The following is a 60,948-nucleotide window of genomic DNA, read 5'->3' as shown; positions in this document are numbered from 1 at the left end:
CCACAGCTCTGAGAGGGCCAGCCTGCAGCAGGGGCAGCTGAGGGGCTGAAGAAAAAGCCCCTCAGAACCACCTCTGCCCGCACCATCACACATGCTGTTTGGAGGGGCCATGTGAGAATTCCAGGATTCTCAGGTTGGAAAGAATCCTGACCATCAGGTAGCTTGGGGGCTTGAGTAAAATCACGGACTTAAAGAATCAGAGAGCATACAGAGCTCTTGCCTTCTCTTCCCTTATAGCACGGGTGGGCCATGCATATCCACATGGGTTCATTTGTGTGTGCGTAGTGTCCCCACCCCACAACACTCAGAGCTCCCTGAGACCTCGGGCCATGTCTCTGTCTTCGCACCTACACCTGGGGCCTAGCCTGTGCCTGGCCTTAGTAGGTGCTCAATAAATACTGGCTGGATAAATGAATCATCCTCCAAAGGTAGTTTAAAAAGCAAAAAGTCATGTTTTTGTGCTTTGTTTACCATCAGCTGGCTTATGATATCAGGACCGCCCCCCCTTTTTTTTTGAGATGGAGTCTGGCTCTGTCACCCAGGCTGCAGTGTAGTAGCACGATCTTGGCTCACTACAACCTCCACCTCCCAAGTTCAAGCAATTCTCCTGCCTCAGCCTCCCTAGTAGGTGGAATTACAGGCACCCGCCACCAAGCCCAGCTAATTTTTGTACTTTTTAGTAGCACAGGGTTTTGTATGTCTGCCAGGCTGGTCTCAAATGTCTGACCTCAAGTGATCTGCCTTCCTTAGCCTCCCAAAGTGCTGGGATGACAGATGTGAGCCACCATGCCCAGTGCCCTTATTACTTTTCAGAGAGGATTTGGAACTCTGGAGGCAAAAGTTGTTGAAGAGCTTTGAAAAATAAACATTCCTTGTAGCTATAATGTATTACTATGTTTATATTATTAGTTGTTTAATTACAGTCTCTGATGGGCCTCACACAGGTAGATATCTAATACTGACAAGGGCTACTCATTTAACTCAGGGGTGAACACCTCATCTTCTATCATAGGGTGCCTGAAGATTATTATAGTTTTGCTGGGTGTGGTGGCTTACACCCTGTAATCCCAGCACTTTGGGAGGCCGAGGTGGGCAGATCACCTGAGATCAGGAGTTCGAGACCAGCCTGGCCTACATGGTGAAACCCCATCTCTACCAAAAATACAAAAAATTAGCTGTGCAGGGTGGTGGGCGCTGGTAATCTCAGCTATTTGGGAGGCTGAGGCATGCGAGGTGGAGGTTGTAGTGGGCCGAGATCATGCCACTGCACTCCAGCCTGGGTGACAAGAGGGAAATTCCACCTCAAAAAAAAAAAAAAAAAAAAAAAAGACTGCATTGTCTGTGCAACTAAGTACAGTGGTTGCAGCTTGTTGCTTTGTCCACAGAAATAAAGCTCTGAGGCTTTCCAGCGTCTGCCCAGTGCCCTGTGGGTCCCGTAAACCCAGGTCTCCACTCCACAGGACCACCACCAACCCCAGCCTCCTCATTTTTCTCTCTTGACCCCTGAGCATTTTTCTCTCGACTTTTGAAACCAAAATTCCACCCCAGGCAGTGAGGTTTTACTTGGAACCTGAAACACACTAAATATATAGACTGAGGCCCCTCTTGCACCACAGACAGTCATCGAGCCTGGACTTGCCTAAGCAGATTTCTAACCTTGGATTCAGTCTTTGAAGATGTTTTCTTCTTCGTGTGTCCAGTAAGTTTAATGATCGATAGCTACTGTTTGCAGAGCACTTAGTGTGTGCTGGGCCCTATTGAAGCAAATATTATTTAATTTTCATGACACACCCATCAGGAACAAACAATTGTCTTCCTATTTTACAGATAAGAAAATTGAGGCCGGGCGCGGTGGCTCAAGCTTGTAATCCCAGCACTTTAGGAGGCCGAGGCGGGTGGATCATGAGGTCAAGAGATCAAGATCATCCTGGTAAACATGGCGAAACCCCGTCTCTACTAAAAATACAAAAAAATAGCTGGGCATGGTGGGGTGTGCCTGTTATCCCAGCTACTCAGGAGGCTGAGGCAGGAGAATTGCCTGAACCCAGGATGCAGAGGTTGTGGTGAGCCGAGATCGTGCCATTGCACTCCAGCCTGGGTAACAAGAGCGAAACTCCGTCTCAAAAAAAAGAAGAAAGCATCCTGGGCCGAGGATGACTGTGTATTACAGGCCCTCCAGTTTGAAACCAGGCTGTGTTCCCCTGGGACTCAGGTCTATCAGAGGGATTCCTTTACCTGCATGGAGCCCTTTACCTGCATGGAGCTACATGGAGAGTTCAAAAGCCTTCAAGCAGAGAATTTGTCATAAGGAATCAGAGAGTCACAAACCACTCAGGTTCTGGAACAATAGGCCAAGGACAGAGAGAAGATTCAACTCTGAGGCCAGAAAGTGTCTATTTCCCAGGCTGTCCTGTGGCCCAGCTCCCATAGCAAGAAGACTGAATCATAGAGGAAGTAAGAACAAGGAGCCAGGCACAGTGGTTCACGCTGGCAATCCCAGAAACTCGGGAGGCCAAGGCGGGCAGATTGCTTGAGCCCCGGAGTTGGAGACTAGCCTGGTCAACACAGGGAGACCCCGTCTCTACAAAAAAATTTTTAAAACTCAGCCACGCATGGTGGTGTAAATGTAGTCTCAGCTACAGGGGAGGCTGAGGTGGGAAAATCATTTCAGTTTGAGAGGGCAAGGCTGGATGACAGTGAGACAACTGTTTTTTGTTTGTTTGTTTGCTTTACCTACTGATTTAAAACTTGTTAATTTTTGGCCGGGCGCGGTGGCTCAAGCCTGTAATCCCAGCACTTTGGGAGGCCGAGGCGGGTGGATCACGAGGTCAAGAGATCGAGACCATCCTGGTCAACATGGCGAAACCCCGTCTCTACTAAAAATACAAAAAAAACTAGCTGGGCATGGTGGCGCATGCCTGTAATCCCAGCTACTCAGGAGGCTGAGGCAGGAGAATTGCCTGAACCCAGGAGGCAGAGGTTGCGGTGAGCCGAGATCGCGCCATTGCACTCCAGCCTGGGTAACAAGAGCGAAACTCCGTGTCAAAAAAAACCAAAAAAAGAAAAACACACACACAAAAAAAAAACTTGTTAATTTTTAAAATGGGGGAAAAAAAAACGTATTGGCAACCATCAAAGAGATATTCACAACAAGACTTTAGAAGCCCCTAAAGAGATGATTTTCCCTCTACGCGTCAGGCTGGAACAGATTTTAAACCAAGCTGGAGAAATCACTCCAGCTCTGGCCACAAACTAATCTCTCCATCCTGGCCTTCATCCTGGCTGGAAGCTGGTTCACTTCATCCAAGGGCCTGGTTCGAGGGCATTCATGGCTTCCTCAGGTTTGAGCATCCCTCATTCCTGGCGCTGGCAGTGCTGCTCAGCCATGGACTGGAGCATCCACTTGGCCTGGTGCTTATATATTTAGGAGCTGTAAACCATGACCTTGGTGAAGTCTGGAGACACCAGAGCCTTTAGCTTGAGCATGGCCTTGCTCACCTGCTCGATGTAAGGGTTTCAACATCCTTCCTGGCTGAAGATGGCTTCCAGCAGCCTCATCTGGACCTAGAACACCTCTGGATCTTTCAGGTCTTCGGGAACTTTCACTCACGGCGGGATATTTCTATGTTCCGGGAGCTTTATCATCTTAAGACCCTCACAAGCAAAACCACGCTCCAGCACAAGCCAGCAGACCCTGTTTTTTGTTTTTTGTTTTTTTAAAAAAGGCCAGGCCGGGCACGGTGGCTCACGCCTGTAATCCCAGCATTTTAAGAGGTTGAAGCAGGCAGATCACGAGGTCAGGAGTTCAAGACCAACCTGACCAATATAGTAAAACCCCATCTCTATTAAAAATACAAAAATTAACTGGGCCTGGTGGCATGCACCTGTAGTCACAGCTACTCGGGAAGCTGAAGCAGGAGAATCAATTGAACTTGGGAGGTGGAGGTTGTAATGAGCCTATATTGCACCACTGCACTCCAGCCTAGGTGACAGAGAGAGACTCCATCTCAAAAAAATAAAATAAAATAAAACGCCAGGTACAGTGGCTCATGCCTGCAAATCCCAGCACTTTGGGAGGCTGAGGTGATTGGATCACTTGAGGTCAGGAGTTCCAGACCAGGCTGATCAATATGGGAAAACCTCGTCTCTCCTAAAAATACAAAAATTAGCTGGTGTGATGGTAGGCACCTGTAATCCCAGCGACTCGGGAGGCTGAGGCAGGAGAAGCGCTTGAACTGGGAGGCAGAGGTTGGAGTGAGCTGAGATCGTGTAACTGCACTCTGTCTCAAAAAAAAAAAAAAAAAAAAAAAAAAAAAAAAAGATATGCTTGGGTAATATCTCTACTGAGCATGGCTCCATCATCAAGGTCAGGGTAGCCCTGACCAATGGCACCTAGTGGCCACCATCACTGCAGGAGCTGGGAAGGCTACCTTGAGCGATGAGGTCGATTGTGCCCTGATGTGGGCGTGAGCTGCCCAGAACATGCAGTACCTTTTCCTAACTAGCACAGAGAAGCCATCTGGGCCTGGAACCATGGCGGGAGGGCAGGAGGTTGTGACCATCCTGGAGAACTGTGTTCTTATGTGAGACACTCCCTAGGGTTGGGGTGGGCCCTACAAGCTGAGAGCAGGGAGCTAGAGAGTGGTGTCCAGTTCACAGTCCCTGTGGCTGGTTTGACACGCCTGGACTGGTTTTGTCAGGGAAAATAGAGTAGCGACTGTTCCTGAGAAGATTAAATTATCCTTCCTTAACTGCAAGTGTCAGAGGCACTTCCTGACCCTTCCTGGCCTTGCTGTCAGAGCACTTCACACTTCAGTGCAAGCCAGAAGGGAAGTTCACAGAACCAGAGCTGTGAGTGCATTCTCACTGACTGGAGAGCAGACAGCTTGCTGGTCCCTTCCTGGGGCCACCACAGGAGGAGAGCCGGGCTGGCTGGGTGAGTCCCTACCTTCCAGAAGCTCTAGGTCTATTTGGAGAGCAAAGCACAGGGCGTGCTCACGACCAAGGTGGATGGAATGCTTTGAAGCTCAGAGCTCCAGGAGCAGCAGAGCCTTGAAACGTCTTAGCCACCTGCATTGAACATGAGGAGGTATTTTAGTCAGTGACTAAGTCTTCTTTTTCAGAGAGAGAGGTGTGATCTTGAAGGACACTTTTAGAGAAAAAGCTAACAGTCATTGAGTGCCTCTTCTGTGACAGCCACTATGTCACATGTGACGTTTCATATAATTAAGTCACTTAATTCTTTTTTTTTTTTTTGAGTTGGAGTCTCGCTCTGTCACCCAGGCTGGAGTACAGTGGCACAATCTTGGCTCACTGCAACCTCTGCCTCCTGGATTCAAGCAATTCTTCCTGCCTCAGCCTCCCAAATAGCTGGGATGACAGGCGTCCACCACCAAATCCAGCTAATTTTTGTGATTTTCTTTTTTTTTTTTAGTAGAGATGGGGTTTCGCCATGTTGGCCAGGCTCTTCTTGAACTCCTGACCTCAGGTGATCTGCCTACCTGGACCTCTCAAAGTACTGGGATTACAGGTGTGAACCACTGAGCCTGGCCAAAGTCACTTAATTCTTACAGCAACAGTGACAACAGTTAATGACAGTGATGCCTAAAGAGGTGACCCACCCTGCTCCACAGCCTAGTGGTTCTAAAGCAGAGAATCGTGAAGGAATGAAGCAGTTGATCCCATGAGGACAAGCACTGAGGATACCTTTCTTTTTCTTTCTTCATTGAATCCTCAGGGTTTAACTCAGGACCCAGAGCATAGTAAGTGCTCAATTAATATCTGTGGGATGAGTGAAAACCAAGGACAACCTGACAGAATACTGTGGTTTATGTCGTAAGGGCATTTCCATGTGCATGCACTCTGTTGTTCTTCATATTGACCTTGGGAAGAGGAAGGAGCGCCAGTATTATTGCTGTGCGGTGGTGGTGTTGCTGCTGCCCTTGTGGTGGTGTTCTTGTTGTTGTTACATTGTTGCTGTTATCATTCTCCTTTTGCAGACAAGGGAATTAACAGCGAGCCCAGAGAGTTTAAGTTTTTCCAGGCTGAGACAGTTAAGGCTGCCAGAGCTCCAGTCCAGCTCGTGTCTTCTGATCCCAAATCCCAGCGTACTCTGATGGCAAACAGCATGCGCCAGAACCTACAGCTAATTACCTTGTTCTCATAAGGAAGTTCAGGTCTTACCTCAGACCCCGAGATTGCTGCCTTCTGCCTCCTCCTCGCTTTTTCTCCCCACTCAAAGATAACTGTCTTTACCCCGTGGAAAGAGGTAACCCCCTGACTCCCCAACACCGCCATCTCCCACCATCCTGGCTTCCCTCCAGCTAAGATGCGTGAAGACACCGAGAAAAGTCCTGGCTAGAAAATTTATCCTGGAAAATAGTTCAACCCTACCTGGCCTGTCATATGCGCACCATGCCATCTTAGGATGGAAGAGCTAATTAGGTGAAACTAGCATGTGGAATGCTCTATGAATTTCCAAGTCTGTGCAAAAGTTAGTTATTATTACCTTTTTTTTTTTTTTTTTTTTTTTTTTTTTTAAGGATCTCACTCTGTCACCCAGGCTGAAGTGCAGTGGCATACTCTCGGGTAACTACAACCTCTGCCTCCCGTTCAAGCAATTCTTTTGCCTCAGCCTCCCAAGTAGCTGGGACTACAGGCATGTGCCACCATGCCCAGCTAATTTTTGTACTTTTTGGTAGAGATGGGCTTTCACCATGTTGGCCAGGCTGGTCTCAAACTCTTGACCTCAAGGGATCCATCCACTTTGGCCTTCCAAAGTGCTGGGATTACAGATGTGAGCCACCACCCCTGGCCCAGTTATTATCGTCTTTTGAGCATCACCTTCCTAAAATGCCTCTGTGTGGCCTCTAGAGATGTCTGGGGCTTCCAAATTGCATTCTAAGAAGGAAGGATAATCTAATTAATACCCTATCCCTTTTCTTCATGGGAATGATGGGCTGAGGCTCCATGCAAGAAAGGGACAGAGGTTTTGAGGAAGGGAAGGGAATGTTAGGAGCAGGATTTTGTGAAACAAGCATGCAGGCCTGGTCTGCTTCAGACTTCACACTTTTGCTCAGAAATAAGCTTGGATGAGGCAGACTAATATCCTGGCTGATTTTTTTAGTAGAAAGGGAAAATATCCCATTCAACAATAATTTATTAAGTTCCTACTGTGTTCCATAAAGGTATAATAGAGATATATTAGCAAGGTATAGTAGTACATCATTGCGCTTTCAACTTTTTTTGTTTTTTTAAGATGGAGTCTTGCTCTGTTGCCCAGGCTGGAGTGCAGTGGAGCACGCAATCCTAGCTGGCTGCAACCTCCACCTCCCAGGTTCAAGCACTTCTCCTGCCTCAGCCTCCCAGGGAGTAGCTGGGATTACAGGTGTCAGCCATCATGCCCTGCTAATTTTTGTATTATTAGTAGAGATGGGGGTTTCACTGTATTAGCCAGGCTGGTCTCCAACTCCTGACCTCAGTTTGTCTGCCCGCCTTGGACTCCCAATGTGCTGGGATTATAGGCGTGAGCTACAATACTGGGTGCTTTCAGCTTTCTGACAACTTCTTTTCTCCATGATAGGATCAAGAATTAGGAAAGGGCCCGGGTGCGTTGGCTCACACCTGTAATCCCAGCACGTTGGGAGGCTGAGGCGGGCAGATCACCTGAGGTCAGGAGTTTGAGACCAGCCTGGCCAACATGGTGAAACCCCGTCGCTACTAAAAAGACAAAAATTAGCCACATGTGGTGGGAGGCATCTGTAATCCTAGCTACTTGGGAAGCTGAGGCAGGAGAATCCCTGGAACCTGAAAGGCAGAGGTTGCAGCGAGCAGAGATTGTACCACTGCACTCCAGCCTGGGAGACAGAGTGAGACTGTCTCAAAACAAAACAAAACGAAACAACAAACAAAAATAACAAACAAAAACAACCAAAAAACAAAAAATAAACAAAAGAAAAAAAATAAGAATTAGAAAGGAAACAAAAAGTCATTGATTAGTCAGAATTATGCCTCAGATACATACGTAAATCTGTGCATTTATGTATTTACTCTGAGCTGTTCACTTTAGATTTGCATATAGTTACAGCATATCAAGAAGTCAGAAACTTGAAAGAGAAAGAGCTTCTACTGTAGATGGATCCAGAAACAATGGTCTCGTGCTGGCTTCAGCAGCACATATACTAAAATTGGAATGATACAGAGAAGATTAGCATGGCCCCTGTGCAAGAATGACACGCAAATTCATGAAGCGTTCCATATTTTAAAATAATTATTTTAAATATTTTTTTAATTAAAAGAAAAATTTTAAAAATTAAAAAAACAAAAACAAAAAAGAACAATGGTCTAAAATTAGCCTAGGCCAGGTGCAGTGGCTCATGCTCGTAATCCCAGCACTTTGGGTGGCCAAGTTGGGAAGATCACTTGAGCCTAGGAGTTTGAGACCAGCCTGGGCAACATAACAAGACCCCACCTTTACAATATCAGTTTTTAAAAGTTAGTTTAGGGCCAGGCACTGTAGCTCAGGCCTGTAATCCCAGCACTTTAGGAGGCTGAGGAGGGCGGATCACAAGGTCAGGAGTTCGAGACCAGCCTGACCAACATGGTGAAACGCCGTCTCTATTTTTTTTTTTTGCCCCCCACCCCATCTCTACTAAAAATACAAAATTTAGCCTGGCATGGTGGTGGGGACCTGTAATCCCAGCTACTCAGGTGGCTGAGGCAGGAGAATCATTTGAACCCAAGAGGTAGAAGTTACAGTGAGCCAAGATCACACCATTGCACTCCAGCCTGGGCAAAAGAGTAAGACTCTGTCTCAAAAAAAAAAGCTTAAAACCAAGATAGGCCGGGCGCGGTGGCTCAAGCCTGTAATCCCAGCACTTTGGGAGGCCGAGGCGGGTGGATCACGAGGTCGAGAGATCGAGACCATCCTGGTCAACATGGTGAAACCCCGTCTCTACTAAAGGTGCAAAAAATTAGCTGGGCATGGTGGCGTGTGCCTGTAATCCCAGCTACTTAGGAGGCTGAGGCAGGAGAATTGCCTGAGCCCAGGAGGCGGAGGTTGCGGTGAGCCGAGATCGCGCCATTGCACTCCAGCCTGGGTAACAAGAGCGAAACTCCGTCTCAAAAAAAAAAAAAAAAAAAAAAAAAAAACCAAGATAGGAGAGAAGGAAATCTACCAAAAATGGTCATTGAGAACTCAAAAAGTCAGCTGTGACTTAGTGTGGAGACAAATGGCCTTATGTAACTCAAATCACTTTTACATTGACATCACTCCATGACCACATGGTACAAAACAAATCATAGAACTGCAGAACATGCGAATTAAATGAACGGTATTGTCAGGCCAACCTCTGCAAGCCAGGAGGTGAAGAAACTTGGCCAGGCACAGTGGCTCATGCCTGTAATCCCAGCACTTTGGGAGACCGAGGCAGGCAGATTACTTGAGGTCTGGAGTTTGAGACCAGTCTGGCCAACATGGGGAAACCCCCTCTCTATTCAAAATATAAAAATTAGCCAGATGTGGTGGTATGTGCCTGTAATCCCAGCTACTTGGGAGGCTGAGGAAGGAGAATTGCTTGAACCCGGGAGGTGAAGGTTGTAGTGAGCTGAGATTGTGCCACTGCACTCCAGCCTAGGTGATAGAATGCGACTCTGTCTCAAAATAAAACAAAACAGCCGGGCGCAGTGGCTCAAGCCTGTAATCCCAGCACTTTGGGAGGCCGAGGCGGGTGGATCACAAGGTCAAGAGATCGAGACTATCTTGGTCAACATGGTGAAACCCCGTCTCTACTAAAAATACAAAAAAAATAGCTGGGCATGGTGGTGCGTGCCTGTAATCCCAGCTACTCAGGAGGCTGAGGCAAGAGAATTGCCTGAACCCAGGAGGCGGAGGTTGCGGTGAGCCGAGATCGCGCCATTGCACTCCAGCCTGGGTAACAAGAGCAAAACTCCGTCTCAAAAAAATAAGTAAATAAATAAATAAATAAATAAATAAATAAAACAAAACAAAAAAGCGTAGCAGCCTGGATCTCAAACCTAACTGTCACGGCTCTCTGAACCTCTCCACCCAGGACTCAGAACTGAGACCCCAATTTTCCAAGAAAGCACAAAATCTAAGTATTTTATCTGAGACAGTAGAAGTATGTGTGGTCGCCTTTAAGAAGAATTCCACCAGAAATGATGCTAATGAAGGAAAGACTGGGAGCATGAAAGGGTCCTCCATGCACTGTTGCCCATAAACACGCCCCTCCCCCAGGTATCTGGCTGATCCTCAGGATGCCAGCCACAGAGGTTCTCCTATTGAAGAAAGAAATGGCCCCTTCCTCCAAGAAGCCCACATAGCCTTGGAGGGTTGGGGCAGGTGACCTGACTCTCACCTAGGCGGAGGCCAACCAGGCCATGAGAACTCAAGGGTGGGGTCACAGGGAGGCCTGATGCCAGGGCGGGCTGTGATGCCCTGAAATGTGCCAGGGGAGCATGTGGAACAACTCTTCAGATATATAAATATCAGGCAGGCTTATGATCGGGTGTCCATGGCCACATTCTTTTAATTCGGCAACCCTGTCCCCGCTGGCAGGCATCCTGCCAGTCTGCATTCCCACATCCTGCCTCCGGCTCCTGGCCCGCCCGTTTCTATATTGAGGAGCTCCTCTCCATAAATAAAGCACAGGAGTCAGGCACCAAAGAAAGGCCATTTGGAGTGCCGGGAAGGCTGTCCCACGGGCCAACAAAGGGCAGGAAGTGCCGGGCGGTGGCCCCCGTGTCTGTCCCTGGGCCCAGCTCACCTGGCTGGGCTATGGGGCCTTTGTGCAAAAAATATCAGGCCCAAGTCCTGAACTTCCTGCCATTTGTCAGGCTGTGCTGTGACCCGGGGTTCACCAAAATGCTTGCTGCTCCCAACAATGCGCACACACATCCTTTGGAAAAATTCTCTCTCTCTCCCATCCAGGCAGTGTTGGCTTTTAATGGAAGCGGCTGCAGGGATGCAGGGCTGAGCAGTGGAAAGTTGAGGCTGCTGTTCCCTCCTGAAGAAGCCCCACTCAGAGAGGGAAGGGAGAGGGCAGAGCCCCAGGGGTGGGAACTGAAGATCAGGGCTCTCACCCTGGGAGCTGTCCGGCCGTGGGCTGGGGGTGTCTGTGTCTGGGACTCACTTGCTTCCCACTCCTGTCCATCACTCCCGATGCCCCCTCACTCCTGACTCCTCTGAGACTCAAGGGTTTCACTGCCCAAGAGTAGGAAGCAGTGAGTGTCACAAACACCTGCGTGCCTGCTGAGTCCAGTTTCCAGGAGCACAAAATCAGGACAAATGGGCCAGATGCGGTGGCTCACACCTGTAATCTCAGCACTTTGGGAGGCTCAGGAGGGTGATCACTTGTGGTCAGGAGTTCAAGACCAGCCTGGCCAACATGGTGAAACCCTGTCTCTACTAAAAATTCAAAAGTTAGCTGAATGTGGTGGCGGATGCCTGTAATCTCAGGTACTCGGGAGGCTGCAGCAGAAGAATCACTTGAATCTGGGAGGCAGAGGTTTCAGTGAGCCAAGATTGCGACATTGCACTCCAGCCTGGGCTCTGTCTTAAAAATAAATCAAGACAATGCTCTGGTTTCTCTTCATAACCAATAAATCTTTCACCTTTTACTAAAGATTTCCATGGAGAGGAACAATTATGAGTTTATAACTGAATTTTTTGATGTCCTGCTTATGCAGGGCTCATTAAAAAAAAAAAATCAAGACAAATGTCTGAGACAAAGTCTGAGGGGATAGAAGGCTGAGTGTGGGGTCAGATATGGGCCTGACATGTCCGTGGATCCCAGGCCTCATCTGGTGAGAGGACACTCAGGATAGCTTCTCCCGCCAATAACCAAAGCAAGAGATCAAAGGACCACTCCACTCACTTGAGCGGAGCTCAGGCCTGGTGAGGGGTTGTAGACAGTGGCTCCCAAATCCTGGGGTGGACGTTGATAAAGTGGCCACCTGCCCCCTGTGAACTGAAAAAGACAAGACATGTGATGAATTTTCCATCTCGCTAAATTTATTCCATGGAAAAGATTGTCCTTTTATTCTGAGATTTTCTGAAACAGAGAAAAAGAAAAATGTGGTGAGTTTTTCTATACTGCTAAGCTTATTCCATTCAAAGTTGAATAAACAACTTTTGAAATGGAATAAGCTTAGCTATATAGCAGTGATTTCAAAAGTTTATTCTAGGATTATGTTCTTTCTCTGTTCTTAGTGTTAAAATATGCCTTCATTTATGACCACATGGTAATTAAAAAATGTGTTCATTTGATAAAATAAAAAGTTGGCAATTCTGTGCTAGTCTTCCAAAGAAAAACACAAAAGCCTGTGGTTTGCGAAGTTCCCAACTGGAGAGCCAGGGCCATGGGGGACACAGAAGATGTGGAGACAAGTTTGCTGTCATTTGGCTCGTGACATGATTGGTGAGATGCAAGCCCTATAATGTGGCACATGATAAGACTCCTGGATGGCCGGGCGCGGTGGCTCAAGCCTGTAATCCCAGCACTTTGGGAGGCCGAGGCGGGTGGATCACGAGGTCAAGAGATCGAGACCATCCTGGTCAACATGGTGAAACCCTGTCTCTACTAAAAATACAAAAATTAGCTGGGCATGGTGGCACGTGCCTATAATCCCAGCTACTCAGGAGGCTGAGGCAGGAGAATTGCCTGAACCCAGGAGGCGGAGATTGTGGTGAGCTGAGATCGCGCCATTGCACTCCAGCCTGGGTAACAAGAGTGAAACTCCGTCTCAAAAAAAAAAAAAGACCCCAGGGGTCTGTGCCCAAGTGTGTGGAAGGAGTGACTCATGCTGTTGGAGCTCAGAGGAGAGGCTGGCAGAGGCAGTACCTGCCACATCAGTCCATAGTAACTGCTCAGTTAAAATTGGCTGAATGGGCCGGCCATGGTGGCTCACGTCTATAATCACAGCATGTTGGGAGGCCAAAGTGGGAGGATCTCTTGAGCCCAGCAATTAGAGACCAGCCTGGGTAATATAGTGAGCGTCTGCTTTTAAAAATAAAAAAAATTGGTTGGGTACGGTGGCTCACGCCTGTAACCCCAGCACTTTGGGAGGCCGAGGCAGGTGGATCACCTGAGGTCAGAAGTTCGAGACTAGCCTGACCAACATGGAGAAACCCTTGTCTCTACTAAAAATACAAAATTAGCTGGGCGTGGTGGCACATGCCTGTAATCCCCGCTACTCGGAAGGCTGAGGCTGGAGAATCACTTGAACCCGGGAGGTAGAGATGGCAGTGAGCCGAGACTGCGCCATTGCACTCCAGCCTACGCAACAAGAGTGAGACTCATCTCAAAAAAAAAAAAAAAAAAAAAAATTAAAAAGTTGGCTGAGCATGGTGGCATGTGCCTGTAGACCCAGCTACTAGGGAGGCTACAGTGGGGGGATCACTTGAGACTGGGAGGTGGGGGTTGCTGTGCGCCAAGACTGTGCCACTGCAGTCCAGCCTGGGCAACAGAGCGAGACTTTGTCTCAAATGTAAAATAAAACAAAATAAGCTGAATCGATGAATGATGGGAAGGCTGGAAAAGGACTTAACAGAACTAGGACTTGGAGTGGGAGGAAGCCTTGACAAGGTAGAGGAAATACTGCTGGCTCAGGCAGAGGCATAGAGCACGCTTGGGTGGGGCTTGCTGGGGGCAATACTTACAGAGTCATGGGATTTGACGTTAGACAAGTGGAGGTGAGCCTTGAGAGCCAGACACACGTGTTCAGACTTGATGCAATCAGAAACAGGGAGCCATAGAAGGTTCTCCAGCAGGGACGTGCCGAGGGGAAATGACAGCATAAATCTATTTCTGTAATGTGTGATGTAGGAGACTTGGAATCCCAGTGCCCGGGGGGAAGGTGTCTGAGGACTGTGGCTTGGAAGGACCGAGGGCCTGGGCGGGGGCAGTGGTGCTGGTGAGGGCCACTGCTGCGGTGGCGAGAAAGCGACTGAGATTTTACGCTGGAGTCTAAGAAAGGTGTTGTTGTTTTATTTTAGGTCATTATTTTATTTTTTGAGATAGAATCTTGCTCTGTTGCCCAGGCTGACGTGCAGTAGCGCGATCTTGGCTCACTGTAACCTCTGCCTCCCAGGATCAAGCAATTCTCCCACCTCAGCCTCCTGTGTAGCTGGGACTACAGGTGTGTGCCACCGTGCCTGGCTAATTTTTGTATTTTTAGTAGAGATGGGGTTTCACTATGTTGGCCAGGCTGGTCTCGAACTCCTGACCTCATGATCTGCCAGTCTTGGCCTCCCAAAGTGCTGGGATTACGGGCATGAGCAACTGCACTCAACTATTTTATTTTATTTTTGAGATAGAGTCTTGCTTTCTTGCCCAGGTTAGAGTGCAGTGGTGTGATCTCGGCTCACTGAACTGCAACTTCTGCCTCCCGGGATCAAGCAATTCTCCTGCCTCAGCCTTCTGAGTAGCTGGGATTACAGGTGCTCACCACCATGCCCGTCTAATTTTTGTATTTTTAGTAGAGACAGGGTTTCACTATGTTGGCCAGGCTGGTCTCAAACTCCTGATCTCAAGCGATCCTCCCACCTCAGCGTCCCAAAGTGTTGGGATTACAGGTGATAGCACCGTGCCTGGGCATGTTGTTGTTTTAAAGAAGCATGCCTGGGCCTGGTGCGGTGGCTCACACCTGTAATCCCAGCACTTTGGGAGGCCGATGCGGTCAGATTGCCTGAACTCATGAGTTCCAGACCAGGCTAGGCAATATGGTGAATTCCCGTCCTACAAAAAAATCCAAAAATATTAGACAGTCATGGTGGTGCACGCCTGCAGTCCCAGCTACTAGGGAGGCTGAGGTGGAAGGATCACTTGAGCTGGGAGTTCCAGGCTGCAATGAGCCAAGATCATGCCGTTGCACTCCAGCCTGGAAGACAGATCCAGACCCTGTCTCAAATAAAATATAGAAGCATGTTTAGGGTCGGTGCAGTGATTCACACCTGTAATCCCAGCACTTTGGGAGCCTGAGGCAGGAGGATCACTTGAGGCCAGGAGTTCAAAACCAGCCTGAGCAACAAAGCATGACCTCATCTTTAATAAAAATTAAAATTAAAAAATCAGCCGAGCGTGGTGGCTTGTAATGGGAATATGTGTTTTCAGGTTATATGTGATAGTTTGATAACTCAGATGATCAAATCAGGGTAATTGGGATATCTGTCACCTTAGATATTTATTTTTCCTTTGTGTTAGGAACATGTGAATTATCATCTTCTAGCTATTTTATTGTTTTGGAGAAAGGGTCTTTCTCTGTCTCCCAGGCTGAAGTGCAGTGGTGCAATCACGGCTCCCTGCAGCCTCAAAACTCCCAGGCTCAAGCAGTACTCTTCCCTCAGCCTCCTGAGTAGCTGGGACTACAGGCGCCTGTCACCCGCCCGACTAAGCTGCTAAGTTAAAGTGGACAATCAATTGATGTTAGCTATAGTCACCCTAGCGAACTATTGGACACCAGGTCTTTGACATGACTGCTGGAACGGCAGTGTAGGAGAGGTAGAGGGTTTCAGATGTGCTTGGCTTTGAGTTTGGCAACTTTAAGCCAACTGGGCAGCTCGCGAGCCCTGACCACCTCCCCGAGGGAAGGCAGAAGTCATCGGGTACTGTCCTGGACGTGTCGGGGAACTTGATGGAGGCGGAGGGACGGAAGGGCTCCAGCTTGGTCTAATAACTGTGGAATTCAGGTCTGGATGAAAGGAGAAGGACTTCCAGGGATGAGGGGCCACCCTCCCTGGAGGGGTGGAGGAGGCTGTCAGGCAGGCGGGCCCACACGGGCAGCTTAGATAACCCTGAGCTATTTCAGGAAGAAAGCCCTAAGAAGATAAACAGGCCGGTGGCCAGCAGATGGGCAGATAACCTGAGCTTATCCAAGGAGAGGCGGGAGGGGGCCCTTTGGGGGCAGGGTCCTCCAAGACAGGAAGGTGCCAAAGTGTGTGCGTCAGAGGGAGATAGGAGGGGCTGGAGCAGGCCTGTGGGGGTGGAATTCCAGCTGGGAGGGGCGGCTTCTGCCCTGGCCTGGTCACAAATGGCGAGAGATGTCCCGTGATGCTGACGGGAAGTACGGACGGAGCTCCCTGCGGTCTCCCAAAATCCAGGAGATGCAAACCTTATTTAGGGTCTGAATGCCCCCCAGGGGCGCCAGCGGTGGAAAGCCTTGTACCCTTTATTCGTTCAGGTTGTTCACAAGTCCTTGCTCACATTTATTGCTCACATTTATTAACTCCAGTGTGGTGCAGTGTGTGTGCATGTGTGTGGTAGTGTGCACATGAGAGTGTGGTCTTGGGGGCATGGCTGGTGTATAGGTGCAGTTTGTCATGTATGCCCGTGGTGAAGGATGTAGTGTGCCTGTGTAACGTGTGCTTGGTGGTGGCATGTGTATGTGCAAATGCTGTGTGTGAAATGTGTGGGTGTTGTGTGTGTGAAATGTGTGTGGTGCATTATGTGTGTGGTGTGTGCTGCAGCATCTGTGGTACAGTGCATGGTGTGTGTGATCCTGTGTGTGTGTGTGTGTGGTCTGAGTGTGGTGTAGTGTGTGTGATGTGAGTGTGTGGTGCAGCGTGTGGTGTGTGTAGTGTTTGTGTGGTGCAGTGTGTGTGTGGTGTGTATGTGTAGTGTAAGTGTGCGGTGCAGTGTGTGTGTGTTGTGTGTTGCGGTGTGGTGGTGTATGAGTGGTGTGAGTATGTAGTACAGGGTGTGTGTGGTGTGTGTAGTGTGTATGGTACAGCACGTATAAGTTCTGTGAGCGTGTGGTGCACTGTGTGTATGCGTGGTTTGACTGTGTGGTATGTGTGGTGTGTGTAGTATGTGGTGCAGTGGGTATATATGTGGTGCGAGTGTGGTGCAGAGTGTGGTGTATGGGGTGCTGCAATGTGTGTATGGTCTGTGTGGTGTGAATGAGTGGCATGAGTGTATGATGCAGAGTGTGCTGTGTGCTGTGTGTGTGGGGTGCAGTGTGTGTATGTATGGTGTATGTGTGGTGCATGATATGTGTATGTAGTATGTGTGTGTTGTATGTGGAAGGTGTGGCGAGAGTGGTGTAGTGTGACTGTGTGTGTGGTGTGTGTGGCATGAGTGTGTTTGTGGAGTTAGTGTATGGCGTGAGTGTGTAGTGTGAGTGATATATGTAGTGTGTTGGGTGGATGGGTAGTGTATGTGGTGTGAGTGTGTGACCAGTGTATATGGTGTGTGGGGTGAGTGTGTGGTGTGTGTGTGACCAGTGCATGTAGTGTGTGGTGTGTGTGGAATGAGTGTGTGGCATGAGTGTGTGGTGTGAGTGGTGTATGTAGTGTGTGGGGTGTGGTGTGAGTGGTGTAGTGTTGGGGTGTATGATGTGTGAGTGTGTGGTGTGAGTGGTATGTTAGTGTGTGGGGTGTGTAATGTGATGTGTGTGGTGTGAGTGGTGTATGTAGTGTGTGGTGTGAGTGTGTGGTGTATGTAGTGTGTGGGGTGTGCGGTGTGGTATGAGGTGTGGTATGAGTGGTGTATGTAATGTGTGGGGTGTGTGGTGTGGTGTGAGTGTGTGGTGTGAGTGGTGTGTGGGGGGGGTGTGTAATGTGATGTGAGTGTGTGGTGTGAGTGGTGTATGTAGTGTGTGGGGGGTGTGTAATGTGATGTGAGTGTGTGGTGTGAGTGGCGTATGTAGTGTGTGGGGTGGTTGTGTGGTGTGGTGTGTGTGGTGTGAGTGGTGTATGTAGTGTGTGGGGTGAGTGTGTGGTGTATGCAGTGTGTGGGGTATGTGGTGTGAGTGGTGTATGTAATGTATGGGGTGTGTGGTGTGGTGTGTGTGGTGTAAGTGGTGTATTAGTATGTGGGGTGTGTAATGGGATGTGAGTGTGTGGTGAGTGTGTGTATGTAGTGTGTGGGGTGTCTGTGTGGTGTGGCGTGTGTGGTGTGAGTGTGTGGTATGAGTGGTGTATGTAGTGTGTGGGGTGTGGGGCGTGGTGTGTGTGGTGTGAGTGGTGTATGTAGTGTGTGGGGTGTGGGGTGTGTTGTGCGTGAGTGGTGTATGTAGTGTGTGGTGTGTGGTGTGGTGTGTGTGTGGTGTGAGTAGTGTATTAGTGTATGGGGTGGCTGAGTGCAGGCTCCTGGCGAGTGGAGTGGAATGCCCAGCACCACCGCGGCTGACCCAGCTCCCACTGAGTCTCTCTTGAGGGCAGAGCTGGGGGCTCCGGACTCCACCAGAGCATGGTCCACATGCTTCAGGCTGTCATGGGAACCTTCACAATTCAGTCCCAGCCTTTCTAGCCACCTTGCCCTCTCACCCTCTCAGGGACCTCCTTGTCTCCTCTGCACAGGCTGGGTGTTTTCCTGTGTCTGGGCCTGCGTGTGCACAGCTTCCTCTCTGGGGATGGCTCTACCCATCCTCTCCACCCTAGAAAGCATCTCTGTCCTTGAGGGATGGGTCCCAGACACATTTTTTGGCTGTGTCCCTGCCCACACCCTCTGTCCTGGAGCCTTCCCCCGCCGTTCCTCGGAGCTCCCTGGACATCTGCATGCCCATGCATCCATTCCAGGCTTGGCATGGTGGACAGGTGCTGCCCCACCACTGGGACGAAACTCTCCAAGGACTGGGACCAGTTGTGCTGGGCCGGTCTATCCACCTCTCACCCTGGAAGCCCTCTTTGGGCCCCTGGGGAGGCTCTGTCCCCCGACACCTGCCTCACCTCTGTTCTGCACTGCTACAGGTATTTTTCCATTGCTCCATGTTCATCAGGTCCTCAGGCTGCCTCCGTTCTCAGCTTTCCTGGCACCCTGCCTGCACCCAGGCCAAGAAACCAGGCCTTCCCCAGGCTCCCCTGTTCTTCACTCCCTAAATCCAACCACTGACTATTTATTCTCTTCTTTTCTTCCTTGTCACCATCTTTTTTTTTTTTTTGAAACGGAGTCTCACTCTGTCACCCAGGCTGGAGTGCAGTGGCACGATCTCAGCTCACTGCAACCTCCACCTCCCGGGTTCAAGCAATTCTCTGGCCTCAGTCTCCCCAGTATCTGGGACTACGGGCACGTGCCAGCATGCCTGCCTAATTTTTTTATTTTTATTTTTAGTAGAGACAGAGTTTCACAGTGTTAGCCAGGATGATCTTGATCTCCTGACATCGTGATCCACCCACCTCAGCCTCCCAAAGTGCTGGGATTACAGGCGTGAGCCACCACATCCGGCCTGTCACCATCTCTTCTTACTGTCCGATCCCAGTTTGGGTTTTTATTCCTCCTGACTAGACTACAATAATAACAGCAAATATTTACGAGGCAAATGCAACAAAACAAAAATAGACAAATGAGACTTAATTAAATTAAAAGCTTCTGGCCGGGCAAGGTGGCTTACTCCTATAATCCCAGAACTTTGGGAGGCCAAGGTGGGTGGATCATGAGGTCAAGAGATCAAGACCATCCTGGTCAACATGGTGAAACCCCGTCTCTACTAAAAATACAAAAATTGGACCGGGCGCGGTGGCTCAAGCCTGTAATGCCAGCACTTTGGGAGGCCGAGGTGGGTGGATCACGAGGTCAAGAGATCGAGACCATCCTGGTCAACATGGTGAAACCCCGTCTCTACTAAAAATACAAAAAAAACTAGCTGGGCATGGTGGTGCGTGCCTGTAATCCCAGCTACTCAGGAGGCTGAGGCAGGAGAATTGCCTGAGCCCAGGAGGCGGAGGTTGCGGTGAGCCGAGATCGCGCCATTGCACTCCAGCCTGGGTAACAAGAGTGAAACTCCGTCTCAAAAAAAAAAAAAAATACAAAAATTAGCTGGGCATGGTGGTACACGCCTGTAGTCCCAACTACCTGGGAGGCTGAGGTCAGAGAATTGCTTAAACCCAGGAGGCGGAGGTTGCAGTGAGCTGAGATGGCACCATTGCACTCCAGCCCAGGTAACAAGAAAGAAACTCCATCTAAAAAAAAAAAAAAAAAAAAAAAAAAAGCTTCCGCATAGCAAAAGAAATAATCGACACAGCAAACAGACAACATACAGAACGGGAAATAATAATTGCAAACCATGCATCTGACAAAAGGACTAATGTCCGGAATCTATAAGGAGCTCAAACAGCTCAACAAGGGAAGAACAAATAACCCCATTACAAAAGTGCACAAAAGACACAAACAGATACTTCTCAAAATAAGACATACAAGTGGCCAAGAAACATATGAAAAAATGCTGGACATCACTAATCATTAGGGAAATGTAAATGAAAGCCACATGAGATACCATCTTACATCTGTCAGAATGGCCATTACGAAAAAGTCAAAAAACAGCAGATGTTGGTGAGGATGTGAAGAAAAGGAGACACTTAGACGCCGTTGGTGGTAATGTAAATAAGTGCAACCTTTGTGAAAAACCGTATGGAGATTTCTCAAAGACTCAAAATAGAACTACCATTCAATTCAGCAATCCCACTACTGGGTATCTACCCAAAGGGAAAGAAATCATTACATCAAAGAGATGCCTGCACTCCTATGTTTATTGCAGCACTATTCAAATAACAAAGGTGTAGGGCCGGGTGCAGTGGCTCAAGCCTGTAATCCCAGCACTTCGGGAGGCCGAGGCGGGTGGATCACGAGGTCAAGAGATCGAGACCATCCTGGTCAACATGGTGAAATCCCGTCTCTACTAAAAATACAAAAAATTAGCTGGGCATGGTGGCACGTGCCTGTAATCCCAGCTACTCAGGAGGCTGAGACAGGAGAATTGCCTGAACCCAGGAGGCGGAGGTTGTGGTGAGCCAAGATTGTGCCATTGCACTCCAGCCTGGGTAACAAGAGCGAAACTCCGTCTCAAAAAAAAAGATGTGGAATCAGCCTAAACGTCCATCAACAGAGGATTGGATAAAGAAAATGGCATACTAGTCAGCCACAGGAAAGAATGAAATCATGCCTTTTGCAGCAACACAGATGGAACTAGAGGCCGATATCCTAAGTGAAATACCTCAGAAACAGAAAGTCAGATACTGTGTATTCTCACTTCTAAGTGGGAGCTAAACGATGGGTACATATGGACATGCAGAATGGAATAACGGACATTGGAGACTCCAAAAGGTGGGTGGGTTGGAGGACGGTGGGGGATGAGAAATTACCTGATATGTACCATGTATACGCTTTGGGCGATGGGTATGCTAAAAGCTCAGACTACACCGCATAATATAGGAGTGCAAGAAATCTGCACTTGCTGGCTGGGCAAGGTGGCTCACACCTGTAATCCCAGCACTTTGGGAGGCTGAGGCGGGTGGATCACCTGAGGTCGGGAGTTCAAGACCCGCCTGACTAACATGGAGAAACCCTGTCTCTACGAAAAATACAAAATTAGTGGGATGTGGTGGCACATGCCTTTAATCCCAGCTACTCGGGAGGCTAAAACAGGAGAATCGGTTGAACCTGGGAGGCGGAGGTTGTGGTGAGCCAAGGTCATGCCATTACATTCCAGCCTGGGCAAGAAGAGCAAAACTCCATCTCAAAAATAAATAAATAAATAAATAAATCAGCACTTGTACCCCCAAAATCTATAAACACTTGTAAAAGATGTCCTTTCCAGTTTTACTTTACAAAGATAATCTCCTACTTTTTTTTTTCTTTTTTTTTTTTAAGACGAGGTTTCATCATGTTGGTCAGTCTGGTCTTGAACTCCTGACCTCAGGTGATCTGCCCGCCTTGGCCTCCCAAAGTGCTGGGATTACAGGTGTGAGCCACTGCACCCGGCCTCATTTTTTTTTTTTTTCTTTTTTCTTTTTTGAGACAGGATCTCTGTCACCTGGACTGGAGTGCAGTGGTGCGATCTTGGCTCACTGCAGCTTCAGCCTTCCAGTTCAAGCAATTCTCCTGCCTCATCCTCCCGAGCAGCTGGGATTACAGGCACATGACACCATACCTGGCTAATTTTTGAATTTTTAGTAGAGACGGGATTTCACCATGTTGGCCAGGCTGGTCTGGAACTTCTGACGTCAAATGATTCACCTGCCTGGGCTTCCCAGAGTGCTGGGATTACAGGTGTGAGCCACCATGCCCAGTCTCCCCTACAGTTTCTCAAACTCCGGGGCTCAAACGATCCTTTTGCCTCCATCTCCCAAGTACCTGGGACTCCAGGCATGTGCACCACCTGGCCCATAATATTTTTCTATTTTTTTCAGTATTGGGTATTACCCAGAGTGACAGGTATTTTGCAAAGACCTTTGCAGCCATGATTTTAATAGGCAGAGACTATTTTAGATACTTTACATGCATTCATATGATTAATCTTCATAATAGCCCTATCAAGTAGGAACTATTATTATCCCCATGATACATATAATGAAACCAAGGCACTGGGAGATGAAGTAACTTCTCCAGGATCACATAGGTAATGGGTTGAAGAGTCAAGGAACCTGGCTCCAGAGACTGTGTTCTCAACATCTTTGCTAGACCACTGCTCTAGCTGACTTCCACAGCAACCCTTAGACCAGGCAAACAGATGCTACTCCTGCTGGGGAGAAAGGAAGCCCCTTGCCTGTGCTCACAGCCCTAGCCAATGGCCAAGACAGTCCAAGCCCAGAGGCTGTGCCCTGAGCCACTTAGCCTCTTCTCTCATTGGGAAAGAACACAAGAGACAGGGGCCTCGATCCACGTGGTTCATTTTGGAAAGTGGATCCCAAAGAACAGGAGTGGGAGACTGAGAGTGAACAGGAAAGGAGGACACACCAATCTAAGGATGCGTCTCCAGGCTGTCACTGCTGTGTGCAGCTGGGTTCCATCATGCTACGAGCCTCGGAGGAGTATACAGAAGGGGGCTCAGAACTATCCCCAAAATGATTGGAAGGGATAGCATTTATCCACCGGCTTGTGTATCCTATGGGCCAAGGGTTATTCTGTCACATGTGTTAGTGTCCAGAACACCTGTCCTGGGCACAGAGGGCCCCTGGGGCAGAAATGAGATGGTCACAGGTACAGATGAGCCCAGGTGCTGTGGCCAGGGCTTGGGGAAAGGTGGGTGAGAGCCTGTGAGGGAAGGCGCTGTCCAGCGTTACTGCTACTGACTCTTCCCACGTGGTCTTCTGCACTTTCTCTTCCTGTGTGTCTTTCTCTCTTCATGCAGACAGCTGGCTTCTGGTAGCCAGCACTTTAGCTCCTTGATCATTGTTTCCATGATGCCCAGCATGGTACTGGGAATACAGCATGCACTCCAATATCAGCCTGCCCCCCAACACCCTTTTTTTTTTTTTTTTTTGAGACGGAGTTTCGCTCTTGTTACCCAGGCTGGAGTGCAATGGCACGATCTCGGCTCACCGCAACCTCTGCCTCCTGGGTTCAAGCAATTCTCCTGCCTCAGCCTCCTGAGTAGCTGGGATTACAGGCACGCGCCACCATGCCCAGCTAATGTTTTGTATTTTTAGTAGAGACGGGGTTTCACCATTTTGACCAGGATGGTCTCGATCTCTCGACCTTGTGATCCACCCGCCTCGGCCTCCCAAAGTGCTGGGATTACAGGCTTGAGCCACCACGCCCGGCCTCACACCCTTTTTTTGAGACAGTCTTGCTCTGTTACCCAGGCTGGACTGCAGTGGCACGATCTCCACTCATTGCAACCTCTGCCTCCCAGGTTCAAGTGATTCTCCTACTTAGCCTCCTGAGTAGCTGGGATTACAGGCGCGCACCACCACACCTGGCTAATTTTTGTCTTTTTAGTGGAGATGGGATTTCACCATGTTGGCTAGGCTGGTCTCGAACTCCTGACAGCAGGTGATCCACCTGCTCAGCCCACTTTGTACCCAGCACCTTTGCTGTTCTAAGTACCAGTCTGGGTTCTCTACATGTACCGTAGCCTTGCATCTTGACAAGAACCTGTTCTGCCTGCCTCATGTACAGGGACGTTGAGAATGAGAGGCTAGGGGCTCAGGGCGGCAGAGCTGAAAGCAGAATCTGGGTGGGTTGGTAGGAGGCTAACAGGGCCCCGTGCTACCTCTGCGCTGGCTGAAGTAGGGAGCTCCCAGATTCTCCTGCTGGACCTGAGAAACCCATGGCATGGGTAGCAATGAGCCTTTCCGCAGAAGGAGCTGGAGTCTTAACAATAACACAGAGCAGGAAAGCCAGGGCTTGCCTAAGGAATAGCAGTTTGGCCAAGGGTAGGAAATCTGTGGGAGGTGCTCTCACAGCCAGTTGCCCCTGGGGGTAGGAGGAGGGGAGGAGGGGAGGAGGGCCCAAGAGGGGAGGTTGCCTCCTAGGGTTCAGCTGGTGATAGAGCTGGAGCGTGTGCTGGCCTTTTTAGTTTATGTATTAACAATTTAAAAATTCAGCTGGAAGCAGGGCGCAGTGGCTCACGCCTGTAATCCCAGCACTTCGGGAGGCCAAGGCGGGTGGATCATGAGGTCGAGAGATCGAGGCCATCCTGGTCAACATGGTGAAACCCTGTCTCTACTAAAAATACAAAAATTAGCTGGGCATGGTGGCACGTGCCTGTAATCCCAGCTACCTGGGAGGAGGCTGAGGCAGGAGAATTGCTTGAACCCAGGAGGCGGAGGTTGCGGTGAGCTGAGATCGCGCCATTGCACTCCAGCCCGGGTAACAAGAGTGAAACTCCGTCTCAAAAAAAAAAAAAAAAAATTCAGCTGGGGAAGGGCCTGTCTTGGACATTATTTTCTTTTTCTAATTATTTTATTATTATTTTTAAAGTTCCAGGGCACATGTGCAGGATGTGCATGTTTGTTACATAGGTAAACATGTGCCATGGTGGTTTGCTGCACCAGTCAAGCCATCACCTAGGTATTAAGCCCCGCACGAATTAGCTCTTTTCCCTAATTCTCTTCCCCCACCACCCTCCCCTGACAGGACCCAGTAAGTGTTGTTCCCCTCCCTGTGTCCATGTGTTCTGATTGTTCAGCTCTTACTTATAAGTGAGAACATTCGGTGTTTGTTTTTCTGTTTGTGCATTAGTTTGCTGAGGATAATGGCTTCCAATTCCATCCAAGTCCCTGCAAAGAACATGATCTTGTTCCTTTTTATGGCTACATAGTGTTTCATGGTGTATATGTGCCACATTTTCTTCATTCAGTCTATCATTGATGGGCATTTGGTTTGATTCCATGTCTTTGCTATTGTGAATATTGCACTGCAGCTTGGACCACAAGAGTGAAACTCCATCTCAAAAAAAAAAAAAAAAGTGGGCAAAGGATATGAACAGATGTTTCTCCAAAAAAGACACATGTGGCCAACAAACATATGAAAAAAAAACTTGGCCATGCGTGGTGGCTCATGTCTGTAATTCAAGCACTTTGGAGGCCAAGGCGGGCAGATCACCTGAGGTCGGGAGTTCAAGACTAGCCTGACCAACATGGTGAAACCCCGTCTTTAAAAATTAAAAAAAAAGCTGGGCGTGGTGGCTCACGCCTGTAATCCAAGCACTTTGGAGGCCAAGGTGGGCGGGTCACCTGAGGTCGGGAGTTCAAGACCAGCCTGATCAACATGGTGAAGCCCTGTCTTTAAAAAATAAAATAAAATAAAATAAAATAATAAATAAATAAAAATTTTTAAAAAAGAAAGAAAAAAAAGTAACACCTCTGATCATTAGAGAAATGCAAATCAAAATCACAATGAGATACCATGTCATACCAGTCAGAATGTGGATTATTAAAAAGTCAGGAAACAATAGATGTTGGCAAGGCTGGGGAGAAATAGCAATGCTTTGCTACTGTCTCTGCTGAACTATCAAAAACCCCTGTCATGGCTGGACGCGGTGGCTCATGCCTATAATCCCAGCACTTTGGGAGGCCCAGGCGGGCGGATCACTTGAGGTCAGAAGTTGGAGACCAGCCTGGCCACCATGATGAAACTCTGTCTCTACTAAAAATACAAAAGTTAGCTGGGTGTGGTGATGCGTACCTGTAATCCCATATCCCATTACTCAGGAGGTTGAGGCAGGAGATTCACTTGAACCTGAGAGGCTCAGGTTGCAGAGAGCCAAGATCATGCCACTGCACTGCAGCCTTGGTGACAGAGTAAGACTCCATCTCAAAAAAAAAAAAAAGGCCAGGCCTAGTGGCTCACACCTGTAATCCCAGCACTTTGGGAGGCTGCAGTGGGTGGATTGCGAGGTCAGGAGTGTGAGGCCAGCCCAGCCAACATAATGAAACCCCGTCTCTACTAAAAATACAAAAATTAGTCCAGCATGGTGGTGCGTGCCTGTAGTCCCAGGTACTTGGGAGGCTGAGGCAGGAGAATCGCTTTAACCCAGGAGGTGGAGGTTGCAGTGAGCCAAGATCACACCACTGCACTCCAGCTTGGGCAACAGAGCAACAGAGTGTGACTTCATCTCAAAAAAAAAAAAAAAAAGATGCCATCACACTGCACTCTTCTTGGGGGCAGGGGTCCCTGCTTCTCCTTCTTTGTATTAGGGAGAGGCAGAGAGACACCCTTCGAGACTTTTGATCACCTGGAGGACCGGAAGGTGAGCCTGAAGTCTGATGGGTGGGGTCCCACTCCTTCTCAGCAAGTCCTTCTGGCCACCCTCTTCCTCCTGCTCTAACGCACCCACCAGACCTTCCCTTGCACCAGCTTGTCAACATTTCCATTACTGATTTTCAGCAAAGAGCCTAGAAGTCTGTGGGGGAAAACAGCTCCCTTATGTCCTGTAGGGGAGGAAGGTTATCTCTAGCCCTGCCTGCTGATTCTGAAACTGCCACCCTGCCCAGGCATGCACAATTAAACAGCCAGCAGGAATGGAAAAAGGGACGGACCCTGGGCATGGTGGCTCACAACTGTAATCCCAGGACTTTGGAAGGCTGAGGAAGGGGTATCAGTTGAGGCCAGGAGTTCAAGACCAAGCCTGGCCAACATGGTGAAACCCTGTCTATACTAAAAATAAAAAAGTTAGCCAGGTGTGGTGGGGCGCACTTGTAATCGCAGCTACTTGGGAGGGTGAGGTAAGAGAATTGCTTAAACCGGGGAAGTGGAGGTTGCAGTGAGCCGAGATCATGCCATTGCACTCCAGCCTGGGGGATAGAGTGAGATTTTGTCTCAAAAAAAAAAAAAAAAAAAAAAAAAGAAGGAAAGTAAAAGGGACAAGAGAGTGTCCTCCCCAGACCAGGGGCCTAGTTGGCCAACCCTTGGCGAAAGAGCCACAGCGGTAGAATTTGTCCTTGGTCTTCCTCCCACATGTCCCTCTCCTGACTGGCACATTTTCTGCCTCTGCAAGTAATTGACCTTACGCCTTGCCTCCTTTAGCCTGGCCCTGGTCCCAGTCTCTTGGCTCCCACTGTGCTCATGGTATAATCCCAGTACTTTGGGAGGCCTAGGTGGGTGGATCACTTGAGGTCAGGAGTTTGAGACCAGCCTGGCCAGCATGGTAAAACCCCGTCTCTACTAAAAATACAGAAGCCGGGCGCGGTGGCTCAAGCCTGTAATCCCAGCACTTTGGGAGGCCGAGGCGGGTGGATCACGAGGTCGAGAGATCGAGACCATCCTGGTCAAGATGGTGAAACCCCGTCTCTACTAAAAATACAAAAAATTAGCTGGGCATGGTGGCACGTGCCTGTAATCCCAGCTACTCAGGAGGCTGAGGCAGGAGAATTGCCTGAACCCAGGAGGCGGAGGTTGCGGTGAGCCGAGATCGCACCATTGCACTCCAGCCTGGGTAACAAGAGCGAAACTCCGTCTCAGAAAAAAAAAAAAATACAGAAAGTAGCCAGGTGTGGTGGTGTGTGCCTGTAATCTCAGCTACTCAGGAAGCTGAAGCAGGAGAATTGCTTGAACCCAAGAAGCAGAGGCTACAGTGAGCTGAGATTACACCATTTACTCTAGTGTGGGCAAAAGAGGGGGACTCCGTCTCAACAAAAGAAAGAAAGAAAAAAAGAAAGAGAAAGAAAGAAAATGTAGGAGAATATCTTTGTGAGTTAAAACTGGAAAGGACCCACCTGTATCCTGGCTGAGGGTCTTCAGGTTTTTTGGGGCCCAAGGATTTCTAAAATCATACATCACCCACATATGCTTTGAGACATGCTTTAATTTTTTTTTTTTTTTTTTTTTAAGATGAAGTCTTGATCTTGTCCCCAGGCTGGAGTGCGATGATGGCGTGATCTCAGCTCACTGCTGCAACCTCTGCCTCCCAGGTTCAAGGGATTCTCCTGTCTTAGCCTTTTGAGTAGCTGGGGATTACAGGTGCCTGCCACCACACCCAGCTAATTTTTGCTACGTCTGTGGAGATGTTTAACCTTTTATCTGTCGCTACTGTCTGCTTAGGAACAAAAGGAAAAGCAGCTTCTTGCATGACTCAGCTTTCAGCTTAATTTTTTCATTTTGACAGAGTTAATTGGAGTCCCGAGTTTTTATTTTCCTTTCACACACTGCAATAGTGTACATCTGTCCCCTCTATATATATGTATGTATATACACACGTGTACATATATATATGCATATATACACATACATAGTATATATTTAAACATATATATTTGTGTGTACGTATATAGACACAAAAGTACCGTCCAGGCAGGTTAGCTCATGCCTGTAATCCCAGCACTTTGGGAGGCCGAGGCTGGAGGATTGCTTGAGGTAAGGAGTTTGAGACCAGCCTGGGCAACATAGAGAGACTATCTCCACATAAAAAAAATAAAAACCCATGACTGTTTGCACACACACACACACACACACATATTGCAAAACTAGCATGCAGTGTGCACGATTTTTCAACTTGCTCCCCTCACAATCATGTCATGGCCATGTTCCCATAGACTGACTACTTGGACCCAACTCCTTCTTAGGGGCCAGTTAACATTTCTGTACATACAAATGCCATTATATATATATATATATATATATATATATATATATTTTTTTTTTTTTTTTTTTTTTGAGACAGGATTTCACTCTGTCGTCTGGGCTGGAGTGCAGTGGCATGATCGCGGCTCACCGCAACCTCCGCCTCCCAGGTTCAAGCAATTCTCCTGCCTCAGCCTCCCCAGTAGCAGGGATTACAGGCACCCATCACTACGCCCAGCTAATTTTTTTTTTTTCTTGAGACAGTCTTACTCTGTCACCAGGTGTCAGGCCGGAGTGCAGTGGCACAATCTCGCCTCACTGCAGCCTCCACCTCCCAGGTTCAGGCAATTCTCCTGCCTCAGCCTCCTGAGTAACTGGGACTACAGGCGCACGCCACTATGCCCAGCTAATTTTTGTATTTTTAGTAGAGATGGGGTTTCACCATGTTGGCCAGGCTGGTCTCAAACTCCTGACCTTGTGATTCGCCTGCTTCAGCCTCCCAAAGTGCTGGTATTACAGGCGTGAGACACCATGCCTGACCTGCTATTATATTTTTAACGGGTTCTTTCCCATTGTTTGTGGAGGGCCTGTCTTGGACAAGGCTATGTTCTGGGGACCAGAATTTACATACTTTTAAGGGAGACAGGAAATATACAGTAATTAAGTTGATAGGCAGGAGCCTTGTGGATAGTGTTAGGTGTCAGGAATATAAAACAGGATCTGTGGGCTTCAGGGGCAATGTCACTATGGAGGTGAAGTGATGTTTGAGGACCTGTTGGGAACCAGCCCCAACCCCATTCATGGGTGCCCTTAGTCCTGGCAGTGATGAAGGATTGAGAAAAGGAAATAAAGACAGAGACACAAGAGAAGAATTTACAGCATGGGTCCAGGGGACCAACACAAGCATGGGAACCGCCTTGGCCCCAGCTCTGGGCTCCACACACTTTTATTATGTGCGTCATCTCATTGATTTCATGGGCGTGGAAGGGGAGGGTGAAGGGGAGGATGGAGTTCAACGCCCAATTTGTGGCGCGTATGATGCCCAAGGTGGAGTGGGGGGGCGTTCCTGGAGGCGGCCGATAACTTGCGCCTGATCCAGGTGCCTAAAGGGCCGGTCGAGGGGTATGAGGAGAATGAAGAGTTTCTGAGGACCATGCTCACTACCTGCTGCTGGAGGTGGAAGTGGTGGAGGGCACCCTGCAGTGCCCGGAGTCTGGACTTATGTTCTCCATCAGCCACGGGATCCCCAACATGCTGCTGAGTAAAGACGAATCTGAGAGTTAATTGTGCCAGGCACCAGTTTTTCTTGTTATGACCGTGTGTATTTTTGTTGTGTATCCCCAACCCTTGACCCAATAACTCACCAAACACGCAGTGCTCTTGAGCTCCATAGTATGTATATTTTTCTCATTAAAGGTTCAAAACCAATAATAATAATAATAATAATAATAATAATGGGGAAGGGAAGAGCACTTGTAATCCTTCTAAGACATGTTAAACTAGTGTTCTGAGCATCCAACAGCACTTGAGATCCTTTTAAGACCTGCTAAATTAGTACTCTGAGTTTATCACCAATTATCATCAGGGTGTGGCTGCATCAGAAGTATATCGGATTAGGAACCACTGGATCTGACCACACCCAATGCATCCAGAGGTTTTTATTTCCCGAGCATTGAGAACATAGAGCAATTAGTATCACTCCACATTCCAAGAACCAAGGCAGAGCCTGAGGTATTCCGTGATCTCTGCTCTGGAAGGCTTTTCCCCTCCTTGCTAGCTCCCATCTGCAAAGACCCTCCCGGATCTTGTGAGCAGAGGTCACCTCCCTTCTCAGAGATTTTTGCATAAGCCCTCTTTACGACGCCCTCATGCAGCCTCGATGCTGAGAAGGCATTCGTAGGACGATCAGTATTCCCTGCTCTGCAACTACCCCAGGGTGTTCCCTGGTGTTCCTGTGCTCTAGGATGGTCTTTACCTTAGGCCTCCTGTTGCTGCTTGATTTCTAATTAACTGCACCAATAATATAGTTTAGTTCAACGTATAAACTTCAGTGTACTCTGAGCCAAGCAAACTTATAATTATTTGGATTGAATTAACATAGGTCTCCCCCGGCCATCTTGACCCACAGATAACTCCAATGAGAACTTCTGGGCTGGGCTCGGTGGCTCACGCCTATAATCCCAGCACTTTGGGAGGCTGAGGTAGGCGGATAACCTGAGATCAGGAGTTCGAGACCAGCCTGGCCAAATGGTAAAACCCTGTCTCTATTAAAAAAAATAATAATTAAAAAATAAATAAATAGGCCGGGCGCGGTGGCTCAAGCCTGTAATCCCAGCACTTTGGGAGGCCGAGGCGGGTGGATCACAAGGTCGAGAGATCGAGACCATCCTGGTCAACATGGTGAAACCCTGTCTCTACTAAAAATACCAAAAAAAATTAGCTGGGCATGGTGGCGTGTGCCTGTAATCCCAGCTACTCAGGAGGCTGAGGCAGGAGAATTGCCCGAGCCCAGGAGGCGGAGGTTGTGGTGAGCCGAGATCGCGCCATTGCACTCCAGCCTGGGTAACAAGAGCGAAACTCAGTCTCAAAACAAATAAATAAATAAATTAATAAATTAATTAATTAATTAATTAAAAAAAAAAAGAACTTCTGGACCACAAGTAGGATGCACATTTGGGTTATGTCCGTTTGTGTTTTGAGACAGGGTCTTGCTCTATCGCCCAGACTGAGTGCAGTGGTGCGATCATGGCTCACTGCAGTCTTGACCTCCTGGGCTCAAGCAATCTTCTCACTTCAGCCTCTGAAGTAGCTGGAAGACTGGCGAGTGCCACCAGGCCCAGCTAATTTTGGATCTTCTGTAGAGAAGGAGTCTCGCTATGTTGCCCAGGCTGGTATATCCAGTTTTGAGCTGCGACACATACTGCTGATGGCGCCTATGAGCCCACATGATCCAGATGAAAGAGAAGCTGTGAGATCTTCACTCTGGAAGGCACGAGCCCTGTGACACCATTCTTCCCTCTCACCCAGTGTCCTCGGTAGTCCCAGGTCCGGGCAGCTGCTGAGGAACAGATGCTCAGGCCGGCCAGCAGGCCCACAATCCCGGAGTGTGAGCATCTCTGCACAGGCTCGTCCTCACGACTTCCCCACTCTGTGGCCTTAGGACTATTGCTTTGTGACTGCTCAGAGTAATAAAGGAGGGTTCTTTAAGAATTTATCCTGTAATCCCAGCACTTTGGAAGGCCGAGGCGGGTGGATCACGAGGTCAAGAGATCGAGACCATCCTGGTCAACATGGTGAAACCCCGTCTCTACTAAAAATATAAAAAATTAGCTGGGCATGGTAGTGCGTGCCTGTAATCCCAGCTACTCAGGAGGCTGAGGCAGGAGAATTGCCTGAACCCAGGAGGCGGAGGTTGCGGTGAGCCGAGATCGCGCCATTGCACTCCAGCCTGGGTAACAAGAGCGAAACTCCGTCTCAAAAAAAAAAAAAAAAAAGAATTTATTTATTGGCCGGGCGTGGTGGCTCACGCCTGTAATCCAAGCACTTTGGAGGCCAAGGCAGGTGGATCACCTGAGGTCAGGAGCTCAAGACCAGCCTGACCAACATGGTGAAACACCGTCTTAAAAAAAGAAAAATAATAAAAATAAGTAAAAAAAAAGAATTTATTTATTAAAGGCCAGGCGTGGTAGCTCATGCCTGTAATCTCAGCACTTTGGGAGGCTGAGGTGGGTGGATCACGAAGTCAAGAGATAGAGACCATCCTGGCCAACATGGTGAATCCCTGTCTTTACTAAAAAATACAAAAATTAGCTGGGCATGGTGGCACACGCCTGTAGTCCCAGCTACTTGGAAAGCTGAGGTCTGAACATGGCTTGAACCTGGGAGGCGGAAGCTGCAGTGAGACGAGATTGCACCACTGCACTCTAGCCTGGTGCCTGGCAACAGAGAAAGACTCGACTCGGTCTCAAAATAAATAAATAAAAAGAATTTTTTAATTATTACTATTTTGAGATGGAGTCTCCTTCTGTCACCAAGGCTGGAGTGCAGTGGTGCAATCTCGGCTCACTGCAACCTTTACCTCCTGGGTTCAACCGATTCTCCTGCCTCAGTCTCCTGAGTGGCTGGGATTACAGGTGTTTGCCACCACACCCAGCTAATTTTTCTATTTTTAGCAGAGACAGGGTTTCAACATGTTGGTCAGGCTGGTCTCGAACTCCTGACCTTGTGATCCACCCACTCGGCCTCCCAAAGTGCTGGAATTACAGGTGTGAGCCACTGCACCTGGCCAATTTATTGTTATTATTTTTTTGAGACAGGGTTTCATTCTGTCACTTAGGCTGGAGTGCACTGGAGTGATCAAAGCTCACTGCAGCCTCAAACTCCTTGGTTTAAGCAATCCTCCCACCTCAGCCTCCTGAATAGCTGGGATTACAGGCTGAGCTGCCACACCCAGCTAAAGGGTGTTTCTTTTTTGTAAAGTATTCAAATGCTTCTCTGCCTCTGCTTTCACAAGAAAATGCACACAAAAGTGCTTTACAAGAGGAAAGTATTTTATTAGTTTGCTAGGATTGCCAGAGCAAAGCACGATTATCTGGGTGGCTTCAAAGAACAGAAATTTATTGTCCCACAGTTTTGGAGGCCAGAAGTCTGAAAATGAGGGGTTGGGAGGGTTGGTTCCTTCTTGGGAAATCTGAGAAAGAATCTGTTCCATGCCTGTCTCCTAATTTCTGGCTGCTGTCATCAATCCCTGGCATTCCTTGGCTGTGACACCATCACCTCAATCTGTGCCCCATCATCACATGGCATTTTCCCTGTGTGTCTGTGCCCAACTTGCTGCTGCTTTTTTTTTTTTTTTTTTTTTTTTGTCCCCCACCTTGCTTCTTATAAAGACATCAGCTATGGGATGAGATCCACCCCAATGACCTGATGACATCCACAAAAATCCTATTTCCAAATAGAGTCATATTTGCAGGTCCCGGGGGTTAGGGTTTGAACATATCTTTTTGCAGGGGGGACAGTTCAGCCCATGTCATCATCATCAGCACCATCTTTGTCATCATCATAGCAGAAATGTCAATGTTAAAAAGACGCATTGGCTGGGCTCACCATGCCTGTAATCCCAGTACTTTGGGAGTCGAGGGAGGGTGGATCATGAGGTCAGGAGTCCAAGACCAGCTTGCCCAAGATGGTGACACCTCGTCTCTACTAAAAACAAACAAAAAAAAATTAGCTGGATGTGATGGTGGTCAACTGTAATCCCAGTTACTCAGGGAGGCTGAAGCAGGAGACTCACTTGAACCTGGGAAATGGAGGTTGCAGTGAGCCGAGATTGCGCCACTGCACTCCAGCCTAGGGGACAGAGCAAAAATCCGTCTCGAAAACAAAACAAAAACAAAAACAAAAACAAAAACAAAAACAAAAATACATCAAAGCTGGGCCAGTGGCTCATGCCTGTAATCCCAGCACTTTCGGAGGCCAAGGCAGGGGGAACACCTGAGGTCAGGAGTTCGAGACCTGCCTCGCCAACGTGGTGAAACCCTGTCTCTATTAAAAAATAAATAAATAAAAATACAAGACTGGGCGCGGTGGCTCACACCTGTAATCCCAGCACTTTGGGAGGCAGAGGCGGGTGGATCACAAGGTCAAGAGATCAAGACCATTCTGGTCAACATGGTGAAATCCCGTCTCTACTAAAAATACAAAAAATTAGCTGGGCATGGTGGCATGTGCCTGTAATCCCAGCTACTCAGGAGGCTGAGGCAGGAGAATTACCTGAACCCGGGAGGCAGAGGTTGCGGTGAGCCGAGACCGCGCCATTGCACTCCAGCCTGGGTAACCAGAGCAAAACTCCGCCTCAAAAAAAAAAAAAAAGTTAGCCAGGTGTGGTGGTGAGTGCCTATAATCCCAGCTACTTGGGAGGCTGAGGCACGGACAATTGCTTGAACTGGGGAGGCAAAGGTTGCAGTGAGCTGAGACGATGCCACTCCACTCCAGGCTGGGTGACAGAACATGACTCTGTCTCCAAAACAACAACAACAACAACAACAACAAAACAAATATTGGCTGGGTGCGGTGGCTCACACCTGTGATCCCAGCACGTTGGGAGGCAGAGGCTGGCAGATCACCTAAGGTCAGGAGTTAGACAACAGCCTGACCAACATGGGAAACCTTGTCTCTACTAAAAATACAAAAATTGGCCAGGTGTGGTGGTGGATGCCTGTAATCTTAACTACTCAGGAGGCTGAGGCAGGAGAATCACTTGAATCCTGGAGGTGGAGATTGCAGCAAGCCGAGATCATGCCACTGCACTCCAGCCTTGGTGACAAAGTGAGGCTCCATCTCAAAAAAATTAGCTGGGCATGGTGGAGGGTGCCTGTAATCCCAGCTACTCAGGAGGCTGAGGTGGGATAATGGCTTGATCCCAGCATGTGGAGGTTGCAGTGAGCCAAGATTGCGCCACTGCCCTCCACCCCATCCTGGGCGACAGAATGAGACTGTGTCTCAAAAAACGACAATGACAACAACAAAACATCACACACACACACACACACACACACACACACCCCAAAACTGCATTATCAATAAGCAAACTGAATCGCTTAGTTTTATGTGGAATTGTCACCTTACTTTAGTAGTCTACTTTGACTCTAGAAAGGTGGAGATAACTGCAGGATCCGGCTGGGTGGCTCACACCTGTAATCCTAGCACTTTGGGAGGCAGAGGCAGGCAGATCCCTTGAGGCCAGAAGTTCGGGACCAGTCTGGTCGACATAGTGAAACTCCATCTCTACTAAAAAGACAAAAAATGAGCCAGGCGTGGTGATGCATACCTGTAATCCCGGCTACTTGGGTGGCGGAGGCACAGGTATCACTTGAACCTGGGAGGCAGAGGTTGCAGTGAACAGAGATGGAGCCACTGCACTCCAGCCTCGGTGACAGAGAGAGACTGTCTCAAATAAACAACATGATTTGCAGACTCCTGGAAGAGACAGGGAAAGGGTCCTGATCAGTGCTTCTCAAACTACAGGCATACGTACATCACCTGGGTGTCTTGTCAAAATACAGACACTGCTTCAGTTTGCTTGGGGTGGCCTGACATTCTGCATTGCTGTCAAGCTCCCAAAGGATGCATTTGCTGCTGGCCACAGAGCACACTGTGAGGAGGGTTTGATGGATTTCTACCTTACAGGCCTCTGCCCTGCCTAAGGCCCAAGCACCTTTGAGGAGACTGGCTGCTCACCCTCTTCCTCCCATGATCTTTGTGATAGCCACAGCCAGCATAGCAGGTTTCGTGTGTGTCCCTTCTCCCTTAGGTAGTCGCAGCTGTGACATCTTTCCTTATCTAACCTGTCCCCCAGTGTAGCATGTGCTCTTCTCAGCCTACATTAGTATTCCAGTGAGCCCACCTCGTCAACAGTGGGAGGTACCAGGGGACGCGAGAGGACGTTTCGCATAAAGAAGGACTGCAAACACATCAGGACACAAAACACACACATTCAGCCAAAAGACCCCCATTCCTGGACTCCATCCAAACCCGTCCCTTTATTATTTTTGTTCTCTTTCCTCTTTAGCTAGATATTGCCTGAAAACAGCCTGGGCGTTGCTAAGGGAACGCCTTAGAGCCTCCCTGAACACATCATTGTTTAATTCCAGCACAGGCAGCCCAGAGGAATTTGCTATTTGTTTAAGAGATGAAAGCTTCAAACTTCCACACATTCTTCTCCAACTTCACTCGCCTTTAACTGTATGGCCCAGCCAGAGTAAAGCACATTGGGTGGAGGGAACTCATGGGACCCAACAAGGTAGTATGTGCTCTGTGGATGGTCCTTGCTATTCAAAGACAAAGAGATCCAGGATTTCTCTTGGCTGGGTATTGGGGGAAGAACTGTCCTCAGATGACGGTATGACAAGGACATGATGGCAGAGGAAAACCTCTCAGTGATATTTATGCCAGTCTCAAATCTGTAAATGGAGAATTGATCCAAACTTCCCTCAGGGCCTCGGTTTCACAGACTGTAATTCAAGGAAGGGTACCAGAGACCCACTGAGCAGCACACCTAACCTGTATGAATATCACATGAAAATAGGCAACAAGGCTGGGCGAGGTGGCTCACACTTATAATCCCAGCACTTTGAGAGGCCAAGGCAGGAGGATCACTTGCGATCAGGAGTTTGAGACCAGCCTGACGAACATGGTGAATCCCCGTTTCTACTAAAAATACAAAATTAGCCAGGAGTGGCGGCGCATGCCTGTAATCACAGCTACTCCAGAGGCTGAGGCAAGAGAATCGCTTGAACCTGGGAGCTGGAGGTTGTGGTGAGCTGAGATCACACCATTGCGCTCCAGGCTAGGCAATAAGAGTGAAACTCTGTCGGCCGGGCGCGGTGGCTCAAGCCTGTAATCCCAGCACTTTGGGAGGCCGAGGCGGGTGGATCACGAGGTCAAAAGATCGAGACCATCCTGGTCAACATGGTGAAACCCCGTCTCTACTAAAAATACAAAAAAACTAGCTGGGCGTGGTGGTGCATGCCTGTAATCCCAGCTACTTAGGAGGCTGAGGCAGGAGAATTGCCTGAGCCCAGGAGGCAGAGGTTGCGGTGAGCCGAGATCGCGCCATTGCACTCCAGCCTGGGTAACAAGAGCGAAACTCCGTCTCAAAAAAAAAAAAAAAAAAAAAGAGTGAAACTCTGTCTCAAAAAAAAAAAAAAAAAAAAAAAAAAAGGAAAATAGGTGCCTGGGCCGGGCGCGGTGGCTCAAGCCTGTAATCCCAGCACTTTGGGAGGCCGAGGCGGGTGGATCACAAGGTCGAGAGCTCGAGACCAACCTGGTCAACATGGTGAAACCCCGTCTCTACTAAAAATACAAAAAATTAGCTGGGCATGGTGCCGCGTGCCTATAATCCCAGCTACTCAGGAGGCTGAGGCAGGAGAATTGCCTGAACCCAGGAGGCGGAGGTTGCAGTGAGCCAAGATCGTGCCATTGCACTCCAGCCTGGGTAACAAGAGCGAAACTCCGTCTCAAAAAAAAAAAAAAGAAAGAAAATAGGTGCCTGGTGCAGTGACCTACTCCTGTAATACCAGCACTTAGGGAGGCTGAGGCAGGTGGATCACCTGAAATCAGGAGTTCAAGGCCAGCACGACCAACATGGAGAAACCCCATCTTTACTAAAAATACAAAATTAGCCTCGTGTAGTGGCATATGCCCATAATCCCAGCTACTTGGGAGGCTGAGGCAGGAATATCAGTTGAACTGGGAGATGGAGGTTGCAGTGAGCCAAGATCGCGCCACTGCACTTCAGCCTGGGCAATGAGAGTGAAATTCTGTCTCAAAAGAAAGAGAAAGAAAGCAAAAGAAAGGAAGGAAGAAAGAAAAAGAAAAAAAAAAAAAAAAGAAAAGAAAGAGAAAGAAAGAAGGAGAGAGAGAGAGAAAATAGGCAACAAGGCCGGGTTCGGTGGCTCACGCCTGTAATCCCAGCACTTTGGGAGGCCGAGGCGGGTGGATCACGAGGTCAAGAGATCGAGACCAACCTGGTCAACATGGTGAAACCCCGTCTCTACTAAAAATACAAAAACTTAGCTGGGCATGGTGGCGCACGCCTGTAATCCCAGCTACTCGGAAGGCTGAGGCAGGAGAATTGCCTGAACCCAGGAGGCGGAGGTTGCGGTGAGCCGAGATCGCGCCATTGCACTCCAACCTGGGTAACAAGAGCAAAACTCTGTCTCAAAAAAAAAAAAGAAAAAAGAAAAAGAAAATAGGCAACAAGGCTCTTGAGGGCTGGCTTCCAATCCACCCAGGGAAAGTCTCCCAAGACAGGAGGAGCAGAAATCAGCCAAGTGATGGTTTTTTGGAGGATGGATGTGATTTGACGGTTTAGGGGTTAAGGAAGAGCTATCCCTTTGGCCCTATGAAGTTTCCCTGAGAATCACTGGCATGAGGCAGATTCATAGAAGAAAAGACATACACATTTATTTAACAAGTAGACACGGGAGCCCTCAGCATGATGACCCCCCTTGCCCAGTGAGGTTCAGAAGCTTGTATTTCAACCTGGCAAAACAGGTATGGACAGGGGAGAACAGGAATTCTGTTGGGAGGATTACCGGGGAAAATGAATGGATCAGGAAAGAGAGATTAACTAGAAATCGTTCTCTTTGACAGCGAAAGGGTCTGTTCAGGTATGGTTACATTCTTGGTCTTACAGAGAGAGGAAGAAAAAACAATTGTTTGGATCTCAGGCACACAAAGGAACTTCCCCCTCTTTGGGGGAGATGGTGGGGGTGGGGGAAAGGTCAGAGAGACCTTGAGGCTTCTCCAGTTCAGCAAGTCGCCTCGCCATATTTCAGGGTATCAGTTTCTGAGCCCCCAAAGGCAAGGAGGTGTTTCAGGAATCCATCCAGGCACCATTTAACAGGATTTGTCAGTAACCCAATGTGTCCTGTGGCCCCTGCTAGGTAGGGAGTGGGGTACAAAGAAGCACTGTGAAAGAGCCGGGAGCTGTACATCTTTGGACCTGCAGCTTCTCATTCTGAGACCACTGAGCCTCCTCGGCTTTGCAGCCTCATGGTCCATCCCTCCCATTCCTGCTTTCCTTCCAAGGCTATTCTCTGCTTTTCTTTTCTTTTCTTTTTTTTTTTTTGAGACGGAGTTTCGCTCTTGTTACCCAGGCTGGAGTGCAATGGCGCGATCTCGGCTCACCGCAACCTCCGCCTCCTGGGTTCAGGCAATTCTCCTGCCTCAGCCTCCTGAGTAGCTGGGATTACAGGCACGCACCACCATGCCCAGCTATTTTTTTTGTATTTTTAGTAGAGACGGGGTTTCACCACGTTGACCAGGATGGTCTCGATCTCTTGACCTTGTGATCCACCCACCTCGGCCTCCCAAAGTGCTGGGATTACAGGCTTGAGCCACCGCGCCCGGCCTATTCTCTGCTTTTCTTCCCGGGCCATTCTGCTTCTGCGCCAACCACCACCTGGCTTCCCCGGGGCATTGGCTGCAGAAGAACCTGATTGGTTCAGGTTATCACCAGTTCTTGGGCCAGGCTTCCTCATAGGACGCTGGCCAACCAATAGAGTGGCAGCATCCAGGTCAGGTGCCCACCCTTGGTCCAATCAGCTGTGGCCCAAGTGCCGCAGGTCCCATGGTCCAGGTGGTGGAGTTACAGGGGGCTGCAGGTGAGGCAGATCTTCCGGAGTCAACTATACGATAAAAGTGACGCTTTATGAAGAATTCTAACGAGCAAGCCATGACATCTACCCGGGACGTGTGATTGAATTTTTGTGGTGCGATGGGGTATGGGATAAAAGTTCTCCTGTGTCATCCTCTGGAGACTTGGTGAAAGGCTCATCACTCACCCGTCCTCCTGGCATTGGACTTGTGTTTTGGAGGGAGTTTGGCTGTGCTGACTCAGGCTTCCGGAAAGGCAGAGGTTCAGAACAGAGGCTGCTCCTGGGGGTCCAAATTTCAATCTTGAATTTGGCAGTGAATGCAAGCGGGCTGACTCTACTGGAGTAGCCGGAGCTACTGTGTACAGACCCAGAGAGACCTGTGCAGCCAGAGGGACAAACACGCCAACACACGCCTGGACAGACACAGTGCGGGGCAGAGAGAGAGGCTCCGAGAGCCACAGAGAGCCACATGCGGGGAGATCCGCACTGCAGAGAGATAGAGACACACACAGAGAAATAAACACGCATATGAAGCAATACACACAGAGGCACACTCATTCACCGAAGCAAGCAGAGGGCTGTATGGAGCTTGCAGCTCCAGCGGAGCCAGGCTGGTGGAAGTGAACATTGCACTGTCCCTTGATCCGGGAAGCTGAGGCCATCTAGTACAAAAAGGAAAAAGGCATTTTCTTTTTCAGGATTTCACTGGAATGGAGTTGGGGGCGCTCATCTCAGGAAAGGAGGAGCCGAGGCAAGTCAATATAATCCATTTTCAGAGGAAATTGTGTTTTCTAAATTTGAGTCAGTATAATACATTTTCATAGGAAAATGTGTTTTCTTCTTTTTTTTTTTGAGGCGGAGTTTTGCTCTTGTTACCCAGGCTGGAATGCAATGGCGCGATCTCAGCTCACCACAACCTCCGCCTCCTGGGTTCAGGCAATTCTCCTGCCTCAGCCTCCTGAGTAGCTGGGATTGCAGGCACGCGCCACCATGCCCAGCTAATTTTTTTGTATTTTTAGTAGAGACGGGGTTTCACCATGTTGACCAGGATGGTCTCGATCTCTTGACCTTGTGATCCACCTGCCTCGGCCTCCCAAAGTGCTGGGATTACAGGCTTGAGCCACCGCGCCCGGTGGAAAATATATTTTCTAAATTTGAAAAGCGAAAAACAAAAAAGCAGCAATAGAAATACTTTTGGAGAAGTTGCCAAAATGCAGACAAGTTTTAAGCGTCTGTTTAGGTGGCTCTAAGACTCAGAAAGGAGTTCCCTCAGGGAACACGGGGCATCGGCCCTGAGAGGGGTGTCTTTACAGTGCCGTGACAGTGGTCAGAGCTTGGAGACATGGCCAGTCTGGTCAGGGCCCACATTGCACAGAGAGATGGCAGTTGTCTGTCTGTGGTTTGCACTGTGTAGCCACCCACAGGAGGGTTGAACCACAAAGGAATTGGATACTTACTGTGTTCCAGCCACAGCCAGGCCCCTGGGGCAGGGCCAGCACCTGAACAGCTGAAGAAGAAAATGGATGAGTTGTCCTGCAGTAAGATGTGGAGCTTCAGGAGTCTGAGGTGGGAGGATCGCTTGAGCATGGGAAGTCGAGGCTGCAGTGATCCAAGATTGTGCCACTGCACTCCAGCCTGGGTGACAGAGCCAGACCCTGTCTCAAAAAAAAAAAAAAAAAAAAGTGGAGCTCACACTTGAGCCTTAGGCTGTCATTCTGTCAGGTCTGAAAGAAATTGTTTTTTTATTTTTTATTTTGAGTCGGAGTTTCACTCTTGTTACCCAGGCTGGAGTGCAATGGCGCGATCTTGGCTCACTGCAACCTCCGCCTCCTGGGTTCAAGCAATTCTCCTGCCTCAGCCTCCTGAGTAGCTGGGATTACAGGCACGCGCCACCATGCCCAGCTAATTTTTTGTATTTTTAGTAGAGACGGGGTTTCACCATGTTGACCAGGATGGTCTTGATCTCTTGACCTCGTGATCCACCCCCCTTGGCCTCCCAAAGTGCTGGGATTACAGGCTTGAGCCACCGCGCCCGGCCCAGGAATTTTTTTTTTTTTTTTTTTGAGATGGAATCTCGTTCTGTCATCCAGGCTGGAGTGCAATGGCACAGTCTCGCTCACTGCAACCTCTGCCTCCCAGGTTCAAGCGATTCTCTTGCCTCAGCCTCTGGCGTAGCTGAATTTACAGGCATGCACCACCACGACCAGCTACTTTCTGTATTTTTAGTAGAGATGGGGGTTTCACCATGTTAGTCAGGCTGGTCTTGAACTCCTGACCTCGTGATCCTCCCGCCTTGGCCTCCCAAAATACTGGGATTACAGGTGTGAGCCACTGCACCCAGCTGGAAGGAATCTTAGAACTTTTCTAGTCCAACCTTTTCCTTTTTTGCTGGCGAAAGCTGAAGCTGAGAGGCTAAGTGATTCCCCTGAGGTCCTCCGGTAAGTTAATGATGTCCTGGCAGACTCATTTACTGAAGTCTGGTGCCCCTCAGCCTAGGCCAGTTTTTCCTCTTGGAGGGGGATCAGGTCTGTGGGTGGGGACAAAACCTGACTGTAGGTACAAGGGTCTCTAAGAGGAGTTGCTGAGAGAGCACTGGGGAACTGTCAAAGAAATATATGCTCCATTTTCTGTAAGATCTCTCCTTTGGACGCTTGATACTTTATTTTAGTCACAAAAGGGATAGGGTGGCTCAGGCGACCCCTTTCTCAGTAATAGAAAAACAATGGAAGACAGAAATAGGAACACTTTACACTGTTGGTGGGGGTGTGAATTAGTTCAACCATTGTGGAAGACAGTGTGGCGATTTCTCAAGGATCTAGAAATAGAAATTCCACTTGACCCAGCAATCCCGTTACTGGTTATATACCCAAAGGATTACAAATCGTTCTATTATAAAGACAGATGCACACGTATGTTCATTGTGGCACTGTTTACAATAGCAAAGACTGCAGCATTTAAAGTACAACTAAAAAAAAGAAAGCAAAACAATGAAAGACATAAGCCCTGCAGAGTATAGGTGATCTGGAGTCCCAGAATCAGGAAGAGCGTGAGAAGAGACAGTCAAAGGACGGTGTTCAGGGGCCGCCTCCTGGTTTCTCTCCCCCCAGTTGCTTGTGAATCACCAGTTGCTCATTGATTTGGATGCAAAATGGCATGCGATGGGAGAGGGATGAGCAATTCATCTGGGAATGAAAGGATCGGGATCTCAGATTGGTAACAGAGATCCTCGTTCATAATTGCAAAAGGCTTGCTGGACAGAAAGGTATGTGGAAATCTGAAATTCCTGGCCGAAAAAGGCTTCTGTCTAACCTCCTGATGGAACTTATCCGTGATTTTCCCGTTCCTTATTTATGTTCTTACATTGAACACGCTATGACTATCACTATTGGTGCCCTCACTGCTCCCAGGATGGGAAGTCAGAGGATGTAGCCAAACTTTTTATCACATTGGGAGGTGATGGGAATGCAGCTTCGAAATTCAGGGTGGTTTGCCTGGGGTCCTGCAGAGTCCTCAGAACCCAGGCGTCCTGGCTCCCTGTCACATTCACCCGGGAACCCAGGGAGTCCAGGAGAGCTGCTCTTCCCAGAAAGAGCATCGCATTTACATCACTTAGGGCCTTGGGCCTGGGCCTGGGGCTGTAGACTGAAAGGGAAATGCAGTGAAATAAATCTCACTGGACCCCCTACCCCTAAATGCCTCCATTGGTCATTGAGATGAAAAAGCCACAGAATTCTTTCAGCTCTCTTCTAGGATCTTCCTTTTGAATGCAAAGGAAAACTGGGAACTCTGCAGAGTAAAATATGGGTCTCCATCTCAATGCCCAGAGACAAAGGCCAAAAAATGTGAAGAATTTCCAAAGAGCCTCCTTCAAATGGCATCTCCCCCCACCTCTGGCTGTGCGCCACAGGCACTGTGGATGGGAATGGCGACTTTCTCCTCCGGCCCGGCTTGGCCTGCTGCCCACTCACTAAAAGCCTGTATCTGAAGAGAAATGAAATTAGGTATGTCCCGGCTCCGCCCATGCACTTGTCCTCATGTAAGAAGATAGTTCTGTGATCCGACTGACCGATGGGCCTTGTGTGTGGTTCTGCCGGTACGTGGCTGGGACGTTTGCAGCAGACAGTGCACACTTGTGCACTCCTGTTCCCCGTGGGAGCAGCCCCTGGGAGGGCGAGTCGTCTACGCTGGGGCAGTGGAAACGTGTTCACTTTCTGAGGACCCTTGAAGAGGGGCACTCACTTGGTTTAGGGCTCTTTCGTTCTTCTCCTTTGGAGGCTGAACAAAAAAGAATAAAATGCTGTTCTGTCATAAGGATTGAAAGAGAGACAGGGAAAGAGCCCGAGTATTCTCTCTGTAAGACATCTTGAAGTGACTGAGTGACGCTTGATGTGCCAGGGGTCTTTGGCCATCTGGGTAAATGTCTGCTGGCCCTCACTCTGCCAGCTTATTTAACCCTGACCTCTTCTCCCTTCTCTGCAGGTCACCAGGATCCCTCAGATGGTGAGAAAAAGCACCAAAGATAACCACTCATAGATAATCTTTGGGGAGAGTTTGGGAGTCATAAGAACTGGATTACACAGCCCATCCAGGGCTGTTCTAGTTATCACATAGCAATATTAGGGAAGTCCGGCGCAGTGGCTCATGCTGATAATCCTAGCACTTTGGGAGGCGGAGATGGGCGGATCACCTGAGGTCAGAAGTTTAAGACCAGCCTGGCCAACGTGGTGAAACCTCGTCTCTACTAAAATACAAAAATTAGCCGGGCATGATGGTGGGTGCCTGTAATCCCAGCTACTTGGGAGGCTGAGACGGGAGAATCACTTGAACCCAGAAGATGGTGGTTGCAGTGAGCCGAGATTGTGCCACTGCACTCCAGGCTGGGCGGCTGAGTGAGACTCCGTCTCAAAAAAAAAAAAAAAAAAAAAAAATTAGGAAAGTCGCCTCTCTGCCAGGACCTGTCTGCTTCCTAGACTTGCCTCAAGCTCTTTTTGCTCCCCTCTGGCAGGCAGAATACTTTCTCCAAAGTACTGGCTTAATGGTGCTACTGCCAACTTTAAACTCTGCAGTAGCGCTCTCTAGCTGCAGTGCCTGGCCCAGGGGCCTTAGTGTGGTGGAAGGCCCCGCAACAGCCGGGATGTCCTCCTCCCAGCCTCTCCAACTCACCCTGCGATGCCCTTTGATGTGGACTTTTGACCTGGCCACCCACACCCACCACACTTCTCACTCATTCCACACCCCCAATTTCAGTATGACATTTCACCAGCTCCCCATGCCGTCTTCCCTGCGCATCCTGCTCACTGCATTCGCCCTGCAGCTTGAGTCACGTTGCCTCTTAGAAGCTTCTCTGACAAGCCCCACCTCCCCTCTTGGTGTTGGACAACCTGGCCTCAGAACCTGTGCTGCCTGCCACTTGGGCCGGGGATGGACCTTTGGGTCTCTTTTTTCCTGTGAAATGGGAATAACGACTACTCACCTTACAGGTTGTAGGGACCAAGGGAAGTCTCCCCATGGCCATCTGAAGGTTTGATGAAATCTCAACTGACAAAAAGCAGATTAGGGCTGGGCGCGGTGGCTCACACCTGTAATTCCAGCACTTTGGGAGGCCAAAACAGGCAGATCACCTGAGGTCAGGAGTTCAAGACCAGCCTGGTCAATATGGTGATACATTGTCTCTACTAAAATTTGGACCAGACGCGGTGGCTCACACCTGTAACCCCAGCACTCAGGTCACCTGAGGTCAGGAGTTCGAGACCAGCCTCGTCAACATGATGAAACCCAATCTCTACTAACTATATAAAAATTGGCTGGATGTGGTAGAGCTATAATCCCAGCTACTTGGGAGGCTGAGGTAAGGAGAATCGCTTGAGTTTAGGAGGTAGAGATTGCAGCGAGCCAAGATTGCACCACTGCACTCCAGCCTGGGCAACAGAGTGACTCCATCTCAAAAAAAAAAAAAAAAAAAAAAAAAAAAAAAAAAAAAAAAATCAAAGAAGTATATTGGGGTGAAAGATTTTGATTTTCTTCAAAGTCTCCTGCGGATCATGTTAAATGATGACAGGATCGTAGTAAGCACCCAACAAACATCTTTCTCTTTTTTCCTGCACTCCCTCCGTTCTGTGTATTCTGGCTACATCGCGTTCATTGGTAGTTTTTGCTATGGAACTGTCTTTGGGAACTTAGGGTACACTGGAGATCTCAAATGGTTTGTAAGCTCCTTGAGGTCAGAAGAGACCCGATTCCAGTGGTTCTCCAAGTGAGATTCCATGACCAGCAGCATCTGCAGCACCAGGGAACTTGCTAGGAAGGCAGATTTCTGGGCTCTATCCTAGTCCTAATGAACTAACTCTGGGGGTGGGCCCAGGAATCTGGTTTTTGCTTTGTTTTTGTTTTGAGACAGGGTCTTTTTTTTGTTTGTTTTGTTGTGAGACAGGCTCTCGCTCTGTCGCCCAGGCTGGAGTGCAGTGGTGCAATCTTGGCTCACTGCAACCTCTGCCTCCGGGGTTCAAGTGATTGTCCTGCCTCAGCCTATCGAGTAGGTGGCATCACAGGCATTGCCACCACACCTGGGTAATTTTTGTATTTTTTTGAGGAGGTGAGGGTTCTCCATGTTTTCCAGGCTGGTCTCAAACTCCTGAGCTCAACAGATCCACCTGCCTTGGCCTCCCAAAGTGCTGGGGTTACAGGTATGAGCCACCATGCCGAGCCTGAGGCAGGATCTTCCTGCTGCCCAGGCTGCAGTGCAGTGGTACAATCAAGACTCACTGCAGCCTCAACCTCCCAGGCTCAGGCGATCCTCCCACCTCAGCCCCCAAGTAGCTGGGAACTGTAGGCACATTCTACCACGTCCGGCTAACTTTTTTTTACTTTTTGTAGAGATGGAGTTGTTAGCAGCAGCGAATCTGTATGGGTCTATGGCAACCTTAATTTTCACCTCCTTAGAAGGAAGAATTCAAGCAGAGTGAGAGACTGAGGCAAAGTTTAGAGCAGGAGAGATTTTTTTTTTTTTTTTTAGAGACAGGGTCTCGATATGTTGCTCAGGCTGGAGTGCAGTGGCTATTCACAGGCGAGATCCTACTAGTGATCAGCATGGGAGTTTTGACCTGCTCCATTTCCAAACTGGGCTGGTTCACGCCTCCTTAGGCAACCTGGTAGTCCTCTGCTCCTGAGAGGTTACCATATTGATGCCAAACTTAGTGCAGCACCTGATTGGCATAGCACACTACAGCCCAGAACTCCTGGGCTCAAAGGATCCTCCCACCTCAGCCTCCCGAGTAGCTGGGACTACAGGCACACGCCACCGCGCCCGGCTGAATTGGGGTTTTATACATTGACATGCTTCTAGGGGGTTGAGTCTCCTCTCCTAGTTCTTCCCTTGGGGTGGGCTGTCCTCGTGTGTGGTGGCCAGCCGGCACTTGGAGGGGCTGCATGCACAGTGTGTTTACTGAAGTTGTACACATGCTTTCTTGAGGCCTTTTTTCCTTACCAGTCGAGTGTTTGTAGAGGAAGATCATGTATCCATTAAACTCTGCAGTTTTGTCTCTGAGTGCACATGCTTGAGCCCACTTCTCCAGCTCCTGAAATCTTGTCAGAAAGCAGCTGATCACCAGCTTCAGGTGTGTTCTATCTACTGGGACTGCCTTTCCCTGGTGCCAGCTGTGACTAATTATTGTTTTAGACAGTTTAACAACTGCCTGATCATCACCTGGTGGTCACCTGACATTTGTCTCCTGCCCTTCTCATGTCTGCCTAGCTACCTACTCTAACAGGGTCTGGCTATGTTGCCCAGGCTGGTCTTGAACTCCTGGCTAAATGATCCTCCCGCCTCCGCCTCCCTAGTGGCTGGGACGACAGGTGTGAGCTACTATGCCTGGTGAATTTTTTAATGTTTTGTAGAGCTAGGGTCTCACTATGTTGCCCAGGCTGGTCTCAAACTCCTGGGCTCAAACCATCCTCCCACTGTACCCTCCCAAAATGCTTGGAATTACAGGCATGAGCCACCACGCTGAGCTGGGTTTTTTGTTGTTGTTGTTTTGAGACAGAATCTCCCTCTGTTGCCCAGGCTGGAGTACAGTGGCATGATCTCAGCTCACTGCAACCTCCGCCTCCCAGGTTCAAGCAATTCTCCTGCCTCAGCCTCCTGAGTAGCTGGGATTACAGATGCCCACCACCACCCCTGGCTAATTTTTTTATTATTATTATTATTTCTTTATTTATTTTTGAGACGAAGTTTCACTCTTGTTACCCAGGCTGGAGTGCAATGGCGCGATCTCGGCTCACCGCAACCTCTACCTCCTGGGTTCAGGCAATTTTTCTGCCTCAGCCTCCTGAGTAGCTGGGATTACAGGCACACGCCACCATGCCCAGCTAATGTTTTGTATTTTATTTTATTTTTTTAGATGGAGTTTCGCTCTTGTTACCCAGGCTGGAGTGCAATGGCGCGATCTCGGCTCACCGCAACCTCCGCCTCCTGGGTTCAGGCAATTCTCCTGCCTCAGCCTCCTGACTAGCTGGGATTACAGGCATGCGCCATCATGCCCAGCTAATTTTTTGTATTTTTAGTAGAGATGGCGTTTCACCATGTTGACCAGGATGGTCTCGATCTCCTGACCTTGTGATCCACCCACCTCGGCCTCCCAAAGTGCTGGGATTACAGGCGTGAGCCACCGCGCCCGGCAATGTTTTGTATTTTTTAGTAGAGATGGGATTTTACCATGTTGACCAGGATGGTCTCGATCTCTTGACCTCGTGATCCACCCGCCTTGGCCTCCCAAAGTGCTGGGATTACAGGCTTGAGCCACTGCGCCCGGCCTTTTTTTTTGTATTTTTAGTAGAGACTGGGTTTCACCATGTTGGTCAGGCTGGTCTTGAACTCCTCACCTCATGATCCGCCTGCCTCGGCCTCCCAAAGTGCTGGGATTACAGGCATGAGCCACCGCATCTGGCCTGGGCTGGATTTTAATAAGCCCTCCAGGTGATTCTGAGACACATTCAAGTTTGAGAACCGCTGCTATGTTCTGTTGCTTGGGACATGAACTATCAGCAGAATCATTAAGGACTCACCAAACCGCATGTGCTTCAGAAAGCCAGGCGGCTAACTTACTAGCCTGATAAAAATCCTGTCCACAGCCTCACTCCTCAGCCCTGACTCTCCAGTCAGTCCCTAGAGAGAGGTATCTTGCAGGAGGCTCGTTTTATCCCCTAGCTCATTGGAAGAGGAAGAAAGTTTTGTCTGTATGCTTTGTCCGTGCATGTCCTCTCATTGACATTTCATGGAGCTGGAGGCTCAGATGCTGGTCGGCAGAGGGGTAGACAGGGTTCTCCTTGGCTCTGTCCCTCTGAGCTGGTGTCAAAGTTTCCCAGGAGGCAGACAGAAGGTGGTACTGGGTGAGAGGAATTTCAGGCGGCATTTCTTGGCCTTGCTGGGAGCCAAGGGGGAAGATCCACCCTGCACCCAGCAGCTTTCCTCTTGGAGCAAGAGCTGCCTGTGTGTGGCCAAGAAAGGCAAGCCTGGCATGAATGGAGACCTTGTGCCAAAGACCTCGCTGGAGCCGGGAGCCACAACACTGAGGCTTTTCACAAGGAGCTTTGCAACAGAGGAGGTATTGAGCGTGACTGTGGCTCTCGGGCAGGCGTGGGGTCTGGCGCACGTGTGGCATCAGTAGAACAACATTGCTGCTCCTCCTGACCCTGTTTCAGCTGGGGGAGGGAGGCTCCTGGGTCTCTTCTCAGAGGGGAATACACTAAGAGTCATGTTGTCTCTAGCTGAAGCTGCCCTGATACCCCTCGAGGGTGTTTGAGGCTCTAGAGGGGCACAGAATGTGCATGCAGGGCTCAGTATGCACGTGGATTAAGTTGCTGGGCTGGACAGGAATGGGTTAAAGACAGCTGCTTGGAGATATCGCCACAGCAAGACTCTACTGGGGCCTGGGCTACCAGCAGAAGGAGGGTGCAGACGCGTCTGTCTATTGTTGGGAGATGGGATCCCAGTGTGTTCCCTCTGAGGAGTCATTGAAAGGTGAGAGGAAGCTGTAGCACCTTTGGAAATGCTTTCAAAGGAAAAGGTTCTCCCTCCCCCATATGTAGACAGACCTTCTCTGTGTCTATGTACAGCCAACTTTTTAATGTGTGTGTGTGTTTTTTTTTTTTTTGAAAAAGGGGTCTCGTGCTCACTTTGGCAGCACATATACTAAAATTGGAATGATACAGAGAAGATTAGCATGGCCCTTGTGCAAGGATGACATGCAAATTCGTGAAGCGTTCCATATTAAAAAAAAAAAAAAATGGGGTCTCGCTATATTGCCCAGGCAGGTCTCAAACTCCTGAGCTGAAACTATCCTCCCGCCTCTGCCTTCCTAAGAGTTGGGATTACAGGCGTGAGCCACAGTGTCCAGCACTTTTTAGTTTTTTATAAAGACAGGGTCTTACTCTGTCACCTAGGCTGGAGTGCAGTGGCTTATCTGTCACATGAAGAAAAAATCTTCTGGTCAGACACTGTGGCTCATGCCTGTAATCTCAGCACTTTGGGAGGCCAAGACAAATGGATCACTTGAGGCCAGAAGTTCGAGGCCAGCCTGGCCAACATGGTGAAACCCTGTCTCTACTTGAAATACAAAAATTGGCTGAGTGTGGTGGTGCATGCCTGTAATCCCAGCTACTTGGGAGACTGAGGTATGAGAATGACTTGAGCCTGGGAGGCGGGGGTCTCATTGAGCCGAGATCCTGCCATTGAACTCCAGCCTGGGCAACAGAGGGAAACTCTGTCTTGAAAAAAAGTAACAGGCCGGGCGCAATGGCTCACACCTGTAATCACAGCACTTTGGGAGGCCAAGGCGGGTGGATCATGAGGTCAAGAGATCGAGACCATCCTGGTCAACATGGTGAAACCCTGTCTCTACTAAAAATACAAAAAATTAGCTGGGCATGGTGGTGTGCGTCTGTAATCCCAGCTACTTGGGAGGCTGAGGCAGGAGAATTGCTTGAACTCAGGAGGCAGAGGTTGCGGTGAGCCAAGATTGTACCATTGCACTCCAGCCTGGGTAGTAAGAGCGAAACTCCGTCTCAAAAAAAAAAAAAAAAAAAAAAAAAAGGAAAGAAAGAAAAAAGTGTGTATGATTTTTTTTTTTTTTTGACCTATGAACTGAACTAGACACTTTCTTCATTGGATCTCATTTCTTTTTTTTTTAATTTGAAAGAATAACTGACAAACTGTGGTTGTTCAGACTTGGATGTTTTGCAGATACTTTGTCGAAAATGAACAAACTGAGCCTGTCACTTCAATAAAAAACAACTGATAGTATTTGTGGCCAATTATGAAGTTTCAGTTTTAAAGCAGAAATTAGAATTTTGCAAAACTTGTATGTGCTGCTGTGAGTGTGATGGCTGCCCGATACAGAAAGGCGTTTCAGGTAAGATTGGTGTTGATAGTAATGAATGTAGCTTTTTGATATCAGATAAAATGGGCCCATACTTGGAAACTTTTTTTTTTTTCAGATAGAGTCTCGCTCTGTAGCCCAGGCTGGAGTGCAGTGGGGTGATCTTGGCTCACTGCGACCTCCGTCTCCTGGGTCCTGGTTGAAGCAATTCTCCTACCTCAGCCTCCCAAGTAGCTGGGATTACGGGCACGAGCCACCACACCCAGCTAACTTTTGTATTTTTTAGAAGAGACAGGTTTTCACCGTGTTGACCAGTCTGGTCTGGAACTTCTGACCTTCTGATCCACCCCCCTTGGCCTCCCAAAGTGCTAGGATTACAGGTGTGAGCCACCGTGCCCAGCCGGAAGCTTTTTATAATTCATTGAACTAATATTTTTCAAATGACCAATGCATGAGATTGAAAAAGTCATGCATAGACAATAGATTCATGTAAAATACAAGAAAAACCAATGCATTTTATTGCATGAGCATGTAACATGTTCACTGATGTGGATTCAGATCTCACATTGCAAGCTACCTTTAAGAAATGACCACTTGTGGGGTGGGGAGGTGGGAAGAGATGGCATGGGGAGAGGTGACAGATACAGGTGAGGGGACGGAAGGCAGCAAACCACACTGCCATGTGTGTACCTATGCAACAATCTTGCATGTTCATCACATGTACCCCAAAACCTAAAATGCAATAAAAAAATAAAATTAAATTAAAAAAAAAAAAAAAAGAAATGACCACTTGTTGCAAAGTTTTGGCATGCAAAGAAGAATATCCAGAATTATCTGCAACAGCTATTAAAATATTTCTGTTTTTCAGCTACAAATCTGCAAAGCTGGATTTTCCTCAGATACTTCAAGGTGCAGTGGCTCATGCCTGTAATCCCAGAACTTAGGGAGGCCGAGGCAGGTGGATCACGAGGTTAGGAGTTTGAGACCAGCCTGGCCAACATGATAAAACCCTGTCTCTATTAAAAATACAAAAATTAGCTGAGCATGGTGGTGCAGGCCTGTAATCCCAGCTACCATTGCACTCTAGCCTGGGTGGCAGAATGGGACTCTGTCTCAAAAAAACAAAACAAAACAAAACAAAAACAAAAACAAAGATACTTCAATAAAAATAATATATCACAGGAGACTGAATATGGAATATAGAAGTAGATATGAGAAGCCAATTGTCTTCTATAAACCCAGACGATAAAGAGGTTTGCAGACATGTAAAACAATGCCACTTTCTCACAAATGTATTTTTTTGCTTTATCATCTCATTATTTTGAATATAAATATATTTATTAATTTAATAAAATGTTTTTTAAAGTAATAAAATATGTTAACAAATAATGGACTTATTACTTTATTTTATTTTTTTTGAGACAGAGTTTCGCTCTTGTTACCCAGGCTGGAGTGCGATAGCGTGATCTCGGCTCACCGCAACCTCCGCCTCCTGGGTTCAGGCAATTCTCCTGCCTCAGCCTCCTGAGTAGCTGGGATTACAGGCACACGCCACCATGTCCAGCTAATTTTTTGTATTTTTAGTAGAGACGGGGTTTCACCATGTTAACCAGGATAGTCTCGATCTCTTGACCTCGTGATCTACCTGCCTTGGCCTCCCAAAGTGCTGGGATTACAGGCATGAGCCACCGCGCCCAGCTGACTGATTACTTTAAATAAATATGTATCTAATTTTTTTTCTTTTTTTGAGATAGAGTCTCACTCTGTCACCCAGGTTGAAGTGCATTAGCATAATCACAACTCACTACAACCTCTGACTCCTGGGATGAAGTGATCCTCCCACCTGAGTTACCTGAGTAGCTGGGACCACAGGTGTGTGCCACAATACCTGGCTTAAAAAAATTTTTTTTGTAGACGTGGGATCTTTCTATGTTGCCCAAGCTGGCCTCTGAACTCCTGACCTCAAGCAATCCTCTTGCCTAGGCCTCTAAAAGTGCTGGGATTACAGGTGTGAACCACTATGCCCAGCCAATATTTAATTGTTTTGTTTTACTATTTAATACGGTAAATATCAGTATATCAAATCCAGCTGTTTAGTGTCTTTGATATTTAAGAATGCAAAGGAGCTGGGTGTGGTGGCTCACACTTGTAACCCCAACATTTTGGGAGGCTGAGGCGAACGGATCATGAGATCAGGAGTTCGAGACCAGCCTGACCAACATGGTTAAAACCTGGTATCTACTAAAAATACAAAAATTAGCCAGGTGTGGTGGCAGGCGCCTGTAATCCCAGCTACTCAGGAGGCTGAGGCAGGAGAACTGCTTAAACCTGGGAGGCGGAGGTTGCAGTGAGTGGAGATCACGCCACTGTACTCCAGCCTGGGTGACAGAGTGAGACTCCATCTCAAAAAAAAAAAAAAAAAAAAAAAAAAAAAAAAAAAAAGAAAAAAAGGAATATAAAGGAAGCTGGGCCTGGTAACTCATGCCTGTAATCCCAGTTACTTGGGAGCTGAGGTGGGAGGATTGCTTGGGGCAACCAGTTTGAGAGCAGCCTGGGCAACATAGCAAGACCCTATCTTGAAAAATAATAATAATAATTAGCTGAGCATGAGCATGGTGGTACATGCCTGTAGTCCCAGCTACTTGAGAGGCAAAGGCCAGAAGATCTCTTGAGCATGAGCTATGATTGCACCGCTGCACCTTGAACTTGGGCAATAGAGCAAGAACCTGTCTCAGGAGGAAAAAAAAGAAGAAAGAAAGATGTAAAGGAGCCCTAACACAAAGATGTTTAAGGACCACTGCAATGCAGGGAACATAATGCAGATAGCTAGATCCAAGGTTCTTGGAATTGCAGAAAGGTCAGAGGTCAGTGAGGAAGCGGAAGCCAGAGGCCGGTTTCATGGGGAAGCTGCCACTGCCCTTGCGACTGGAAGAGCAGAGGAGGAGGAGGTAGTATTCTAGTGATCAGGAGAAGGAAGTGACCTCGAGACTCGGCATCATAAAGGAGTGTTATGTGGCAAGACAAGAGCCCGGAGTCAGGGATACCTGGTGGGAATCATAAGCCTGGCAGGGGCTGCTGGGTGGGAGCTGGAAATGTGAGGGAGATCAGGTCTGGCTGCAGACCCCACCCACAGAGAGAGACGGGGGAGAAATGCTTGCTTGCTGTCTCCAGTTCCCCCCTTTCATGGGACAACCCTGTCGGCTGTTTGGAAGCTCCTTTGCAGAACTTACGGAACAGAGCTTGTAGGAGTCAGTCCCCCTGCAGTTTAGAACAGAGGAGAGCAGCAGAGGGCTAAGAGTGGATCTGAGAGCAACAGGCACATGCCTGGCACAGAAAAGGGGGAGAGAACCAGGAGCTTGGCTTGAGGGAGCCACAGGAGTGAGAAGAGGATGTTCATGATGGGAGTATCTTGCCCTGTAGTGGGGGCAGAGAGCCAGTGTGGAGGAAGACAGAGGTAAACCCAGTTTGGGTGGGCATGGGACAAAAGGGAAGGGATGGTGGACTCTAGGAAGAATGGCCTTGAAGGCAGTAGCCACTGGATCTAGAGTTCCCATATAAAAAGGTTTCTTGGTCTAGCTGATTGGAACTGGAACTATAATAGAAAGCTTTTTTTTTTTTTTTTTTTTTTAAAGACGGAGTTTCACCATGTTTGTCAGGCTGGTCTTGAACTCTCGACCTCAGGTGATCCACCCGCCTCGGCCTCCCAAAGTGCTGGGATTACAGGCTTGAGCCACCACGCCCGGCCTACGTCTATTTATTTTTAATTTTTAATTTAAAATTTTTTTTTTATGATTCAGTCCCCGTAGAGACTGCCAAAAATTGCCAACGCTGGCTATATTTCAAGTCGTCATGGCAGGGTATTGGGAAAAGTTTTCAATTAGCAATAATCGTGCCTCGAATAAATCTCATTGGCTACGATACTGCCACTGCACAAAGCTTCTATCATATTTGCTAAAGATCGCCACATAGACGACAGGGTCTCCAGGCTTTTCCTCATGTCTTGGGTAACTCTTTTTTTTTTTTTTTTTTTTAAATAAAGACGGGGTTTCACCATGTTGGTCAGGCTGGTCTTTAACTCCCGACCTCAGGTGATCCGCCCCCCTTGGCCTCTGAAGTGCTTGGATTACAGGCATGAGCCACCACGCCCGGCCCTCTTTTTTTTTTTTTTCTTTGAGTCAGAGTTTCGCTCTTGTTACCCAGGCTGGAGTGCAATGGCGCGATCTCGGCTCACTGCAACCTCCGCCTCCTGGGTTCAGGCAATTCTCCTGCCTCAGCCTCCTGAGTAGCTGGGATTACAGGCACGTGCCACCATGCCCAGCTAATTTTTCTGTATTTTTAGTAGAGACGGGGTTTCACCATGTTGACCAGGATGGTCTCGATCTCTTGACCTCGTGATCCACCCGCCTCGGCCACCCAAAGTGGTTACAGGCTTGAACCACCGCACCCGGCTTTTTTTTTTTTTTTTTTTAAAGACAGGGTTTCACCATGTTGGCCAGGCTGATCTTGAACTCCTGACCTCAGGTGATCTGCCTGCCTTGGCCCCCCAAAGTGCTGAGATTACAGGCGTGAGCCACCACGCCCGGCCAACTCTTATTTACCCTTCAGGTTTTCTCTTAAATGGACTTCTTCCAGGAACTTGTCCCTGGTTCCTAGACTAGATTCCCATAGCGCTGGCTTTCTTGTCACTGGTTGTTTAATGTCCCTCTCTTCCCACTAGAAATGTCCTACCATGGTACTTGGGATGAGGTCAGTACTTACTGCATACTTGATGAGTGGCTAGTCACTGATTGCTGTAAGGAGATGTGGAATTTTGGGATGTACCTCAGGCTTACCTTGAGCAACTCTCCCCTCTCTCCTGCCTCATAACCCAAGGGTGCCAGAGAAGAGAACGGAGCTGGGCACTCTTCCTTCCCTTGTGTGCAGTTCAGAGAAGAGCCAGGAGCTTGAGGTTGAATCTGCGTATCATGTAGTGGCTAGGAGGTCTGGGAAAGCTGTATCACTTTCTCAATCTCCATCTCCTCATGTCTCTGACACAGAGACAGTAAAACCAGCCCTCTCTACCTCTTAAGGTTGTTGCCAAGGTGAAAGTATCTATTACTGGTAAAATAGCACCAAAATACAAACCCGAATTCAGAGGAGCAATCCTCCCTGGCTTTAAGCACTGGGAGGTCCCTGATGTCACCAGCCCACTTGATTATCTTCTCTGCAGAGGAAAAGTTAACTGGAAGCTTTTCAAGGGAGACAGCTCTTTGGCTGTGGAGCTGGCCCACATCTCACCCTCCAGCGGTGGAGGGAGCCCAGCCCATCCTTCTTCACCCCTTTTGGTGGGTATTCAACTCAGGTTCCTGCATGCGTAGTTGATATGGAGAGTGAAATGGGCAAGACCCAGGGGTTCTGATATCCTGATCTTCTCTGGTATCACACAGGCTCTCCTGGCGAGGACAAAAGAAAGAGGTTGGTCCGAGACCAGGCACGGTGGCTCATGCCTGTAGTCCCAGCACTTTGGGAGGCTGAGGGGTCCGATCACCTGAGGTCAGGAGTTGAAGACTAGCTTGGCCAACATGCTGAAACCCCGTCTCTACTGAAAATACAAAATTACCTAGGTGTGGCGGTGTGTGCCTGCAATCCCAGCTATTTGGGAGGCTGAGGCAGGAGAATCTCTTGAACCCAGGAGGCAGAAGTTGCGGCGAGCTGAGATTGCACCATTGCACTCCAGCCTGGGCAACAGGAGCAAAACTCTGTTTCAAAAAAAAAGGCCAGGCGTGGTGGCTCATGCCTATAATCCCAGCACTTTGGGAGGCCGAGGCAGGCGGATCACCTGAGGTCACGAGTTTGAAACCAGCCTGACCAACATGGAGAAACCCCATCTCTACTAAAAATACCAAAAATTAGCTGGGTGCTGTGGCATGCGCCTGTAATCCCAGCTACTCAGGCGGTTGAGGCAGGAGAATCGCTTGAACCCGGGAGGCAGAGTTTGCCATGAGGCGAGATCATGCCACTGCACTCCAGCGTGGGCAACAGAGCAAGACTTCATCTCAAGGGGGAAAAAAGAAAAAGAAAAAAGAAAGAGGTTGGTTCTGAGGAGAGAGGAGTCTTCCAGAAGTATCCATCCCTTCCTGGAAGACTCAGCAGAGACCCAGGCTAATCTCGGGGATAAAAGAATTAAAGGCACGACTCAGCCTTCCAGGGGCAAGGGTTGGAATGGCTGTTCCTATCTGGAACAAGGAGTTGTCTCTCTTGGAAGAGTCAAGACGGAGGCTTTTGGGGGACAGGACGGGGGCAGGTGGGTAACTCTGTACCACTCCTGTTGGCACTTCCTTCCCTGGCGCTGCTGAGGCTGGTCCGTCAGGTGCTGAGGAGGTGTTTCCTAGCTCCACACACTGGGCTGGACTCACTGGGCAGTGGGAGGTGGATGCCAGGGGAAACAGCTTGTCTGAGAGGAAGGCCTGAGGTTCCTGGGGAGAAACGATCTCAGATCTCACTTCCTCATCTCTCCGGCTGAAATGCCACACAGCCTTCCTCTGGGGCCAGTGTCGGATCTGGGCCTGCCCCATAGAAGTTTGAGAGGCTGCTACACACAGGAGACCGGAGCGGTCAGGAGGAATACAGGAACCCCCGTGGCCTAATCTCCAGGGCCTGGAGGGAGGGTATGGCTGGTACAGACTAGACTGCAGCTTCACCAACAAAAGCCCCTCTAAGGTCTGGAGGCCAGGATGTGTGAATTATAGTCCTGGCCTGAGGGAGCCCTGGGCCTCACGCCCTCTAGGGTAGATAAGGCTGGATCAAAGGAGACTGCTGGGGCCCACCCCTCACACAGGCTCTTTCCAGGACCCATTGCCTGGTGGCTAGAGTGATAAGACAGATGATATATATGCACAGAGGTTTTGGAGCCTCTTGCGCAAGCATTCCCTTGTGTGTGAGCCGGCCTCATGCCTCCCCGGCACAGCCCATCACCCCAGTGTCGTTGGGTCTTGCATCCTGCCAAATCGTCTTGTAGGATTCCTTCCAGCCTTTCCTCCTCTGCTGGCTTATCCTGTGGAGTCCAGGTTGGCCTGAAATGAAGAGCGGGAGCAGCCTTCTCGGACCTGCTCCTCCTGGGGGGACATTGTGCCTGTCTCGTGCCAGGCTTTGGGGTCAGTCAACTTTGCTACAGCCTCTAAAAAAAAAAAAATCTGGGCCGGGCGCAGTGGCTCAAGCCTGTAATCCCAGCACTTTGGGAGGCCGAGGCGGGTGGATCACAAGGTCAAGAGATCGAGACCATCCTGGTCAACATGGTGAAACCCCGTCTCTACTAAAAATATAAAAAATTATCTGGGCATGGTGGCGCGTGCCTGTAATCCCAGCTACTCAGGAGGCTGAGGCAGGAGACTTGCCTGAACCCAGGAGGCGGAGGTTGCGGTGAGCCGAGATCGCGCCATTGCACTCCAGCCTGGGGAACAAGAGCAAAACTCCGTCTCAAAAAAAAAAAAAAAAAAAAAAAAATCTGATCCCTGGCTGGGCATGGTGGCTCATGCCTGTAATCCCAGCACCTTGGGAAGCCTAGGAGGGCAGATTGTCTGAGGTCAGGAGTTTGAGACCAGCCTGGCCAATGTGGTAAGGCCCTGTCTCTACTAAAAATATCAAAAAAATATTAGCCAGGCATGGTGGCAGGTGCCTGTGATCCCAGCTACTTGGGAGGCTGAGGCAGGGGAATTGCTTGAATCAGGGAGGTGGAAGTTGCAGTGAGCTGAGATTGCGCCACTACACTCTAGCCTGGGTGACAGAGTGAGACTCTGTCTAAAAAAAAAAAAAAAAAAAAAAAAAAAATCTGACCCCTAAGCCCTGGGGAGAAGTGTAGCTTTTGCTGGAGTTCTTAATGGAGGTACAGAAGAGAGGGTCACACCACACATTAATCACCCAGCAACACTCAACATCAGACTCCCTTGCCCCAAAGACGTTTCTACCTTTTCTGGCATCCCTGTTCATTGGCACTGGGCTCCCAGGGCTCCTCTTCCCTTCCTGCTGTTTTTTCAGACTTAAAAGCCCCTCTGCTCTCCCAGGTAATGTGGCCTTTCTCAGATCTTTCTCCCAGGCCTCCCTGGAATTTCCCTTAGCTTGAGGATTGTTCTCACTCAGCAGGCAAAACCAGAGCAGAGCTCAGCAGACAGCTACACCGTGATGGCCTGCGGGTTATTACACCTGCCTGGGGAATCCCCCTTGCTTCATCCCACCACACCTAAAGAAAAGGCGAGCCGAGGGAGGTCTGACGGTGGGTGCACGGGGCGCAGCTGGGCAGCCTGCCCAAGCTCCTGCCCATGCTGGCCTTTGTTCCTGGGGCATTTGTAAAGCTCAGGGCTTGGGCTTTGTCCATTCTCAGGATCCGGGAAATGATGCCTGACCAAACCCCAAACCCAGCAATCTTTCCTGCTTCCAAACAAAGAGGCCTTTTGATTTTTCATACTCTCTTGGCCCTTACATGCCAAAAGGTTTTGGGTAATAAAAAGAAGATTATCAGCAAACACTCACAGAGCACTTACTATGTTCCAGGTGCCATTTTAAACGTTATAGTTATTAACTCATTTAATCCCAGGAGTTGAGACAGGCTGTCTGGTTTCCTTAGCTATATAGTGAAAGGCTCAGGGGCAGGGACAGGGTGGCACATTTTTATATTCTCTCCATTCCTTGCGCTCCAGGAATGTCTGCAGACTGACTCAGCCTGCTCTGGGGAGGTCAGAGCCCATCCTGGTTACTCACTTTCCCTTTCTCTTCCAACAGGGCTAAGGTTTCCACCCCTTTTCTGTTCTCTCAGGGAGAAAGAGTGGAATGGTAAGACATGGTCTGGAGGGGTTTCCAGATCCCCAGATGGCAGGTGGGACAGCTTGCCTGCCCATCAAGGAGGTTACCTCCTGGAGACACACCTGGGCATTCTGGGCAGGAGGAGCAAGAGAGGCACTGTGTGTGTGTGTGTGTGTGTAAGTGTGTGAATGATTGTGTGCATGAGTATGTGCGAGTGTGTGTGTATGTGAGTGTGTATGTATGAGTGTGTGTATGTGAGTGTGGGTGGGCGAGTATGTGTGTGTGATAGTGTGTGCATGTGTGTATGAGTGTGTGAGTGTGTATTTGTGTGTGTGTGAGTGCGGGTGGGCGAGTATGTGTGTGTGATAGTGTGTGCATGTGTGTATGTGTGTGAGTGTGTATTTGTGTGTATGTGTGTGAGTGCGGGTGGGCGAGTATGTGTGTGTGATAGTGTGTGCATGTGTGTATGAGTGTGTGTGTGTATTTGTGTGTATGTGTGTGAGTGCGGGTGGGCGAGTATGTGTGTGTGATAGTGTGTGCATGTGTGTATGAGTGTGTGAGTGTGTATTTGTGTGTGTGTGTGTGAGTGCGGGTGGGCGAGTATGTGTGTGTGATAGTGTGTGCATGTGTGTGTGAGTGTGTGTGTATTTGTGTGTGTGAGTGCGGGTGGGCGAGTATGTGTGTGCGATAGTGTGTGCATGTGTGTGTGAGTGTGTGAGTGTGTATTTGTGTGTATGTGTGTGAGTGCCGGTGGGCGAGTATGTGTGTGTGATAGTGTGTGCATGTGTGTATGAGTGTGTGAGTGTGTATTTGTGTGTGTGTGTGTGATAGTGTGTGCATGTGTGTGAGTGTGTGTGTATTTGTGTGTGTGAGTGCGGGTGGGCGAGTATGTGTGTGTGATAG

The 60,948-nt window shown here is 48.8% G+C and overlaps 4 non-coding genes and 1 pseudogene across 4 annotated transcripts; 3 read left to right on the top strand and 2 right to left on the bottom strand.

Annotated features, from left to right (window-relative positions):
- Positions 1-3,294: 3,294 nt before the first annotated feature.
- Positions 3,295-3,677, bottom strand: LOC101034991 (developmental pluripotency-associated 5 protein-like; annotated as a pseudogene).
- A 4,479-nt stretch (positions 3,678-8,156) lies between these two features.
- Positions 8,157-8,263, top strand: LOC120365425 (U6 spliceosomal RNA). The gene has a single exon (XR_005580366.1). It is a non-coding gene; the product is annotated as a U6 spliceosomal RNA (small nuclear RNA).
- Positions 8,264-11,593: 3,330 nt separating this feature from the next.
- Positions 11,594-11,710, top strand: LOC120365416 (U5 spliceosomal RNA). Its single transcript, XR_005580359.1, has one exon. It is a non-coding gene; the product is annotated as a U5 spliceosomal RNA (small nuclear RNA).
- A 38,350-nt stretch (positions 11,711-50,060) lies between these two features.
- On the top strand, positions 50,061-50,167 carry LOC120365428 (U6 spliceosomal RNA). Its single transcript, XR_005580370.1, has one exon. It is a non-coding gene; the product is annotated as a U6 spliceosomal RNA (small nuclear RNA).
- A 4,900-nt stretch (positions 50,168-55,067) lies between these two features.
- On the bottom strand, positions 55,068-55,208 carry LOC120365551 (U4 spliceosomal RNA). Its single transcript, XR_005580458.1, has one exon. It is a non-coding gene; the product is annotated as a U4 spliceosomal RNA (small nuclear RNA).
- Positions 55,209-60,948: the final 5,740 nt, after the last annotated feature.

The sequence above is a fragment of the Saimiri boliviensis genome, chromosome 10 (genome assembly GCF_048565385.1).
Source record: "Saimiri boliviensis isolate mSaiBol1 chromosome 10, mSaiBol1.pri, whole genome shotgun sequence".
NCBI classification, from domain to species: domain Eukaryota; kingdom Metazoa; phylum Chordata; class Mammalia; order Primates; family Cebidae; genus Saimiri; species Saimiri boliviensis.
The sequence above is the reverse complement of the archived record's forward strand: the minus strand, read 5'-3'. Positions and strand labels throughout refer to the sequence as shown.